This window comes from Strix aluco, chromosome 8 (assembly GCF_031877795.1).
Source record: "Strix aluco isolate bStrAlu1 chromosome 8, bStrAlu1.hap1, whole genome shotgun sequence".
NCBI lineage: Eukaryota > Metazoa > Chordata > Aves > Strigiformes > Strigidae > Strix > Strix aluco.
In genome coordinates this window covers 14,545,761-14,617,849 of record NC_133938.1, presented here as the reverse complement: position 1 = coordinate 14,617,849, position 72,089 = coordinate 14,545,761, and positions in this window count along the sequence as shown.

Below are 72,089 nucleotides of genomic sequence, written 5' to 3'. Positions count from 1 at the left end.
ATGAATTATTCACCCAACTCTATTACTTACCCTCATCAGGCATTAAAGCCATCGAAACTTGAGCTTTATTGTTAACCATTATAATTATGAATTATAATTAATTCTTAACACTGTTGTCAAGAGACTGCGACATGACTGAAAAGTGCGCAACATTCCAAAGGTATCAATGACACAAATAATTCCCTCAATGCAAAACATGGCATTAAAATACGTTGAAAATAAATCACTGTCAATGAGTAAGCAATATAATAATTTGCTACTAAAACAATTAACATTTCAAATGTTAATTCTTCTATTCTCTGCAGCCCAGATAACAATGATTCACTGAACTTGAGAAAGCTGCAAGCAAATCTAGCTGGGCAACACACAGGAAAAAAAAAAGTTCCTTTGGAGAATTTACCTCCTATCTCTTTGTAGCAGTTGTTGGGTAATTTTTAAAGCAGTATTTACCTCGTAGCTTAGTGCTACTCAGAATCACACTAAATATTTCACGGGGGGGTTATATAAAAATAATGCAGAAAATTAAAGAGGTGATAGTCCCTACACCTGTTCACTGTGGTCATCCTACCTGCAAGAAAGGCGTGAACAAAATGTTAATTTGAAATACAACCCACCCTCTAACTCTTCATAAGTAAAACTCAATGTCTGTAGGTGGGGTGTCTTTTCTTCTTCACAATTATTTCCTGCAGTAGTTGTACCCAAATTTTACTTCTTTCAGATTTTTTTTGGTCTTGCTTCTTTTAAATTGTGATATTAACAAATATTGCCATTTCCTTGCTGTAAGAGTGTTTGATCTAGAGTCTGGAGACCGTTGAAATCTTTTCTCTATAATGTGATGCCCTCACTACTGTATTTCCAGAGAGAAATCTTGTCATAGTAATTGCTGCTGTCATCATCAGTATTAAGGTTCATTTTGATTTCTTTTTGAGTCTATATGTTTGCTTAGCTCTTCTAGCAGCATGACTAATCAGGATATTTGAGATCTGAGCTTCGAGATTTCCAGTATATGTGTGGTCATTTGAAATCTGGAGGCCAGCAGATTCGTTGTCTAAAGAATCCTCACAAAACTAATTGTCATTGCAGTTAATGTTACAAGAAAACTTCTGATTATCATTACAGCCATCTAAAATTTGCTGAATGTTACCAGCCATTTTGGTATATGCAAGCACAGAGTGTTTTATTCTGGTTGCTTGAACAGTCATGACACAGAGATTTTTAAACCACACCAGCAACATTACTAAGTATTCTGCAAGATAAAAAAAAAAGATATGAAACATTTAATTTGAGGGGATATTTTTACCCCTTCTTCCTCTTAGTATAGCGAGAAATATCTATGAAGGCAGTACTGTATTTGGAACTGATTATGTTAAAAAAAAACCCCTAGATATCCAACACTAAACAATTCTCAAATAACTGGAATACTAACACTCCTATTTGCCTGTTCATACAGCTAAAACATGAATATCTAAAGATATCAAAGTGGTTTAGAAACTTTCTTATTTTTAATAGACAAGAAGGTATCAAGTATTACAGCTTCCATGAATACATAGCAAAATATTAATAAAATATCAGTCATGAAAATCTGACTTTTTCATAATTAATTAGAGTACATCTGATACTTCTCTTAGCTAAGAACCATATTTAAAATAAATGACCTGTCAAGCAGCATTTTGAATACAAACTGAAGGTTAAAATATTTCTAATATGGGCAAAACTTTTTTATTCTTATAAACTAGCACGACTTTGTATAAATGTGAAAGATATTATCTGCCACTACCATAACATTTGAGGGGGGGGGGAAGGAGGAAGGACTATGTTAAGTAAATAACTGCATCTTAAAAGTTCATGGCTATGCATGTTGCTTGAATGCAGTGGCAAACTAATTTAGTTCCACTTGTGATCTTGCAATAATTTCTGTCAATCAGAATGGCATTAATAAAAAACCTCAATCTAAACAGAAGTGCTGTGCAGCGTGTATAATGTATACACTCATTGAAAGAGGCTGAAAAGATTGCAGTCACACAATTAGGGTAACATTTGACAGCTTTAATCACTTTGAATCTCTTCACATCACTTTTAAATGTCAAAACCACCTCCAGAGATCTCATCAGAACAAAGCATTACTTAAATTGCAAATGAAACTATCCAAATTCAGCACACTATTATTAAAAATATAAAAAATGCCCCACATTATTTTATGAAAAACATTCATAAAACATTCTATGATGCAACATTGAAATAAGCAAAACAGGAAACAACTATGGTTCATTAAAAAAAGGTATTAATGCTAAATTTACTCTCCATTAGCATGTCACAGGATGTTATTTTTCACACTGTGCTGTGCTGTCTTCCCCAAGCAACCAGGATTACTTCTTTCATATAAAAAATTATAAGTATTTAAAGTATGAGATCCTTGTAATTTGGTGAGAAAAGATAGATAGATGTAAATAGGTTTGTGTAACAGTGTCATATATCAAAAGGCTGTTTATCCTTTTCATTTATGCTTTTCTTGGTCCTTTTTCTACAACTGTAGCTGCTACCTCCATAACATGCATTCTGTGTGACTTATTTGTATACAAACAGTAGGCAGTGATATATCCTTATGTTTTAAATGTATCCTTTAATTCATTGTTTTCTCCGTGTTCATCGAACCATACTTTTGAAGAATTTAAAAATGCAGTAATATGAAATCTATTGTTAAAAACATTTATTTTTTTCAGTCTACAATATCCCAGTTATCCAGTTATTTTTATGGTATTACTATTTTAAAATTGTTAGTTTTTTTCCCATCTAAACTGCCATCCAAACTGAAAGAAAAATGACCAGAAGAAATCTCTGTGTCAGAGTAGTATTTTCTCTAGCTACTACTCAGAAGATATTCCTGCAGTGAAGCCAACAGCATTTTACACACATCATTGTACTCTTTGATAGCCTTTCAGACTGGTAAGAAAACCAGCCACTAGAAAGTTGAGGTCCTAATAACAGATCTACAGGTGGATATTTCTTGTGATCTGTTGAAATTCTCTTGGATGATCTGAGGGTGAGTGCACAGTTAAAACACTAGCCTAATTTTTTTTTTTCAGAGGTTCATGATTTCCTAGTTTTTGAAGATGCTGAGAAAACCTAGTCCTACTGTGTCCAACCTGATTTCAGTGAAAATTATATTTTCTCAGCATTATCAAAAATCAAGGCTCCTAAAGAGATACTGAAGTATTGCACAGCTGACAAACATTAGATATCAACAATTTAAAATAGTCTTAAGTATGTGTTTTAGTTTTACTATTTATAGCATTGGAGTTAAAAGACAGTTTTGCTGGAGTGTTGTGTTTGATTTAATTAACTGTTAATCTACGTTCAGTGTAAAGAATTGAAAGAAGGACTAGAAGAGGAAGAAAGTTATTCCTGTTGAGATGTATAGGAGTCACTTGCTGTTGAAAAACTTTTTAAAACTGCTCTTGTCCCAGACTCAAGAAACATTGCACCAATCAGTAAAATTTAAACAGCATCTAGTTTGAAAAGGATACAGCTGATCACTAATATATGGACTTGTAGCCAGGAGAGAACACACACAGCATGCCTATTAACAGGTCACAGAGTTTCTTTCTTTTTTCAATATACCTCAGTGCACGGCAGCTAGTTTTCTTGCTCAGCAAGCAACACACAGCATGTGCAACTTTGAACAATCCTACACTGCAGGGAATATTTTGCAGAAGCTACATGATAAGATTACTAAGTGGCTTACTCCTTGCTCTCTTTGTCCTTGGGTTTACTGCCTCCAATGATGGGGTAAATATGGTGCATGATATAAAGGAAAGGTTACTGGCCTAAGTGTCACATTCTCTATATCATGTTCTGATTTTAGTAACCATGAGCCTTCATATTTCTAGGTTTAAGCACACTTTCCTGCCTTTGTAGATAGTGGGCAATCACATTACTTGATTTTTTGTGACAGGCTTTACACCTTGAGAAAATTGCAAATGTTTTGTGACCTGCCCTGCAACCATGACATTCAGAAAAATCTTGGTGCTGTTGACTTCACTGGAATTTCATCTATTATATATAGAGTTAATTCTAGATAGCAATACAAACCACATTATGTTTCTTATTGTACTACTGTTTTCTTGTGTGACCTTGTATGAGTCATTTTATCTCAAGAGGACCTCACTTACTTCATATGTAAAATGCCCAGAGAACATTAATATTTCTCATTTTATTGTTCTGCAAATTCCTTAAATGAAAAGAGTCAAAGTAAGTGCAAGATACTGCTCCAATTATCAAATATACAGTGCTGATCAGAAAGGATCTTTTATTCTGTTTGGGCATTTGTAGATCTGAGCTGTGGCACCTGTTCAAGCTGCAGTCTGGTTGTTTACTTTCTTTATCTCATAGTGTCACATACAGTAGCATGTTTGAAAAAACAATGAGGTGACTGTAAGGTCCTCCCACAGGGACAAACACTCTAATGTGAACATATATTATTCACTAGGTTATAAGCAAGGGAAGGCAATTACAGCAGAAAGAAAGAAATGCTGCAGCAGTGGCAGCATTCAGTGTGTTGTAGAGCAACAACAGAGGAGTACTGAAAGTCAGGAGTTGGATAAATTTATCATCTGTTACTATCAGAGTATTGACCAAAGGCCAAACAAGTTTCAGGCCTTATTAAAGTTAATCTGTACACACAGTTAGTAGAAAGACAAAACTTGACTTAAAGAGCTTGCAATCTAATCAAAGGCTTATTATGAGAAAGTCTTTCCGCAAGGGGATGAAAAGCCACAAATGGACACATAGGGGCAAATAGAGACAGCTTGTCTGCTCAATTAGATGTTGATTCAACGTTCTCAAATCAGCCCTGAGTGAGACAAACAATGCTGGCATGGGGCCACTCTTGCTTGTGGCCAAGAATCAGACCAGAATGATGAAACACAGTTTCTAAAAATTAGGTCAAAAAGGGAATGGACTTAGCAAATTCGTTGCAAGAGCAAAGCACATGTTAGGTGGTTTTGGCCAAATGTTTTAAACATGATATATCATCAAGGATCCAGTAAGCAGATTGCTTGCTGGTACAGTGATGTTAGAGAGTGTAATTATTTCCTCTGTTGAGGAGTACTGTGCCGTTTGGCTAAATGACAGATTTGGAATTTACTGTAAAAGATACTCTGGCTTTCTTACTTTGGTACCTATGTAGTTTTACAAATGCAACTACACTGGCCTTTAACAACTGCTTGTCAGATTTATTTCATGATAACTACCTATGATCTGCACTGTAGGAACTGATCAGTACCTGAAGGAATGGAAGCAATGTAGTGAAAATAAAAAGATTATAGATTTTTCTATACTGTGATGGAAACCGTGGCTCAATTAGAGGTAACATGTTTTCTCAAAATTCTTGGAAAATATTCATGATAACCATTTATGGACAACACTCCTTTCTTCTCTGGCTTACTTGAAAAACTAATGAAACTGCAATTAAAAAAAACCCTGCTTTAAATGAATTCGTTTTAATGTTAATTGGCAGGAGGCTGATGTGATATGGAAGGAATCCTGAAAATTCAATTGACTGTTTGGTGAAATATTGAGAATTTGTAATTTTGCTATGTAAAATATATATTTTGCAACTCACATTTTTAAAAAAGTAAAGCTTTTTTCAAGCATCTACTTGCCTATTGACACATTTGTCAGTCATTCAAACTGCTCTTTCCTACTCCTTTTTGTATGCTAAATGCCTAATGTGTTATCGTGTAGCAGTGGATGTTTTCTTCCTCTGTTAAGCATTTGTGTGTGTATATACAAAAATTAAGCTTTTTTCTAGTCAATTATAATTCAGAACTCATCTAAGGACAGAAAAAGACAAAATTATTAGCAAAAGAACTGGGCATGCCCAAGGCTGATGTCCTGGTGAGGAGGGAATTATTTTAATAAGTGTGAGAAAGAGGTTTAAGAATCTAGCTTTCCCACTGGGAAAAGAACTGAGCACAGTATGAATCAAAGTTCTAAAGTAAACTAAGCAAGATAGACTGTTACATCATTTAGCAGGCCAGCTCTTTAAGTTAGATTATCCAAGCTTTCAGAATGTAAAGGACCTTTCTTCAGGGATGAATTATGGATATCATGTTAGATTTATAACCCACTTCCATTACAAAGACCTATTTTAGCCTCTTGTCTAATTATGACTTAGAAAATTGGTTTGGCCTGAAAATTGTCTGATTTACTCTACAGGCAAAGGAGAATGTTTCCACAGAGTGCAAAGATAATTTATGGCACAGTTTTTCAGGCAGAGGTCATTCAATTATTTCCCTAATTTAAAATTTTGTCTTTCGTCTAACATTTCTTTGGCTCCACCTAGGTCAAGAATACCTTATTGTTATCTCTTCAATTCTACTCCTTTTTTCTTTCCTTTTTTTTTTTTTTTTTTTTTGTTGTTGTTGCTGTTTTAAAGTAGGAAGCTGTTGAAAACTTGTGAGTTATGGTTCATAAAATGATAATACATATTCAGCATTATTTTTTGCAGCCTGTTGTTTTCTTTCACAATTCCATTGATCAGGGAAAAAACCTCTAATGAGAAAGGTTAGACTGATGTTTTTGCAGAGGAGTGTATATGTGTACATTTTTCTATTATCTTATTGAAAATCAGGGGGACATATGAGCCAAAAATTACTTTAGTGTATATTCATCATGTAATTGCAGACAGTTGCCTATTTATAACTTTAATAAATTTAGTCACATTTTAATGTCGCAGTAGGCATAATTCTTTTGACAAACTTGTGATAAAGCTAGTTATCTAATGCGAGCAAAGAAAGTTCAGTTTGGCCTAAGGGGATCTGAGCTGTGTTCTTGAACCGGCAGAATACATGTGGGAGTGTTTTCAGTGCCTGCTGTTGAATGAGTTCCTCATTTGAGGGACTGATTTGTTTTTCATCCAGTCAGAAAGAAAGATGGCGAGCAGGAGGTTGAGAAAACCATTGGAGGAGGGGGGAACGCTCAGATAGAGAAGCGAGAATATGTTTAAATTCCTACTCTAGTAAGCTGTAAATAAAAAATTAATATGTACCATAAATCTAGAAACAATATGCTTTTCTTTCTAATTCGGTGGCTTAACAAGTTTAAAAACTCATTAATTATTATATATAATTATTAATTATTTTGAGAGATGGAACAACTTCTGCATTTGCAATGGAAAGAAAGATTTCAGCATATCATTAAAGTATGCGATTAAAAAAAGTTTGAGGTTTGTTTTGGGTTTTTTTCCAATCATGTCCAGAACAAGAGAGCAACATCCACTTCGGGAATTCTGTCAGTAGTCAGCTTCTTTCTGACAATTGTAAAGTTACATGGGTAAGATATTCTCAGATGCGTGTACTAGACTTTTATTTTCATTTTTATTTTCTTTTCATAAAATGAAATACTTTTATATAATGGAAGGAGTAGACTAACACTATGCAGTTTATACAAAAATAATTTGGAGCAAAAACTGATCTCCTTTAGGTGCTTCCTATACCAATATTGGTATAGGTCTTGTTCCAAACATCCAGCATCTATTTCCTCCTGATTTCCAATTCCTCCATATTTGGATCCCATCTTAATGATTTCACCAATCATGAGCAAAATCATTCTTTGTCTGGAACCTCAGTACTCCACTGACAATGCTGAGACAAATGTTGCAGGGAGGCTCTCAGAGAGAAATCCAGACTCTCTTAAAAGGTAAATTACAAATTGGAGATAATCACAAACTAATCAAAATGTAATAGGAAAACAATTTCTTTCTGGGCTGTGTTTGGCTATGCAGTTAATCCAAGCTTCATTCAATAATACTACTTTCTGTTCCTTATGGACAGTCCCTGTCAAGCTACACTATTTGAAGTCATTTGTTGGGTGAACTCTGTCACAGTTACCAAAAAAAACCACAAGAAAAAAGGAAAAATATCTCTAAAGCTCTAAAATGTAGTCTGCAGAGCCATACCATTTAATGCTTATGTATACAAAGATGTTCATGATGTCAGGTAGAATGTGAATTTACAGTATAATCTCTTTAAGCTACTCCCATTAAAAATCTCCCATCAAATTTCTACTTACAACTTCTTAGTCTGTTCTACCTTTGAGTGATATATTAGAATATAAAGGCATAAAAAGAACCTTTAGAATTGCTCAGAATATCTGTAATAGGAGATGGTGAAAAGAGTTAGGACCTGCATTTACATCTTTCCCATGTTTTCCCTTAGAAAACTATCCTTTCAACATTCCTCACAAAAGAAATTTCTTTTTCAACAATCATTGTCACTATTCATAGAGCTGCTAACTGGCAAATTGTAAATGTTGGATATGAGTGACTTGATTCAAGATGTAAATGAGGCTGAAATTTGGGAAAGATAGTTCATGGATTAAATTCATACATTATAAGTAATAAAAGAATATTTACAGGAAAAAGTAAATTACCAAAACAGATTAAAATGAAAAACAAACTCAGTCATGTCCTGAGGAACCAACATTTTTAATTATTATTATTATTTTTCCTTTCGTTTCCTTTTCTGTGGTGTCTCTGTGATAGACATGATAAAAGTTTCTTCTAAAACGTGAAGTGTGAATGTTAAACATTTTGTAGCCTAAAAAGGACTGCTATAGTCCCCCTTTTCAGCACAGCTGCCATCCCTTCTCTCTAGTTCTTTCTCCCTTTTCTCTTAACCCTGTGCAGCATTACTTAGTGTAGGGTCTGCCAAACAAGAGGTGAGAGATGATGGACCCCCTGAGGAATGAGAAAATGGAGAGGTTGACTGCACACATTGCACATGAATAGTAGGAGGAGATGCTATTCTATTCTGGTTCCTTTCTGCCATCTAAAGGTATCCTCTAAAGTAACTTAGCATTACATAGTGCTTTGAGCAATGAACTGTGAGTCAGGAAACCTTCGTTCTATCCCTCACTGCATAATTTTGAATAAATCACTTGCCTGGACTCAGTTTCTCAATCTGTAAAGCACTCATTATGACTGTCTTTTGAAAACCACTTTATGATGTGTGGCTGGAAAGCAAACTAGAAGTGCAAATTTCTTTAAATCAGCCCTTCACTAATGTAGCGATGGAGAGCTGAGATAACCGATGTGAAGGAAAAATACAAATATTTCTAGTGCTTAAAGACTAGCACAGCCCCATGTGAGAATGAGCTTGGACATCACTCTATCCATTACACAGTTGTGTATAACCTGTTTGTCTGCTCATAATGGACAGTTGATTATAGGCAACTATGACACTTAGAAAATAAAGAAGGGAGTGGGGAGAGAAGAATAAGGATTCCCTGAATCCCCAAATTTGAGCAGCCTCTATCTACTACTTCTACTAATAGTAAAAGTCTGACACTGTGTGTTCTTCTCCCAGGTTCATACAATTATAGGATAATGTAAGGGAATACAGGTCTCCTTATGACTGAATGCATTAATGAGTAAAGTTAGAACTGTGTACGTAGAGGCTGCACAAAATTTGGGATTTGGAGCAATCACCGCAAAGACAACTTGGCTGTTGAGTCCAATAACACTTTCATCAGGACAGAAAAAAAGAATGTGATTCTGAGTCTGGGGAAGGCATGCTCAGAGGGAAGATGTCTTTAATTTTTGTCTTGAATGTCTAATTTATTGTTATTATTTCAAGTTAAATATAGTACCTAACTCCTTCTTTGGACCTTACTATTAGTCTCTCTGGCTACATCTGTTCCTGGATAAATCCACCCTACTGATCCCTTGGCCATGTGGTGGCCTGGCTCATATCCATGCTACTCAGGTTTTCGTGCCCTATGGAAAGAGTGCTTAAGGTCAACTGTGTCTTTACTGCATATCAGCAGGAATTTGTCATGCTGTTATAACTATCTCATTATCCTTTACTTGGCAATACAGGTCTTTCTCTATACACTCCTCTGTGTACACTCAGCTGGCAAGAGAGCAAAGCCTGTGAAGACATTGCTTAATAATCAAGCTCCCTCAGAGTGCCAAATATGGCACAGCTCATACCTACACTGTATACTGGGTAGACCATCTTGCAGACTGACCTCTGAACCATGCCTGGCAACTATGTTGAATGGACTGCTTGATCCATACTAGACCAAAGCTGTAATGCTAGCATATATGTCAGCAAAGACATATACATTAGAGGATTAGGGTCCTGGTGCAAAATGTACAATGAACAAATTTAACAGCATGCATACATTTGCAGTGACCTACTGCCCCATTTCTGAAGCAATATAATAGTGCCTTCCTTACTCATATGCTTGTTGGGGGATAAAACCTCGAATGGCTGTGAAATGCTCAGAAGTCAATAACTTTGATTAGTAGCTTTCACTGGGCTTTGGCATGCCTGTAGATTAAAGGATCAACGGAAGACAACTAAGAAAGGTCAGCCTATTGTGAATGTCTTCCTAGCTGTTATGAAGGGATCTAGACCAGATCAAGAAGATTCTGTTCAAAAAGACAGAAAACCAGTACATGAGATAGACTGGAGCTGGAAGCAGCACAAACCCACACATAAGAGTCTTAGTTAATTTAAAAATGGGTGGAAATTAATAATAACTCAAAGAGGAAGCAGTAGGGATAGCAGCTGATAAATTATAGCTTATTATTTTAATATATAATACTGATTTTAAAATCAGTAATAATAAGTAAACAATCCCCCAATAGACAACCTAACCATCACTTTTTCATTCATACTTTTAGTAAGAGATACAGCAGAGGTGGTTATTAGACAGTGGTATTTTCTTTTTTGATACATTTAATAAGAATATTCCAAACAGAAACAGGAGGAAATTTAGCCTAACCTATTTTTAAAACAAAGAAATGTCTTGCTTGTTTAACATGCATGCACATACACACACATAAGCTCCACAGTAGACAAGAAAATATAGGAAGAGACAAACAGACATGATAAAACAGGTGAACATCTATGGCCTCACTAATAACAAGAATGTTTAATCCTGGACATTGATAAAAAGGTAGAAAAGGGATTTGGCAGGGAGGTTAAGCTGTCTGGGACAGCCAATGGGAAAGATGCCTTCATCAGATGTATCAGTAGCTATGCATTATATCAAAAAATTGCCACAAATAACAATGAGTGGATTGTTTCTGTGATTTACCCAGATGAGAATAATCATTTGGATCCAAGTTTTACTAGTATGTGAAGGAGGCAGAAAGACAGAACATCTTGTGGGAAGATAAAGGGAGAGAAAAGAGTATCCTAAAGCAGCTTAAATGATCAGGGGAAAGGTCTGAGAGGAAATCCATAGTTCTTGCCTAAACAGAAGGGACAGAAATGGTATCCAGTGTCACACAAAGAAATGGGAAGATTTTAAAGGAAAGCATAGATTATACTAAAATTTTGATTAAATTTAAGCTGAAGGTTGCAAACTGGAGAAAGGCTATTATGGAAGACAGAGTGAAAAGAAACCTATACTGAGTAGATTCTAAGATTTATTTGGACTACCAGTCTGCAAATGTTCTGTAAAGCCAAGAGGTTTTTTGATTGTCTTTTCAGTCTCTTGGGAAAAAGCTGAAACATTTTACTAAAACATATTTTTTTATTCCTCTTTCAAGTCAGGGTGGAAAAATATAATATTTGTAAGCACAGAATTGTTCTAATAACAAGAACTTGAATGATTTCCAGAAAATAAATTGTTAATGATTCCCTTATAATCATATCTGTTCTGGACGTAGTGCTTTTACTTATGACACTTCAGAAAAAAAACAAAATTCTAGCATCATCATTCATATTGTAAGCTTACTAGAATATTATGACAAATATCAGAAAAATCACTTATGTGATACTCCATATGGAGTTATGCTCTGATACTACATGGAACAGGAAAAAGTTGTACAGGTTTGAATTATTACACAAACAGTAAATTCTCAAGCTTTCGACATGGGGTAGGATTTCAATTACAAACTTGTGGCTCAGACCACGTTCATCAAAAGTATTTCAAAGTCTTTAAAGGACCCTGGGAATAGTTTTACACAAACCGGGTTTACAGTGCAGTCAAAAATCTCAAGAAACATGTTTTGATATACAGTCAAATAAAACTTAGCAATTTTAGTTAATTTTTCTTTAAGTAATATAAACCTGAAATTCAAAGAAAAACTCAGGCTGAAAAATGATAAAATGAAATACATACGGACTTGGTTTTTTTCTTTCTATCTCAGATAAACTAAGTAACAGTTTTACTTGTAAAGTATTCTAATACTAAATCTCTAGAGAAGGTAAAGAAAAGAGTTCAGCATGCTAAATTCATTCCTCAAAAACATTTAGGTAAATATAAACTTAACGCTGAGTTTCTTTAAAAATTTTATTTCTTTTTCTGTCTCAGTTCCACAAATATTATGGTAAGCAGGTTCATGCTATTTTGGACTACACTGAAAAATAGTCAATGGTCATTACAGAAAAGGACTGCCAACTGTTGCTTTTTATGTATAATGACCAAAATACACAAGCAAATCAATTAATGTAGTGATGATGACAAAGGGCAGATTAGGGGATCAGGTAAGGCTATCTATAAAGTAGGATAAAGGTTCTTCCTTATTTCTCTGAGGTGTCAGAAGGAAGACTGAAAATCCACCTAATAGGCTAATAGGGGTTAAACAATCACGTAAAAGAAAGTAAATTAATCCTTAATCTCAAAAGTGCTCTGTACAGGTGGCCCCTGTGATCACATTGAGTATCACAGATTTTAATGTTCAATACAGCTCTGCATGATGGTAGGTGCTAACTGCAGATGGAATTCTTTATGATACAGACCAGACTGTAAGGTGATTTATTGAGATCTTGCTTTCATTAAGGAAGTCTCATTGTCATTCATATTATTACTAATTAAACCGAGTAACAACCAGCAACTATGAATAAAGAAAAATTCCTATGTTTGGTTCCTGCTGGACTGCATAACTTTTTACATGGCACTTTTATTGTAATTTAAAAGTTTTATGTGTATTCTTCTTGTGCGTGCCAAAGTGGAACTGACTTTCTCAAAGTTTATCAACGAGAAACAGCTTGTTTAGCAAATGGAGCATCCTCTCCTAGATTATTTTAGTGTTGCACTGTGACTTGTGCTATGACATCCATTAATTCTTATTTCATGCCTAAAATTTAAAATTAGATATGCTCAGGAAGTTGGCAAGAATTTTTCATTTTAAATGTTCTCTGGATTTCCTTCTGATAAGCATAGTAAAGTTGCAGTCGGGACTACATCTTAAATGGTTGGAGGGCACACTTTCAACATTTGACTGAATTTGCAGCTAGGATAAGGAATGGCCCAGCAGCGATGATGAAAGCTACATTTCAGTATTCTGGGGAAAAGGAACATGTTTGGACATCCCCATTTTTGTTGTAAATGGTGAAAGTAGAACTATTTCCATCAGCTGGCATGTACAGAATAGCTTTTATGTTCTGCAATAATAATAAGTAGTGCAGAGAACATATAATAGAAGTTTATATCTTTATTTATCTTAAAATATGGAAAATATTTTATAGTACCATCTTACAAAGTTCATTCTGTGAATTTATTCTCTATAAAGAACTTTCAATTACAGTAGTCAGTAAATGCCACTGAGGTACAGAATGAAGTTTAATTTAGAAATACATTTGTTTCCTTCTCATTGCATAAGTACTTAAGCATTACAATGGGTGGGGAAATATCATAATTAGTTTTGGTCACCATTGCAAAGTATGTCTAAAGAAAGGATTTGTTAGTCATGAATGGAATTGATTGAAATACAAATGAAACATTTTGTTAACTATAACGACTGATTTTTTAGTTTATGGCTACAGGAAAAGAATCTTTTCTCGTAATAAAATTTTGACTCTACAGATTTAAAATCATTACATTTGTCTTGAAAGGAAATTTTTATCTTTGGTGTGCTTTCAAAACTGAAGAAATATTAATACCCAGGGAATTGCATAACCATACTAACATTATTATTAGCCTTATTCATTCATTATCGAAGTTTAATTTTATTAGACTCCTGACACAACATTTGTCCTGGAAATCAAACATCATTGCTGTCTTCATGTGGGAATTGCCTCCAGTGACCACGGCTTTGCCCATATCTTCTTGTATCCATCTATGCAGCCCATACCTCTCTCCACAGAAGTGCTCAATGCCAGTCTGTACTGCACAAGGGGAGTGAGATGCTGGTATTTATAAAGTAACAGAGGCTGCCCTTGTTCTGGAAGCGGGCATTGCAGCAGCACAACACTGCACCAGAGCTAACCAGTCCTTTTAAAAGATGAGTGGCTGTACAGCCTTGAATTCAGTGCCACACTGACATGGGAAAATATTTTTGTGAAATACGGGAGCTGAGTAGCTTTGAGGGCATCAATGCAGAGCTTTCACATGCTAGTACGGTGCCTACAGAGCTATTTGGGAAAAAAAAAGAGAGGCTCCAATCTCACAGTAAACTGCTGGAGAAAATCGAGTCATCTGGACTGGCACAGACTAAGTCAATTCTCTTGGCTCCCATGCCGGAAACATAAGAAAAGATTATTTAGTGCTGTCTGAGTTCAGATATAGTCTTGGCCTTTAGGAATCAAGCCCTATGAAAAGCAGTGAAATTCTGTCTGTTCACAGAGGCAGAACATTGGACTCCATAAGCACGTGATTTCACACTTGGTGGCATAGTCAGTTAATCACCTGCTGCCCACAGCCTTCCTCTCACTCATATGTTGCCTTTTCCACTGTGACAGTGTAGCTGTGCACAAGCCACATGGAAATGCAGAGTGAGGAAATAGCATGGGCAAAAAAATCTTCCCTTATATCCCTCTACTATTTCCTTTTTGTCTTCAGCCCTCACTTGTCTGGTACAGCTCATTGTGCAGCCTCTCACCTATACTCACACAGACACAGAATGGGAACAAGACAGGGGCAGAACTTATCAGGCAGGGCAACAGCTTCCCAGGCTAATACTGCTTCTTGTGTGGGAGCAAAAAAATCATTCCTTTCATCTGGCTAGCAAACAATTTGATAAATATCTTACCAGATGATGAGTTTCTAGAAGTCAGAAATATTTGTCAACTCTTACCTTGTGGAATTAATTCCCACAATGCAGCAGAGAGGGGAAGTGAATAAACTTCTTGTTTTGGAACCTAAACCTCTGTCTGTGCTTCTCAGCTGCTCACAGCAGGGTTTTCTGCTCCTTGAAACTAGTTAGTAATGTCTACTTTTAGAGGCTAGTGAATCAAATCACCTTTTCCTCTCATGGATATGCATGGTTTGTGAGTCAAATGAATTAATTGTCTTTCAAAGCAATTGAAAAGCCTGCAGACCCCTGGTGATCCACAATGCGTGGTACATTTGTCATTGGCTAATCTTGTTTTAATGGAGAGAGGTTCTTGCTCTTTATTTTAGTGAAATCACTCATTTTGTAATTAAAGTGCTTACAAAAATGTTATCCTAATTGTTATGTTTTTTAACAAAATGGAAGTTATCATTTTACCTTGCCCTGGTATTATGTTTAGTTCATCCCATTCTAGTTGAGAACTTATTAATCAAACCTGATGACACAATGATATATGCTTTTTCTACTTACTTTTCTAAATCTGTTTGCACTAGCAGGATTTTTTTTTTCCCAGTTTCTGGAAATATCTCAAAAATAAGCTAAAAACACACAAAACAATAAAAGGAGATATGCAAAGGACTTACGCACAACTTCTTTTAAATACATTCTTCTGATAATATGTAAAGCCTTCCTTTCTCCTTCATTTATGTTGTATGTCACCTCTTGAAACATTCTCTCCAGAGTATTGAATGTTTTTTAATGTTTTCATATGGCAATCAATAATTATCAATTATACACTTAGTCATATAGTGCCAAACCCTTTCATTTAATACTTGGTTCATCAATTGTTCATATATATGTTCTGTCAAGCAGCTTAATGATATGATTGAATTGTGTGCTATTGATTTTCTATCTGTCAAGTTTATGCAGTGATTTGGAAATACTGGGCCTATACACTGATGTAATTTCCTTGACTTCAATAGAGTCATTACTCTGTTGGTGTAAGGGACTTGATAATCAGATTGCCAAACATCTGGAGTGAAAGACCTTTTTGGTGAGGGTATAATACTGCCCTCTACAGTCTCTTTGACTAACAAGGTTAAATTCTAGTTCCTTTTAAAATGTAAGGGATTACTTTGTTTGGGTATACTTGATTACATATACTCTAATTATATGTGTAATCTAATTGTAAACTAATCTATATGAATCTTCATTGTTTAGAAATATATAGGTTAATCATGAGAGAGATGGGTGTGATGGAATTCTGTTACAAAGATGTCATCATCTTTAAAAAATCAAAATAAATCAAAACCTGGACAGGGAATTGAAAATGTGCAGATCACAGTGCTTGCACACGATATTTTCAGTGGAACTGAGATACGTGGAGTAAAACCAGTCAGTTCACTGATTTGATACCTATTACAAAAATATTAGCTAGGTCAGTTAGACATTAGCTAGACAGCAGACATAAGACTAATGAGAATTTGGAACAGTCAACACCTCTTACAGCACTTTATTTCTAGTGCTGTTGAAGTATTTCTTTTCTTGACTGTTCTGATATACTACTTTTCCAAAATAATACAATGTTTCTTTCCCTTCTTCAACTTGAATTTTCTTAAGAAAAGACAGAGATTGGTAAATATAAACTCAAATAACTGGAAAAGTAATATAAATACTAAAAACAACAGAGAAAAAATGTCGAACATCACAGCTACTCAATGGTGTCTTGTACACATATATATTCAAAAAAAACCTAAAAAATAATTTCTCTCTTGGATACTTCTTTATCTCCTGACTTGTTAACCTTCTCCCTTCCTTCTGCCAGGAAGAAAAGCAACCACAACAGGAAAAAAAACCCACAACCAAACAAAAAGAACCCCTCAACCTCTACATAACTGACAGCAACTTTGAATGACAGCGTGTGGAGCAAAGGATATATATTCAATCACCTCAGTCTTATAAGGGGTTGCTTTTCATATTCAAATAAACGCCCACTAATAAATACCAGAATCATAAATGCATCCCACAAGGAAATCTCATTAAAACTTATTCATCCCATCCTTCTATGTCCTCTCCAAATGTCAGAGATAAGATCAGCTTTATAGTACTCCTGGAAGATTAACAAGTATAAATTTTTTGAAGCAGTTGAGCAAGTAAATCTTAGTCAAGAGACTTTTCTGACAAGACCTCCCTCATATTTAAATTATAGAAACTAGAACTTAACTAACAGTTTAAGTATTCCCATCTTCATAGTATGATGCATGTAGAAATGAAATCTTTCAGCCTGATAACAAGCTGTTAAGGGCTTCAAAAATTAGGGCTGCCATATAGTTCTTTTTCAACTGAGTAGATTTTTAAAAGAAAAGGAGGGGTGGGGAGGGGGAAGTTATTCCTGAAACCGACTAAAAGAAGAAACTTCTACAAGAATCTCTATGGATTGTATATACCATGGAGACCAATTTAAGGATTAAGGGAAATATTCTGACCTCATAACCATTTACACAACCGAAGGGGGAGCTTTAGGGAATAGGTACAATTCCATTGACAACAACAAGTATGTATCTGAGGGTGGAATTTCTCTCTGAGACAAAAATACCATAATAATCAACTGTTAAAAACTGTGTGGATTCATACCAAGTACTACTCCAAGCTCCCATTTTTTTTTCTTTTGACAGATTAGAAAGCAGCATCCAAACTGTTTAAAACCAGTATTGCTGCTACTGTCTTTAATTTCTCTTAATTAGGTTATACCACATCTGTGTGAGTTAGGCATATCAAGGGGGATGTGGGATTAGAGGTAGGCTCCCAAACCTTGTGTGATAAATTTTCACTGAGCTATCAGTATACCACATATATTTCTAAAGACACACAGTTTAGCAGGTAGTATAATACGGCAGCACCAACTAGTGTCAGTAAGGATTGAAGGGATTTTGAAAGTGTGGATTTTCACTGACCATTGGAAACATATTAAGGAATTACTGCTTTTCTTTTTTTGTAATCAGCTAATTTATGTCACTGGTATTTTACTAGCCACTGTCAACAGTAAACATGTACACCCAGAAAAAAGGGCATTCCTAAATTGCGGTCAGCATTATAAAGAGAGAAAGTTATATAATTTGCTTTGCAATATAGTGAACATAACTGTCGTACATATCTAGAAATGGGTCTACTTCAAGCTTTCAGATGAGTCTGCAGTTATTAAGGTTATTCCAAACATCTGTATCTCTTTGGGCTTGAAATTAGACTACAAATCTCCTGATAAAGATCTATCCTATTGTTAGGAGTATCTCCTAATTGTAGCTGGATCGAAATAAAAACTTTCCTGCTACTTTTTGCTCCTGTCCATGTCCTAAACCAAGATTTGTAGTCATGGGAAAAAGGGAAAAAATCTGCTCTTCAGAAAAGTGAAATAATGGTTGTGAAAGAACTTGACAGATCTAGAGACTGATATTCCTTATTTTTGTCAAACAGACCATTGTGACTTTTAAGATTCTAAATTCATTGCAAGTAGGTAAGAGATAGCTTTATGAATCCAGGCCCATGTGTATAGGAATTCAAATACATCCATGCAGTTTAGCAGTTTTGCCTTAACTCTGAGTCAGAAGGGGCCACCTCCAGAGCAGCAAGGCAAGTCTGCTTCACTGTGATAGGAATTCTGTAATAGAGACATGTCATACTGTGGAATCTCTGAGTTGAGGCTAGAATAAACAGCAAAATCTTTTGGTCTCAAGCTGTTTGGTAACAATTTAAAATCAAAGATCTTCTAATCTCTTATCTCCATGCTATCACTTGACTCCTTGTTGTATAATGTAGAATAATTTAATTCCATCTAGAAATGGCATATCCTGTGGCGAAAAATACGGAAAACTACACCAATTCCAGTCCTGGTCTTTTACTACACTTTCTGTCACTTTCAAGAAACTTTTGCTTAGTTTCAATCCTTCTGCCCCACCTCTAAAATCTCTTGTTACAGAGTATCATCTAAATTGCAGCTCTTTAAGGTCAATTTAGTTACTCGTTATTCATAATTAGATGCCAACAGAACTTGTATCACGTTAAAATACATGCCACAAACCATGGCAAAGCTATAGAATTCCTAGCAACTTTAATTAAAATGTAATATCATGTCATATTGCTTGAAATATTTACAGCAAACATCTATATATGTCCACTGAAATCCATGTTAACATCTTTCATTGCTTCTAAAGTATTACAAGCATGAAACATGCTTCTAATCATGCTTACAACATGATTATATATAAAACTGTGTTTGTGTTAAGCATCTCAATTTTAAATGTCTCTGAGAATGCAGCAGGGATTTTTTCAGCACCTGAAAAATATGAGTGGAAGTCAGGAAAAATCATCCAGACTTTCCACACTGTCAGTAACTTGAATACATCTCATCATTACTAGATACATGATATATCTCCACTAAAGCTTTCCTTTCATGTGTCTGGAGAACACCTCACACATTATAAACTCAGAAAAAAAGTTGTAATTTTCTAGTGTCATAAAACCAGCTTATCTTTTGCTCAAAATAAAAATGTAGAGTTTAGCCAAATTTTGTGAGAATGATGAAATGCTTTAAAGCTTCAGTCTGTGAAGAACATAACTCTGAGTAAATAAAATCACTAACATTTACTAGTATACTCTCACTTAAAATATTTAAAGGTATCATTAGCAGGAATTTGAATATTAGGGAATGTTTTTGACTGAAAACTCTATTCAGCCACCTTTCAAGGTGACAGATCAACAGGTAAATGCAATATAGATATTTCCGTCAGTTGATTAACTATCCTCTGTAGCTGCAATACAGTATTTGTCTCTGGTACTAATGCACTTAATCGTTCTATCCAGTCTATCTATAGATTTATTTTGTATTCATTCACTACAGATTTTCTAGTAACATAGGCACGAGGTATAAAAGTTCAAGACAGTTTCCTGTAAACCTGTGGTTTGTATAGTGTTCTATACAAATGCAAGTCAAATGCAATGTAAGAGACAGTTGCAAACACTATTGGGAAATTTTATTCACTGGGACCAAAAAAAAAGAAAGTTAAAAATCATGAGCAATATAGACAAAGTAACTCCAAATGGTTTAGGCTTCTTCAGAGCCTTTTTATGTATTCTAATTGTCTTGCTTGTAACTCAATGTGTAGAAAACAATTTGTAGAGTTCTCTTATCTTCAGACTAAGTACTTGGAGTAATGATGATGGTGAGAATTTAAACAAAAAGATGAACTGATCTATTGCATCAGGTTACATAATGGCATTATACCATTCCATCTATTTACTGGAGAGCATCTTATTTGTCATGAAGTGAGCCTGCAGGTCTCTGGGCTTTACCTGGAGCTGTATAAATAAAGATCTAGTCCCGGAGCTTCTTTTTTGATCCTAGCTATTGAAATGTAAATGGCATGGTAAAGGATGTCTCTGGAGTACTCTCATACAGAATAAGTTTTTCTGTATTTTGAAAGAACAGGCAACATTTTCATAGACTGGTGTACTTGAATCAGATTACTGGCAAATCAGACAGTTTGTTGCAATAAGTGAGATAATGAAATAGCTTCTCTCCATTTTGCCTTGGCTTTGCTGCTGCTTATAGAGGATGTGGGAACTGGAGGGTCATCTGTGTCTGGTTTCTTTTTTAGATATTACTCTACACTACTCTTTGTTTTTTTCTTTCTTTTCTTTGTGACTAGGTTATCGGGGTGGTATTAGAACTAGTATTTTATCCCACTCATATTTAATCACCTGATTCTGTGAATACTTGTTCAAGGGTACTCCCAGGACACATACCTGTGCAGGAGATATGGGTTGTTTTATCATGGCCGCTCACATTGCTACTTCTTCCACCCACTACCAAACCACTGTGAAAAGTGGCACACTTCATTTTGCTAGCTACTTGAGTGTATATAATTACTGAACCAGAACAGACAGGCAAACACAAAAACAAGGTGTGTTCTTACTACAGACTGAAGACCTATTGCATCATCTTTCTTCTTTAGCATCTAAATCAGAGGACTTCCTTATATGTATTCATATGATGTCCAGATTTCATGTAGGTCTTCTGTTTCATATCCAGTGATTTTAATGAAATTGTTGATGTTTGGGTTGAAGTCTTTTCTCATAGGGCAAACTTAGTATTAATTTGACTATATGTACTGTGCTTTTTGTCAACGTTAAGTTTAAAAACATCTCTCCTATTTTCTCTGAGGAATGTCTTCTTTTGTAGATGTTACTTCAAAGCAAAGATGTTCTTTTTGTTGTGGTTTTGATTTGCTCATTTCTTTAGTCAATGGCAGAATACACTTACCAGTACTTAGTTACAGTATCAACTACAACTTGATAAATGTTCATATTTTCTTTTTCTAGTACTGGTTCACATCTGTTTGTACTATCTCAACACCTTACAAAGTTATCTAAATTCAGTAGTTAGTCACTAAAATGCACTACTACCCATGAGAGGTTGTTTCCCATAGAAAACAGTTTTCTGGTTGCCATTTTTTTCTTATGAGGCACTCTGAGCTAATTAATACCTTTCAGGATCATTCAAGAAATAAAAGTGTCAGAATGTACACAGAAATTTAAAAAAAAAAAAAAAAAAAAAAAACACCTCTTTAGATTTGAAGCACACTGAAGAGAAAGCTGACAAAATGCCTGTTGCTCATTCTGTACCTGTCTAGTAAATCAGTAGAGGATTTCTGTCTCCAGAACTGTCTGTCAACTTTCACAAACTTCACTTTTAAAAATTGAGCTAGGTATTGCCAAGAGCTTCCTGTACAGGAAAAAAGCCTTGGTTACTAGCACTTCCAAAAATATAAGTGAGAATAGGTCTGATGAGTTGACTAAAAACTCCGATCAAATTTCCTATAAAATTAAAAATTAGGGACATGATAATCCAATGACTAGTTATTATCCCTGTGGTTAGTTTTTATTCAACCAGTTTCCTGGAGAAGCTGGACCTAGTCAGTAGAAGATCATTATTCATATTTTGCACAGAACAACAAAGGAACTAGCCTTCAAGAAATGTCCAAATAGTATAGTGAATTTCCTTTAAAATAATTAAATCATATTAATATAAATAATGTTGGCCATGTTCAAACTCAAACCTCTTGTACCTAGATGAAGATAGTTAGCTAGGTGACATGTTTGTCTTTGTGTAAATGCTATTGTAAATGCGATATATATATTTGGGTTTTTTAGTAATGGATTGGGTTTTGCACTGGTGGTGTTCTAGTGACAAATATTCTAAAGCTACACAAGTCTTTATAGCTTGGTTTGCTTTTATGCTTGGCAGCTGGAGTGCAGTGGTGTAAAAGAATTAGAGTAAGGAAACTGCATGACTTTTTGGCACAGTTCACACCATATAATGCATCAGTGAAAAGAAATGGAAGAAAAAAAGCAAAGAAAATCTTAAATAAAAGATGAAACTTTTATATTGGTCTGTCATACCATAAATCCCAAGATAGCTGAAAATAGTTTCCTTTACGTACTCCAGTATTAATTAAAGCTGAAAACCTGTGAAAAGAGAGTATGTCTCTGTTACAGGATTCTCTGTGACTTCTGCTGCAAATTCAGACTTGACAGAATATTATAATATAACATCATTCATATTCACATAAGAGCTTGAAAGTATCCTATATGTTGGTCTGAATACACATGTATTTCAGTGTGAACCCAGCAAAACAATAAGGAAAATTTAACCATCCTATCTCCACTAGAGTCAGCTGGCACAAAGTGATCTGTATTATGCAATGCAGCCATGTACATGCATGAAAGTTGCCTGGCACTGCAATCTTTCTGTTTTCTCTTGTACTAATTGAAGCCTTTCCTGTTTGGTAATTCTCTTTTTATGTTAATGTAATAAACAATTCTTGTAATTTCTGTCCTATTCTAAAGATATTTCTCCACCTCAAAGGTCTGGCAAATAAGCTCCCACAATGTGAGAAAATAAAAAATTAGTATCTCTATCTCAAAAAAAAAATTAACACACAAAAGCTTTACCCTAAATATATTTTGTCTGTTTATAGCTCCCCTGATTTCCACCCCTTTCAACTTCAGTTCACTTAGTTTCTACTCAGTTATCATGTTTGTCTGATCTATTTGTTTTTATTCCAGAAGACAAGGTATTCTCTGTATTAAGACTTGATGCTGTGATTGGGAAGACTATAGACATAAAGAGTTGATCCTAAAGGAAGCAATCGCAAAAAATTCTGTGGACTTCTGACAAAACTAAAAATTTAGATTATATTTTTAGACCTGGATCTTGTCAATGGAAACTTCGCAGTTGCAGCAAGAGTAGACTTCCATCCTGAGATTGTCCTGCCTCCATTTTAAACTCAGACTTTGCATTCAAATTAACTTGGAATTAATTGAGACTTAGATAATTTTAGATCATTTTAGATCATTTAGTTATAAATGTAATAGCAACTAAAATATATCCAGTTCTGGAAACTTTTTATTCATCAATCAGCTGGCATTCATGCTTACTGAGAAGACTGGTATTACTGAAGATATTATTTTATTTGGACCGCCATAGATAAAACAACTAAAAATGATCAGTTCAATTAATCTGTATAAGATTCATTAGGCAATTACACAGAACAAACAATTGTTCTCATTCCCTTCATCAAAGTAATATTTGGTTGATCAAGGGATTGGCAACGGTTTGTTCAGTTTACTTCCTGGAAATGAGTATGAGAATGGACACACAAACCAAATTACAGAGCAAAATAAGGATGACATTACTAAAAAGGCTTTAATATTCACTTGGTTTCCAGTCCACATATTAAGATCTCTATTTAGCAAGTATACTAATTACCTGAACAATAATATGCCAAAGTATATTAAAAAAAATAATCTTACTGTAATAGGTTTGGGGAAATATGGATGAAAGGCAGATGAAGCAATACCAGTATAAAAGTTTGATGAAAACTTTTGAAAAAAGGTTTTCCAGGAGACTATCAGGGAGGAGGCAATGACAAAAACCTAAAGAACTAACTTGGGGGACTGATCTCAGCTGACTTTTTGTGGAAAGTTATAAGAATGTTTTTAGAAAGGATTTAACCTGAATATCTTGGTCTCTTCACACAATACCCATCAAATCTTTACTTCTTCCTTGGCATCCGCACCTTTTTTCTGTGCAGTATCACTCATTTCAAAGTATCTGACCATTAGAAAGACTATTCTACGATTGATGTGTTAAGTTACAATACTACTTTGCAAAACCTGTTTCAATGTTTACCATATATCTTTGATAATACAAGGATCTTCGTGATATCATTATGGTTATTACTATTGAGATATAAATTACAGAAACATTCTGAAAACTGCTCCCCAGAGATAGACCTTCAAATAGCTTTACTAACGTGAACGTTTTGCACTGAGAGATGTTGAATAAAGGAATATTGTGCAATTCACTATGTTGATTTGCTTTCTTAAGTAGAAATTTGAATGAAGACTCAATGGGCATCAAGCAAAAAGGTTTGGTTAATATTACTGTATTAATTCTGACAGAATGGAATGGCCTCAGTACGAGATTAGTCGTGACAGCCCATTCATTTCATATTTGCTGTCTCAGATAATCCAATAGCTTTATCCGCTTCTATTTTTCCATGATTCAGCGTAGAAACGATAATTCTTTTGTGTCAGAACTCTTTTTCTTTGAATTTCGGGTATTTCGGTGTCACTGAAGTATCATAGTGAAAATAGTTTTTTGTTGCTGTTTTAAGACAGAATGGCCATTTAGTTGAAAGCTCCAAATTATTTTATTTTCTCTCCTTTGAAATAAAGGTTGTCCACATAGCTTTATTTATATAAAAGAACCTTTGGTGATTTTTCTGTCAATTAATATCTACTCAATCTAGAACTGTGAGTTGTAAATTAGGTTTTATACAGGTCTTTCTCTATTACCAGTGAATAAACCACATTTTCTTCAGATTTCTCGTTTAAAATGTAACCCAGAGTACCAGAAAATCTCTAAGCAAAATATAACATAATAATATAATTACAGCCATTTTCAATAAGTCAGCACTTCTTTTAGCTTTTGTTTTCCCTTCTGAACAAAAGCAAGGTAGGCAATTATTTTAAATTAGGTTACATGAGAATATTATTTGTGTAACAGAAATAGGTTTCTTACTGTAATTAAGTTTAATGGATCTTGCTCTGGAGATGAACAGAATCAGTCTTGAAAATACTAGGATCTCCAACTGCAGGTATGTTTGGAGGTTGGATGGCTACATTAATTAAGTCTGTTATTGAAGTGGTAAGAATGATGAGGCAGTAGTCCCTTATAGCTTTTTACCTATATTTGAAATACAGGTAAAAATCTCCACAACCTCCTGTCCTTATCAAAACTGCTTTTGGAAAACCTCTGATTGACTTGAATGGATTGTGTTAAGACTGTGTAACTCTAGTTGATTTGGTTTCTGAAGGGAACAGGTTTATATAGGCTACATACAACTCTACAAAAATGCCTTTCTTCTTTAGATAAAGACATGTCTATAAATGTTTCAGAATTTGTGTTCATTTTTTGAGTTTTCCAACTTCATTCAGTCACTTAGATTTTTTTTTTCTTTGTTGTGGACAAAGTTTCAACATACTAAATGCTGTGGCATCAAAGAAATTTGACTGAAAAATTGCCACACTAGCAAGGAACAATAAGATCTGTGTAAGAATCAGATCATCAATGTATGGTGAGTCAGGGGAGTCTGTAAGAGTATCTATGTAGAAAATCTATGTACGAGGATATAAGCATTTTCTACATAACAGTGATAAACTGTGAAGGTCTCCCACAATCCATAAACTGGACAGAAGAAATGTGATTCCCCTTATAGAAAGTGTCAGTAAAGATAAGGGACCAGGACTAGGACTTAAAGATAAGATACTAGGGACCAGATTTGACAACTTACTATTTTTGCTGCCATACTTCTGATATCTGATGCTCTTCATTAAACTCAGTCTTCTCTTACTGAGCCTTTCACTTTGCACAGTTCTTGACTCAGTAAAAATAAATATGAGTAACTAAACCAGAAAAAAACCTTCTTAACCCAACAAATTAAACAATCCCAGATATATTTGTTTTAAAATTTAATTTATCTTAAAACAATCTTATAATTGGAATGACTCATGGCTCTTTGATGTTTGTATTTGGTAGTGCTAGTGTAAGTAAAATAGAGTAAATGAAGCTCATGGAAAAACAAATGTTAAGACAAGAGGGAAAAAATTGAGAACAAGCAAAAAGAACAGAAATTGAGATGTTTTAGAAGGGGAGGGATCCACTGACCTAAACAGTATGAGTTTTGGTGTGAGACAATAGAAACTGGGCAAGAATGTTTAACAAAAGGAAGAAAAAGGGAGGGAGACTATAAAAAAACATACAGAGATAAAAAATAGATGAGTTTAAGTAGGTATGGGTGTTGGGGCTCCGAAAGAGAGCAAAGCTGCATTTCTGGAAATGTTCTCTTTTCCCTTTGCAAAAGCATGGGGGGTGAAGGTAGAAGACAAACAAACAAAAAATTAACTTAAAATTTCAGCAGACATACAGGAGAAAACCACAAAGTTTCATACCAGATATAACCAATATAACTGATTAATCTAAATAGCATGTAAACCTGCCCCAGTCTGAGCATAGAATGAGGGTAAAAAATATTGACATGAAGGTAACTTTAAAGTCAGGCAGAACTTTAAACAACTGTGTTTAGAAAGTGCCTTTGGGAGGTATAGCTGAAAATTTCTTTCTTATTGCTAAGCATTATTTTGCTTCTGTGCATAGATATACTCAGCTCTTCTTTCACCTGAGAGATTTAGGCTAAATCTTAAAGATGACAATCAGTAGCTGCGCAGAAACAGAGATACTCATTCTAAGTGATCAGGTTCACAAACCAGTATAGTCACATTATCATGGACCATTTAGCCACACTGTATTAATATGGATGGAGCTGTGTTTTATTTCTGATAGTACCTACATTGTGGAGTTAAAGCTAACAAGATGCATGTTTATGTGCACATCTTTACTGGCCATGTATATTTGCCCTTAGAAGGACCCTCACAGGATTTCCATTCAGCATGTTTGCTATTAATCGCAGTTGTCACTAACTGATTTCATGTCAGTGATGAAGCATCTTTCAGAATACTTCAGCAACGTTTGCAAGGGTCATAATTTTTCTTATTCTGATCTAACTTTATTGATCCTCTCCTGAGAGGAATAGCACCCCTCACAGCTTTATGGGACATTCAAACAATCTAAGAATGATTTATATTACCCTTAAGGAAAAAGACATCAAGACTTGTTACTGGCATACTGAGAATTTCTCTGAGATCTCAAGCTGTCAAAATACTAAACACAAGTCAGGATATTCCTGAGTAATGGAAAGCACTGCAAAACTTTATAACATTATTAGGCTTCATGTTATAATTGGGTGATGCTTCCACTTAACATGCAATTTATTTTATTCAATATTGATAAGATTTAATGGATGATGTATTTGATTCAAGGCTTTGATACAAATGTAGAGTCTTAATTAACAAGTGATATATTTGATGCAGTGAATAATGCATCTGATTTAATAGAGGATGCACTGTATCTGCAGCTGAAGGTGACTGGTCTTTTTAGTGAGAGATTAATTCATTTCGGAAGATGATATATCACTTTCAATATGAACTAAATCAAATTTGTAATACATTTTTTTTGCAGTGTGCAAAGTAGCACAAGGAACAAGTTTGCCCTCAAGTGGACTTCAAAGGCAGATCATACCTCCAAGGCACCAGGAAGGTTGAATCAGTGGTTATTTATTCATGCCATGATAAGGGTGGAACCAAGTTCTAATAAGCCACTGCCTTCTCAATCAACCTTCACTTTATTTCTAAGTAAAATTATATTAAAGTTATTTAATTAGAGATCCCCAAAAGTGTAATAATCTTTGTATGAACAGAATTTATGTTAATACTTGAAAGATTCAAGACACAAAAGCTATTTGAATTTGAGACATTGATGAGGTAATAGAAAGAGGAAGGGCATCTTTAAGCATGTATTTTTCTTAGGTCACAAAAAGATTTGGAAAATTTGACAGTATGTGCTTTTATTTTATAAATTCCTCTCATCAATACCACCGCTTTTACATTTGTAAATTTGGGAAACTCTTACTTGTTTGCTAAATCATCAGAAAGAGTCAGTGGGAGAACTTCAGTTTAGATCACTGGAGTTTTCAACTCCTGTATATAGACAACTAGCCAGGTTTATCACATTGAAAACACAGGAAGGCTATGTGGAGTCAATATTCCATTTCCACTTTCTGTAACGTGAAACCTCTGTGTTCACTTATTATTCTATCAAGTCTTTATTTTTCTGTTCACAGCTCCATAAATTCAATACTCTATGCTTTTAATCTAATATGTTGACAAGTGAAAATGACCCAGGTTCAAGACAATGCCAGCTAGCCTTTTAAATTACATGTTTAGAACTAAAAAAGTATTAGGACATGCATATATTACCCAATGAGTATATAATGGCTGTCATACTAGTACATAATATCCCTAGTAATTTAATTATAAACATCTGACTGTTTGGTATTTAAACAGGAAAATGACTGTTTAAGCACTATGCAGTTAAAGAATAATAAACCTTCTGGCATATTCTTCATTCAAAATGTTACATTTAAAAATAAGATCGAGAGATTCACCAGCAAGGAAAAAGTATTCTGAAGTAAACTGGTTTTATATTTCTAAACATATGATGTCTCGTAGATATCATTCAGTATACAGTGTGTATCAGTATCAGTGTGTATCAGTCAGATATACAGTGTGTATCAAAATTATAAGCTAGAAGTAAACCTAGAATTGCTAGAAGAAAGAATATTTTTATTTTTAATCCTTGTTTCAACTTTTCACCCAAAAGTAAAACCTTCCCTTTGATTCACAGCATCAAGAATAGCAGTGATAAAAGTTTATAATTTTAAAAATATAACTTAATTTGAAAACAAAAAGTTGGATCATACTGAATTAGGTTTTCCACAAGATAAAGAAATAAGTACAACTTAATGATGCTTAGAAAACAAAAGATAGTGTATGAAGTAGGAAAAGATTTATGGGCCACAGTTTTTGACAGATCGTGACACCTATTTCTACAACCCAAAGACTAGCTGTGTGAGACAAATCATTGAAAAATTATTATAAAATTGTATCTGTCTGGCCCATATTTACTCTTAACAGATCATAAGAAACTGTGAGTTATCCATAACTTAGCTGCCTGTAACTATAGATTCAAGTTATTATACTCCCCTTTTCAGTGATCAAAAATATTAACAGCAAATTTCTGAAGATAAGAATACTATGCGATGGCAAATATATATTATCTATATCTATTATCTATGGTAAATGATTCAAGGTGTTAAGAAGTTAGAGTTAAGCATGTCTTCTTCCATTTTGCAGCTCATGGTGAGAAAAAAAAAAAGAAAAGTATTTTGAAATCTATATCAAGTCTCTTGTACCTTCTTGTTGCTAGAAGTTGTCCAACTAGTAGGAGCTGCTGGAGTTCATAATTTCAGGCCATTGTTTAAGGTGGTAATCCATTAGAAGTTAAAATGAATACACAATAGTAGTTTTCCAGATACTGGCTATGGACAAAGGATGAGGAAAGATAAGCTTTTAATGGTTACAGAGAAAGCCTACATAACACAGGATGTGTTCAAGGATTCCTGGATATGTGATCCCCTGACTTGGTTCAGGAGTACATTCTTCTCTTATGTAAGACAGTGATTATTTTGGGATCTGAAAGTGATGTCTCCTGAGAACTGTAATATTCCATGATTTTTACTTCTCAATAAACTTGGTGGGATGGCTTATTTTTGAAACAAGAACAGTCATGATAATGGCAGATACTCTCTTCTTTAATTGCCATTGTTTATGATACTGATAGGATTTGAATTTGCCAGAAACTGTATAAACAAATGTAGGTTATAGGCCACAAATCAAAACAAGTAAATTCGAGTCCTCCTTGGTGCTGTTGGGTGATTGAAGACAGGGCTGCATGTCTGAGGCAATGAGAGCAGCAGGCAGATGACCCAGGAAGATAACAAATTAAAAATAGAAAATGCATCTTTGTAACAAAATTTCTGAAGTTACATATAGGTCTAGCATAACAGCGTATGCCCTGAGGTGTTACATTTGAGGATGCTTGGGGGCATCAGACCTGCTGAGATAAAAGACGGAGAATTGCCATGCGTGAAACCCTGGCATATCCTGTATCCACACCGTCTGTTAGGAGCTGATAAAAAAGATTAAAAATCCCTAGGTTTTCTCTCCAAAACTGGCAACTAGTTGACTCACTCCAAAAGGAAACCGAATAATGAATCAATGTACGTGTGATATGGATTATTAGTAGTAGAAGTACTAGTTACATTAACAGTAGTGCACTGGGGCCTAGGTGCAATACAGGGACCAGGCCAAAATGGCAGTACAGAAACACCCATAAAACTGATAGATGCAGCAAAACAGATATGGGATGTAATAATAGATGTGACCAACAAGCAAAATGACCAGTGTGATAGGAACTAATTTTGCCCTTGCTGACTTCTAGCAGAAAGAAAGTTGAAAGACCAATGAGAAGAAAAGTCATCGTGAAGGGAACTGAGGAGAAAGAAGAAAGCCAGTCTGGTAATGCTCTTGATACAGGCATATGAACAGAGTTTACTACTATTTTTTTTCCATATTATTTTACCCTTTTCTCATTTCTCCAGACAGAGGGACCAGAACACTGCACTGTATGATATCCATCAGTATTGCTTCTTTTACCCCTGTTTTCTTGAAGAAGGAAGAGAAGAACATATAAAAACTTTAAAACATAATTAATTTTTTTTTACAATTTTTTTTTTTAGTTAAATGAAACTTTGCTTGAAGAATGTTTTCAAAGTATGAGACTGGTTGATTTGAGAAAAGGAAGGACTAGTTTATCCTTTTAAAAAATATTAATGGAAAATTCAAAAGGAAAGTAACTAACTTTTTAATGATTTATTTTTATAATATAAAATTAAGAAATGTAAACTAACTTTGTGGGTAGTGACCAGAAGAATCATATCCACATTTTTCAGACAATAAAGTGTTTAACAGAATAATTTAACCCAATCTTATAGTGAGCTTCTAGGGAAAAAAAAAAGAAAAAGAAAAAAACCCCATGTAAAACAATAAAAAAAACCCCACACTCAAAAAGCAAACAATAAAAGATGGAGAAAAAATAAAACAAAAAAACCCACAACACTAAAAGTGTATGACATATTTTCTCGGTGAGGATGAAATTTGAAGAGATACGCATATCCATAAAGAATGAAGATGTTGATTTTAACTCCAAAATCATAGGAATGGGAAACAAACAATGCCCTACCACCACCTTGTGTTCCTCTAGATCTCCTTTTATTAAGACTTTTTTCTTCCTCGAAAAATAGTCAAGGTTTCTATTATGTTCATAATTATCAAGCACGTATTTATTTCCAGAATTAATTTTTCATTTAATATATTATTATCTTGTAAATACTATAATTAAAGACATAGGCAAATGGGTTAAAACATACAGATATATAAAAGCATAAAAAGTCACTGCAGAATGAATTAAATAGTTTTTCTGAGTCCCTGTATATGGTCTATCTAGTAGAATTCTACTATTTTGAAATGGCAGATGGACACTTCCCTGAACTTTCCAACAACTGTTTTTCCATTTTTAAAATTCTTTTTGCTGTGAAGGTATATAATGATACTTAACTTATTGAATCTAGTTTGATGAGAAGGAAGTTATTCCTTGAAACCTACAAGTAGGTTGCTTGAGAAAAACCCAAGCTGAAATTTCCAGTCAAGGAAAACACCTAAAGACACATGTGTCTGGCAAAAAAAAATAAAGTCCTTTTATGGAGCTAGTTTCTTTTTGTAATTAATGTGAAAAATTATTCTAAATAAATTCTTTAGGATTGCGTGTAATATTTTAATATGCATTCTAAATTAATTAGATCTTATATAAACACCATCTTAACAGTTTAATAAAAAGTTAACAGTATTTTCTGACTTTTTTTCAGTTAGAGTACAAACAGCAAAAAACACCTCATCATGGGAAAATGCCAAAATAATGTCATGTTCTCCTCACTGAAAATCAGGTAAGAAAATTGTCTATGCCATGAAAACACAGACAATTAGGAAAAGTAGATAAAAAAGAGGTTTGTGGGTAGTGGAACAATCTTTATGACTTTGTGTGTCTTCAAAGGAGTCATCAGCAGAGGCTCTCAGGCATATGGCAATTCTGTTTTATAAAACAGGATTAAAGTAATGTCAGGTGAAGTGTTTTTAGAACAGGGTTACTAAGGGCATAAGAGAGTCTAAGCTACCAGAAAATAGGAAAAATAATTGTTAAACCTATTAAGTAGTAATACTGGTGGAGAATTAGAGTGGAAACGATGGTCAGTATGACCTGATATTAAACAGAAAAGGATAAGGTTTACTTTAATTAATGTCATGCTTTATTTAAGATAAAGGTTATGCAATGTCATTAGGAGCTACTAATCCAAAATTGTTGAATAGAAATGTTAGGGAATGGTTTTGGTATTATTTTTATGGAGTTCGGTTGTTACATTTTGTTCTGACCTCAGGTGTCCCCACCTGCCTCCAAAGTGAAATTGCAAAAGCTGACACATTCCTTTCAACTTAGTCATTCTTCTCAATTTAAAGAGGTAAAATACTGCATCTACTTCTCCAGCAAAATGGAGAAATTCATTGTAATAGTTCATTGTGATTTCTTGGCAATCCACCAAAGCTGAACCCCTCTCTGAAATCTCCATTTGTATTTGTTGAATAAACTCATTATTGCAGCTATTACTGAATATCAGAAATTATAGCAGGGTGGGATAACCTGGTGGTAGCAAACATGTAAATGAAGAGCAGAATGCTGTGTGAAGAGTAAAGGTTCCTGATAGAAATTATTTGCTCTTGAAAGTACTAAGATTATTAAGAACAGCCTGAATCAAATCCTCTTACAGCAGAGCTAAATACTGCAAATCATTAACAATACTAATTATGTAATGAAAAGAAAGAGAATTTTATCTTAAAACAAATAGCCCTCTTCAAAAATGTGTTGTTAATCAATCTCTTCTGTGGATTAGACCATCTGAGATAAAAACAGCCATGAAGACAGCCTTTCTAATTGGAATTAATGACTTCAATAAGCAATGATTCATCAAGTAAACTTGGATGTGCACATCAACATAGGATACCAAAGAATTGGGAGATTTTAAAAAAACCTCATGAGAGGATCGCCATTTCATTTATTTCAGTGAAGAATAAACACAAAGCTTTTCCTTCCAAGAGCCAACTCTTGTTTGCCTCGATTGTGATTCATGCTGCCAGATCTAATCACCATTCCATGCTATATGGATCTGAGATTATTCATCTGGATGCAATTGATCTAAATTGTAGTTCAATTCAGATTATCACTAGTTCACAGATTTCTAGAAAGTCAAGTGTCATGAGACTTTCTCTTTGTTTCTGTGGAAAATTTTGTTTTAACCATCTTGTCCTATTCCTCTATCGCAGAGAATTTGCTAGTTATTTTATTCAAAAAATAACAGTCTACGTGAACTTAAACAAAAGGGCTGTATTAAGAAATACTTATTTAGCTACTTACTCCCTCAAAGACAATCAATTTACTCCACTTAGGTATTTATTTATTCTCATATATGCATATGCTTATTGTATCACAGTGAAGTCTCGACACTAAACTGAGATGAAGAGTCCAGAAAACTGACTATTTACAACCGTCTTAAGGAATCTCAATGTTCCTGCAAAACTCTGCTAAGATTTCTCCTTATAAAAACAGGGGAATAATATTATGTACTACTATGTATGCAGTAATTCACTGTTTGACATTTTCTTATGATGTGAATCAGATTACTTATTACATTGCAGCCCTTATTGGGGGAAAAAAAAAAAAAAAAAAAAAAGGTTGGGGAAGGGGGACAGATAGAGAAAGAATATATTAAATAGAATCAATGACACTGTCTCCAGGGTCTGAAAATATAGAGACAATTTTTTTTTCACTCTGGCAAAATTTGTTAAAATTTTTCTTATGACAAAAACTCTCTCTCTTCAGAAATTCCACTGTTTTCTGTATAACTTATTTCATCTCCCAAGGATTGCAGGTCTGACATATTTGAAATTTTAATCAAAGGTAAAAATGAGGCAATATTTTTTTGTTAGAATTTTTTTTCATAGGAGCCATCTTGGATATTATAGTCTAGTCAGAATAAATCTTAAAGATGTGTCTTTTTTCCATACTTTCTGACAAATTCTAGAGTACTCTATTCTGGATTATTTTTAATATTCTTTAATTTCTTGATGCTAGATAACTGCATGGTGTGAAATACTCAATTCTAAGAAATGCTATTAGGGACAATTAAAATATTGCACTTCAATCTTGAGGAAAAAAGACAAAACTGCCCTCCTTTGACATTGTAAGAATCTTTTCCTCTCTTCTACATATAACTGTAATATTTCATTTGGTTTACAGTTTATGGTGTAAGAAGTGGTAGTATAAGTGAGGTTTTATCACTGTTAAAGTAGCCCAAAGATGCTTCAGTCTCAAGTATTAACATGTGCTCAACATTACAATAAATTTAATCTCACAAGCATTCATTTCATTATAAATTATTAAGAAATCTTAATCTTATTTAAAATTCTAATGTTTATTATCCTGCTACCTACAGTTATTTTTCATAAAAATAGGAAATTAAATTTTAGACTTAAAAATATAACGTTTTTCTTAAGAAAGAAATGAGAGATTTTATGAAGAAGGACATTTCATTGTTAATGATTTCATAGCTAGAAAGGATAAAGCTGTGTTCTTCTCCTATTAGCTTTTCTTATTCAATTTCCCCAAACCTTGTGTCTACACTAGTGACCTGAACTATGAGAGGTTATTTACAATAGAATTATCAATACTCTTGAAATTTAAAAAATTCAGAACTCAGTGAATGGCAAAGTCTTATGATCTCATGATATATTCTATATGGTATTTTTTACTGGATGCTATAGAATTTCCAGACACAAAGCTTTAAACTGAAATTAAGAAACACTTTGATTTATATCAAGTATCAGCAGAAAAATTATAAACACTACAGTTTAAAAACAGAAAAATGGCCTTTCAGTAGGAAGTGGACTAATGAACTTCTATTCCCAGCTGTCTCCCTGATCTCCTGCACATCCTTAAACAAACCAGACTGATCACCACTTTTAAGGAGGATAATCAATATAACTCAATCGAAACGCATCAGCCTAAGATTCTTGCATGACTGTCATGATCTGTAGTCATGGGTATTATAAGAGAAATTTGGGGTCTTCTCATTTTTCCTCCATTATTTTAGGGGAATAATTGTAACAAACAATTTATATGATCAATTTCCATTATAAAGGTAATTTCACAGTTAAAAGATTCAGAGACCTATGCCTTGGGTTTTGATTCTGTTTTCAAAGTGATGGGCATCCACTTCTCATGTGAAATTATTTGTGGATATGTGAAAATCTGCCAGGCCAGGCTCTGATGTCTCCCAGCCTATCCAATATCTTGGTTTTGCATCTCCAAGACAGTAGTTTAACCAGAACTTTGAGTTGCTGGTTAACTGTGGTAGCAGTTATGTAATCCAGTGACTTCCTAACTGTGAGGAATAATCACATAACGACTGACACTGGACAAAGGCAGCAAACCATTAATAATATCAGTGATTACAAATGAAAGATCTGGATAACTACAGAAACAAATAGGCACCTATAAAAAGCCTAAATTTTCTGACCACAGAATTAACAATGATACCTCATCAACTGTAGGTTGCTCTTTACAGTTGAGGATTCTTCTCTAGAGACAAAATGAGTGTCATGTTACAGTAAGATGAGAGACCTTCTCATATTTGCTGTTGTCATGAAAAATTCATATTCGATTCTCTGCTTTGAGAAGATTCAATTGACTGACCAGGCCAGAGGCTAGAAGGTAGACGAGATGCTTCACAATTCAATATATTTTGTTAACACATATAAAAGACTTTATTGCTCAGTTATCCTTAAGTTTCTAAGATGCTTTTCACGTTCCCAGTATGGAGAACAAAAGTCTCTCATTTATTTTAATTAATCTATATTCTACAGAGAAAAAGAAAGAGTTATATCCATTCAAGATCACATCATTTCATGAAGACAGCAGAAGAATGAACATGTTTTATGGCCCAGTTTATCATCTATGACTTTGACTATTACCTTCTTCGAATTTTAGGTTCACAGAGTAAGTCTGTACTATTGTAATAAATTATTCATTTCAGGCATGTGTAGATGAGCATGAAAGCTTCATATCCGTTACTGAAAAACATCCAATGAGAGATGAGCAAAGTATCATTTTGTCAAGTTCCAGAGCTCAGTACTTGTTCCCAGGTAGAATTTCCTGAAATAATCACTTGTTTGAAAATAAATCCTTATTATGCATGATAGCAAGAAATAGCAATTAACAGCAAAGTATAGAGGTCACCACTCTTCCCATATGTTATTACTGTTATTTGGCAGGTATGTACAATTGCTGGACCAGACAACGTTTGGAAAGGGTTTGTAGTTCCTGCGCACTATCATTTCTCAGTATGACAGGTTTGTATCAATTATAAATAAAATGAAATATAATTATCTTTAACTTACCCCAGGTTAAGAGTAGCCTTGATGATTTCAGTGACTCTGGGTAAATCACTGAAAATATTTTCGAGCTATATTCATATTGAAACATTTGAATAATAATGATTTTTCCTCATCATAAGCTCCAATATGTTATATATCCAAATATGCCTTCCAAACAACATCCGTCAGCTATGTTTTGGGCTAAGATTAATATTGTGTCCTCATTGTATTCCAGCAATAGCTCTATCTTGCCTTTATGTTCCTTCATACATAAAAAGATCCCAAAGTATTCCACAGACATCTTATACTTTAAGACCTAGAAACTCCTGCTGAACAGAGGAAAGGATTCCTACTTGACTGGCAGCATTGGGTATTATTTCCCACTCTCTGAATTTTAATGTGACTATGTCCAGGTGGAACGACAAGTTTCAGTGTTATAAAGTCTGATAATTGACAAGTGTAGATAATGTTTGCTTGATCTGATGAATAAAAACGAGAAGGGTTTTATTTTAAAGAAAAAAAGTGATTTTAGCGTAACAGTAATCAAGACTCAATTATATGCTTCCATTGATATTAACCAAGAGAAGTGAGTAACAAAAAAACAGACTGTGCATAAATTTCATCACATCTGGGAAAATGTGTAAATTTTGAATGAAAATAACCACCCTAGATTTAACTTCAGATAATCTCTGGAAATAACACTGACTACAGGATTTATAAGGTTTTAATGTTTACAACATTTATAAAACTTATAAAATAAATAGCTGATAAAATATTAATTGCTGCTATAAAATTTACCTGTCTGCCCTGATGTAAATGTTATTAGCATCTCCAGTTGTTCTTTACTGCTGCTAATGATACTTCAATTTGATACTGAACTGTGTTAGCATTTAAAAGGAAAAAGGCCTGTGGATTCACAAAATACATATATGTATTTAGATGCAACATGTTTAGGACTGTGTTTTTTTTCCCCACTTGAATTTACCCATTTATTAAACTTTACTTCTATGTATCATATGAAAGTATTAAGGTGGATGGGGGTGGGGGGTGAGGGGTGGAGGGGGTGTGCAGTTCAGCAGATATATAGAGTACAAACTCTAAACAAAGTCCTGTGAAATTACAAATTATGCCAGGCAGATAGAAGTCAAGCGTAACCGCAGTTCCTTCACCTGCCAAATTTTCCAAAAACTGTGCTGGAGTCAGAGAGAGTTTGGTTTTCTCTTCCTTTTTGAAAATATAAGCTGTTTAATTACTCCTGTGTGCCACTATTTGCAAGCTAAGACTACATGAAGCAGACTTAAAACATCTGATAGGCTACTTTGGAAAACCAAATCTCCAATGTTCTGGATAAAATTTCCAAAACAAGTATTAAATTCTGTTCAATCTAATAGGACACTAGCATATTATTTGGATAAAAAATTCCCTTCTTAGTCACTGTTACCCTTCAAAATCAGGTACATTTTTTTTCTTAACATGCCCTGAAACACAAAAATTTCATGATTACTTTGTTTTGTTTGACATTTTTTCTTACTAGCAAAGTGAGCGGCTGCAGCCTGGGTCAGCTCCTCACAGGGCCCGCAGCCCTGAGGGCCTGCAGGGAACCTCCCAGACCTACAGCCTCTCCTACCAGAGCAGCAGACACGGCCAATTGCCAGGTGGGAATGGAGCCAATGAATCAGGCATTCTGTGCCCAAGCCTATAAATGGGCTGTGGCGGCTGAGGGGGAGGCCTGGTGACTGCACCAGGAGCGGCTGCAGTAGTGGTGGTGGTTGAGAGCTGATGGCAGGGCCAGCCCTGCCGGGACTGCTGTGCTCACCTCCCTGACTGCCTTGGCCTCCGCCATGTGACAGATGAGTTGTGTGAGGAACTGTCATACCGACTTACCTGGCTTCTCCTGTAGAACAGGGAAGTTGTATCACTCATCAACACTAAATACATCCATGTCTGTAAGTGTTTTGATTTTCTGAGCCCTTTTAGTCCACAGTGTCAATTCCAATCTCAGACTGCAGCAAAGGGGAGAAACATTTACTGTTTTAGAAACACCAGTGTAATTTGCCACACTCTGGGACTCAGAGTAGTTTGAATAATAGAGACAGATAGGCTTGGGGCTTTGCTGCATTTTAGCCTTTAAACTTAATGTATGTGTGAAGACTTAAAAGAGACGGAAATCTTAGAGAAAAAAGATTCTGTTTCCGGAAAGGTTTTTTTGTGTATTTGGTTTTGTCTTTCCCCAGAATGTATTATCTTAGTCATGCTGGAAATGTAGAATAGGCCTCTATGCAGCAATCTTCAGGATGTTAGTGCCTCAAGACATGCAGGTTATTCCTTGGTATAGTGAAGGAAAGAGATTCCTTAGGAAAGTTGTTTCCTTCATCTATGAGTATTTCTAACATCAGTGCTTGAAATCAGAGTACCCCAAAACTACCATGATCCTCAAATCTCATGCAGGTGATGGTGAGGTTTGAGACCCTGGTTTGGGATCCTCCCCCCTCCATTTCCACCCACTGGCTGAGATCATGCTCAACCCTGCTGTATTCAGGCTGAGTTGTCCAGGGATAATTGCCTGAGCTGGGTCTTGCACTCACTCCTATCAAACCCCCTCTGCTCTCAGCAGGATGCCTACAATCCTGGCAATGCAGTTGTTGCAGAGCCCCTGCTGTGCTCAACAGCTTTAACCCAACAGTCCAAGGCAGGCACTTCGGTGGTTGTGACAATGCTTTGAGAGTTCCCTTTGAGTCACTTGTCTCGGAACTCAGGGATTTTGCACAAAGGGTAATTTCCCTTGAATGATTTCAGTGTAGTTCCTGCAAAAAGTGAGAAGTGGGCCTCTCTATCTAAATGAGGGTTTGGACTATCATGAGACAATACTTTAAATAGCTTTACTTTAATATGTCCTTTCTTCTGACTGCATTGTTCTTAAGGAGACTAAATTCTGTATGACTACATGAAAGCACCATTTGTATTTATTTTAAATAGATCAAAGTCTGCAAAAATGCTTTATTTCATTTATTAAGACAGTTGTATTTATTGCTATAAAAATATGTTTTTATGACTACCAGACTGTGACTTCTCATGATCTGTGTTACTGTGTAGTCAGAGGATCAAGTTAATGGTCCTCCAGACATCTTTCATCACTCCAGGAAGCTTAGTTAAAATCCAACACAGTCATAAGATTGTGGTGTTTTTCGTATGCTTTGTGATGCTTGATCTCTTCTGGGAAGAGAATTTTCTGGGACTATCACTATAGTGAATGTTATTTGTGAATACAGAAAACATTGGTTGATTTCTTCAAGTTTCTGTTTTATCTGCATGTTGTAAATTAACGTTGTATGTTCCTGAAAGCACCATCTGAGGAATGAGATCAGTTTTTCTTTGTTTGGCTGCTTATTATTTATATCTTATTTAAATATTAGTCGATTTATTTGCTCTTGATCAGAATGGAGGGATTATATTTCGGGGTTGCATGGCAGCCTGAGAAAAGAGTAAACGTTTGCTGATAATTCTGTTGTAGCTGTGATGCCACAGGTACCAGTTATATTCCCTACACTGTTGCAGTAATGATATTCCCAGTGATGATTTGGGGGGTTTTTGACATTTAATAACAATGTTTAAAGGACATTGTATTATCTAAACTTTATAGGAAGGCAGCAGAATATGGTCTTCTTTCTACCCCTGCTATAGAATTTCAAATTTATAGCAACAGAAGGTGTCAGTGAGTGGCTGACTAGGTCTGGTCCCAAAGAGAAGGCAAACTGGAGCTGAGAGGTGGCACAGCACAGGCAGGACTGTGCCTGCCTGACAGGGCACAGTCCCCAGCTATACAAGCAGGGCAGAGCTGGTGATACTAACAAGTCAGGCAAATGGTGTTCTCAAAGGGCCCTGCCAGAAGGTGTTGGGTAGCAACTAAAGAGATTCTAGGTTATGATTAGTTTTTTCTGACTAGTTTCTGCTGCAAGGAATCAAAGTGCTCACAGACACTTCTTTACTACTGTTTCTTCTCTCTGTGAGAGAATATTTTTTTTTTTTTTTAGGAATATTTCATTTGGAAGGGGCCTACTATGATCAGGTCCAACTGCCTGACCACTTCAGGACTGACCAAAAGTTAGAGCCTATTAAGGTCATGGTCCAAAGGCCTCTAAAACACTGACAGGCTTGGAGCCTTGACCACCTCTCTAGGAAGCTTGTTGCAGTGTTTGACTACTCTCTCCGTAAAGAAATGCTTCCTGATATCAAGTCTGAGCCACCCTGGTGAAGGTTTGAACCATTCCCAAATAATTAATATTAACAAAATTAATATTAATGGTAATTAATATCTCAGCATTTTATTGGTGCAACCTAAGTGGCTGGATGGGAGATTTGTCATATGACTCACTCATGCAGTAAAATCGATAGCTGCAATACTAACTTAATACAATTCTTGTCTTGGACATTTCTCTGAAATCATGAGTTGATGTAATTTTGGTGTTTTCCTGGAGATTTTTTTTGGTTTTGATACACTTGACTTCAACAACATTTACCAGTGAGGTAGAGGTCTCCAAGATATTAAGATCATTTGTCTTCTGAAGGTAAAAGCGATGGCAAAGACAAGTTCTCTAGTACACAAACATTGAGAGAATCCACAGACTGATTAGGAGACTTGTTGTTTTATAATGCCTATACTCTTGCAAGGTCCATCTCACATCCTGAGCCAACACGGTACACAGCAATAATCTAGGTACCCTACACTCCAGACTGTTGTGCTAACCTTAAATTTATTTATTTCATTATAAAGGGAAAGTCAAATTCTCTCCATGCCTTTAGGGATTTTTGGTTTTTTCCTTTTTTTCTTCCATTTCAAAATTTTGTGGCAAACAGGTTCGATCATCTGCTTTTGCTTATTTTAACTAATCAACCGGAAGATGTTGCAGTAGACTCCAACAGATTAATCAATAAAGGAGGTCTAGATGGTCAACCATGGGGCATGCTGGCAAAGAGCCAATTTCTTTCCTTATTAACACACATAGTCTTTGGATTTCATATTAATTCCCCTTGAGAACTAGCTAGATGAACTTGCCTTAGGGAAGAGCTTGTGAGGATACTTAATTTTGCTGAAACTGTTCTCAGAAAAAGAGAACTACTGTGAAAACAGACTCCTGAGTCAGGAACAAGGTGTCCTGTATTGTCATAGAAAGTACATTTTGTATCGCAGTCATGACTTCTAAATTAGACAATGTTGAGACTTGATGTGCACTGAAATTGTAGAAAAACTGAAGTTGATATAAATTACTGTAAACTTTAATGCATCAAAATAATTGCCTAATCAATACTAGTTCCTTTGATATCTTTTAAACAGCATTAATCACCATGAACTCATTTTGTATTAATGCAAATGTCGCAAGTGCTTCAATTGGATTTCTGCTGTAGCTGAAGATTAATTACTTTGACTAGACATTTGTGCTAAAGTCTTACCCAGTATGCATGTGTATAGAAACAATAAAAATAATGAAGAGTGGAAGAATACTTCCATGTAAAATAGTTTTTGCTTTAGGAGTTAGGCATTATGAATAAAGATGTATGGATTTTGCAAATGAACCTGGAAAATTTATCTTCTTGTAAGCATATAGCAAATATCTAACCCCATCTCTTCTTACTATGATGGTATCACTGTTGAGATTTTCTTTATGTTGACAGAATACACTGCCAGAAAAGCTTTGTGTTCATTATATCTTTTCAATTACATTAATGTTAGTAAATATTTTACCTATCCTTCATGTGTCCTAGATGGGTACCTAATAATAACAATTGTATTTAAGATTCCAAAATGCAGGGTACCAAATCCAAAAATATCCTTTCCTGAGTTTTCCTGATCAGAGACATGTCAGCTGAATAGCATTTAACTAGAAGAAGAAAATAACAAGCTTAAAGAACATTACAATATCTGGACATATTAAATAAAATTTTTGAAAATTATCTGAAGACATTTTCAAATTTTAGACACTCAAATGGTAAATACTTTGGCTTTATACATATACAGAAATTTAAATAAAAGTGCTTTGTCAACAGTCATACAATTTCTGTGAATAGGAAATGTTATAGCTTCAAAATATTTAGGGATTGCCTTTGTAAGCAGACTAGTATTTATGGTAATTGCAACATTTTTCCTTAAAAAGATGATACTTCTAGATGCTATTTGTTAACTTCATTGTTAATTTCATTTAAAACTGCTATAAAACTGAAAGTTCTTGTTTAATATTCAGGATAATATGAAAGGTCCAACACAAAAGTCATTCTATGAAAAATGTTAGGTTTTAAATAGCATCATATATCAAAATTTATATTTAATTTTTAAGTTTCCAACATATCTGCTTTGACTAATTCTAGTTTGATATTGCTTTTTGTCTAGCTGGGTCTTTCAGTGACATTTGATGCTATCAATTAAGTGATCCTTCTTGATCAGTCTTTTCTGATCCTCTGTCATGCAGCTTTAAACCCCTCTGTCATGCAGCTTTAAACCTGATTTGATTCCTAGCTATCACTTCTCTCTCAAATGTTGCTGTTTGTTTCTATCTGATCAGGTCTTTGTCTTTCAATATGCCATTCAGTTTACTTTTTTTTTTTTTTCTGAACACATCCTATTCTTTCTCCACATAATACTTCCTAAACTCAAATTCTAAAAATCTTGTTTCCTGGTATTTCTTCCATAATAGTAATTTCAAATATATTTTTAAGAAGGGCAAGCTAATCTTAACTTCCAGTAATTCAACTCTCAACTTTAGAAATGTGGAAATTGAAGTTTGTCTGGAAAACAAAATAGGTATCTATGAGGGATAACACATAAGAAAACAAAATAGTCAGAATTTAAAATGAGGTAGATTTAGAGGGCTTAATTCATTTCAGATCATGTGTTGTGATTGTTTTCTTTTAAGTGCTTTTGCTACTTGAATTGCTTCAATACTTTGGAAAAGCATTTTCCTTATGATGTTAGAATATTGGTATATCAGGCCACTGCAAACACTTTAAAGTTAAATAAATACCTACACTGATTAGGTTTGACAACACTCTTTTCTTTTTTTTTTTTTTTTTCCTTTGTGTTCCCTCCTTATACATACTGAGCAAAGGCATTTTGTGGCAAAATGTTTTAGAAAATTAGCAATTCTCATGGACTGCTAGAAGATACTCATGGTGATCAAATTCTGAGCTTGTAAATGTAAATATTCATCCTGAAAACCTGATTTTTAAGGGCTCCAATCAGAGAACAAACATCCTGTGTAATTCATGTATCTAATCAAAGCTAACCAACACAGTCTGAATTTGAAATGTCAAATGTTTGCAATGGGCAAACAACACACATAATTCTTCATCTGTGCATATTCAAAGAATCTCTGTGTGAATCAAGCACAAGTCACAAAAAGAAGTGATATTCATCACAGTATTTACTCAGCTCTTGTGAGCAACATGGACAGCTGTAATACCAGGTTTCCAGTGTTTTTTCAATTGATCAATATTACATTAACAATTTTTCTTAACACTTTTCTTAATAAGAATTTCTCATAAAGAATATTATCTTGATGGACATAAGTACAAGAAAAAGAAAATCTTTCTCATAAAGTTTTTTGTCAATTCTTCATGATTTGGATACTCACACTTTCCAGTGATCTTTTCAAACATATTTTGTTTTGCATCTGATGAATTGAAATTTTCGGGTACTGGTGTATTTTAGGTGGTTTGTTGTTGGGTTTTTTCCCCCCTAATTTCAGTTTAGCTAGCTTAGTTTATCTGCATTATTCCTACAGTGCTGGGTGTCCATTTACAGTCTAAGTTTGATCTCAGTCTATATCATTATTACACCACCCCTTAAATCTCTCTTTTGGCTCTTGTTAAAACACCCCATTGATTTAAAGATCTCGTTACTTACCAGAGTATGTTCTGATTCTCTGACCTCTTCACACTCCTTGGTGGTGACTTCAGTTAATTGCATGATTATCAGATGATAATGTGGTAGCATTAAAATGAATTAGCATGTAATTACTCTTGTTCTCGGGGGAGATTGGGTACTTAAAATAAAAGAGTGCATGTTTCATGGAAAGCAAGAAGTAGTGTGTTTCCACTGGTGTATTCAGATATCCACAGCTCTTGCTTTCTACAGTGTGTCCATGGTACAAAATCCTAGAGGAGATTTAGAAATAGCTGATCAACATCTGCTTTTACATCTTAGGTTATTCATGTCAATTTGAAAATCTTTGATTTTTACAAGTACATAATAAAGTGATTTCATATGATCTCATTTGGGTTGTCTTATTCCCATTGGCATTTGTTTATAATAATAAATATTAACAAAGTTAAGCATTATAGACCTCAGTAATGAGTTGCCAGAAAATTATTTTAACTAATCAAAATTAATTAATTCAATTTAATTATTAAACAATAGCTAAAAATACTAATGTTTCAGCAATGTTTCAGATCTTGAGCTTACAATGTGAAGCTGTTATGAGCAGAAAAATACTTAACTTGTGGGATATATTAATAATTACATCTCATTTGTTCATCTGAAAAATTTACCTTAAAAGGTAAATTTAAGAATTTACTTTAAAAGGGAGTCCCAGTGTCAAGGTGGTCTTATGCAGGACTAACTGAATGGAATTCCTTCTGTCTCAAAAGATGTGTACTTCCCTCTGTTGCAATGGAGGATCTGCACACCAAAGCAGGAAACTAACTGGAAAAACACTGTGTATTTTAGGATTGATTCATTTTCTAAATATCACATTTCAGTGCTCGGAACTGTTTTCTCAAGACTGTTTTTTTCAGTTGATGACAGCATTTAGGAATTAAAAATGCACATAAATTGGAAAATGACACAATTGATAAGGAATAGTCAAACTCTAACGGCCTTCTTTTTGAGATGAAGTCCATAGAATCACAACAGTAGGTTCTATAACAAGGGACAAAGAATAAAGAATAAGTGAGCAACAAAAAAGAATTTACTTGCATTACCCTGTTGTGCAATGCATAATTGGAAAAGCCCTAAAGATTAAGTTCCTAAATCCCATGGCTTCAGTACTGAGTGTTTACTTGAGTAGGGGATGCTTTTTTCATCATGGGGCCTAATACAGCTATATTTAGGGCACATTTCTGGAAGCATGCGAAGTTAAATGTTTTCAGCGCCTAATTTGAAACAGTTACTATCCAGAAAAACAGAGTCCTTAGTTTGTAAAAGTACTTTGTGCATATTACAGGAAAATATCATAAATTCTAAACTGTAAAGAACATAGTTGTGTGTTATTACAGATAATGTGCATGAAATGCAGAGTGCTAAACTGTTAGTGATAATGGAACAATCCTCTGTCTGACATTCTTTTAGTTACATTACAATCTTTTTGTTATGTCAAAGCATTTTTTAAATCTTTACTAGCATGCCTGAATGGAAGTTTGTTGTGGGGTTTTTTTTTGCTATATGAACTTACACAAACATGGCTGAGAAGAGGGAATAATAAAAATAGTAGAATGCATTCATCCATTTCATAAAACAAAATCCACTGAAGATATTTACATGCTTGAAGGAGAAACTACACTTAACCATAATTTAATTTCTGGCAAAAAACCTCAACTTTTGATGCAGGAGAAAAAAGATGGAACAATTGTTTATTTTCTACATGTATTGCTCAGGTCTTTATCTGAATTACAGATCAGATTGGTTAAAATGTTTTATTCAGTGAATGCAGAAGTAGTTACATGGACATCTTCCTATACCTGACCAGGATCCAATTGTTCAGTATTTATATAAAAAGAACACAAATGTTTTAGGAAGAAGTCAGAAGTATATTCATTTTCTATTCTTTTTATTTTTATCTTTTGATTTAAAAAAATATACAACATGGGTTGATGACTTTCAGAAGCTTGATATTCCCAGATTACAGATTGCTGTTTCTAGGGTGCATGAATTCATCTGATGATGAGTTTAACCATTTAGAATCCATGGTTTTAAAACAAGAGTCTCTACTGAGTTTCTGCTGATGATTTGAGGTTTTTCCCTGTATCTCTTTTCCTGCTCTTTGAAAGAAAATGTTTTTCTGTCTTTTTCTGGTTTTATGGCACTTTTTTGTTTATTTCACAGCCCTTCTCATATTTCTCCTCTTCACTACCTTGCCTATATTTGGGAGGTCTATTCCTTTCTTCTTTCTCTTGCATGTCATTATACACACATGCTTATGAACGTGTTACAGATTTCACTTTTCACTAAGTGTATTATTTATTATTTACAGTCTCCACAGCATAATGGTATATGTTTATCCTCTCACAACAAATGCTGGGCAAGTTACACTGTTCTGCTGCTAAAATTTATAGGAGTTCTGAGAATAATTCCAATCTGTGTTGTGTATCAGAAGCAACAGGAAACAAGCCCATAAAAGCAATTAGTTTTCAGAGATTCCTAACATTGAAAAAGATGAGAAGAAAATGTAAACTATTAAGATTTTTTGGTGTAGATGTGGAGATAAATACAAAGGCACGTAGAGAACTCTGAAGCAATAAATGCTCTACAGAAGGTAAAGTGGGCACTAAGCTGCTATTTTCCCCCTTCTAAAACAAAAGAAGAAAGGGAATTCCAGTAAAACAGCAAAAAAACAATCGAACGAGTTTTAGTCAAACTAAATTATTACTTTGATACAAAATGCTGCAACAGTAAATAAAACTCTGACGTTTAGATAATGAACTCATTGAGAAAATGATTCTGCGTAACTTGTAGAAAGGGTATGAAGTTTATGGAGACTCAGGACTCAAATGCTTCAATGCTCTTCCACTGTAAAATTAAACTTGAAATAGGGACATAAATTTGTATTTTTTCCTTTCTTATTTTATCAAGTCAAAATTAACTTCTCTTTTAGAAAAATTGTAGAGTTTGGAAACCTGACAGGATTTTGCAGTTGTTTTGAAGGACCACTTCTGAGTTAGTTGCTTTTATTTTGATTATTGTCAGAGGTCTTGGGCAGCAGGCTTTTGGTACTTCTAAGAAAACAATTACTGGTAAAGTTGGTAAAGAATTCTGAAAATCAAAAAATGTGGAGTTTTTAAGGAATAAAATGTTTGTATGTTTAAATAGATCCAAACCTGCCCAGTAAGAGGTGAGATCTTAAGTAAAAATTTTAGCACACTGATACAAGTCCTCAAGCTCTATACTTTATCTGGAATTCAGTGGTTTTGTATAAGTCTATAGCCACAATTACTATTACCCAACTGATCCTGTAGTCAGTATTGATAAAATACATACTATGAACTTGGAGTCTCTGCTCAAGTCCAGTGCAGTACAAATCCTTCACAAAAAGGCCATGTCATAATATCTATGAGAAAGCATCTTTTTTTTCACGCTAACTGTGCGACATGGGAAGTAGATAAGTAAAACTTACACTTACCAAGGTCCAACTGAATGGTGTTATTTCACATACCATTGAAGTTCATACTGTGGGTTACACCATAAGAGGAAATATTCTTTGTAGAAAGTTGTGTATCACCTAGCTTGGTCAGTTTCTTAATAAACAAAATCTGCTGTCTTCAAACTTACCAATATTCCTAACTTGGACAAATATGAATACAAATTCTACTAGAACAATGTCAGTCTCACTGATCTAAGAAAAGTTTTTAAACTCCTTTAAATGGAGTAATTATTAGAAAGGTTGTGATACATGTACAAAATACATTTATAATGAAAAGATTAAGTCAGGAAATGTAATTTCTTTCCTTGTGTGTATCCAAGAGTAGACACTAGACAAGTAGAAAAATTATAGCAGACAAGACTCCTTCCACTGTGAAGTGTAGTAGGTCTAGTCACTATAAACAGTCAATTTAGAAAGTTACCACAGAAGCATCTTCCATCTCAGTTTGCTTCACTGAAAACAGACTTACGTAATGTTTCAGTCCTTCATCCTCATTGGGCCTTAAGTCATGACTGTAACCATCACCTCCTGGGCAGGTAATATTATTCACCTGATTTTTTTTGTTACTGTTTGTTACACAGTTACATGGCATTATGTTCTCCTTGATACTGACTGGGATTCTGACATTTTAATTTAAAGCTCTTCAGAATGTTTTCCAGCATTGTAATAACCTATTTATGATACTTTGTAAACTTTACTGACAAGCATCTACTGATTTCTCTTTTGAGTCCTATGTTCTTGAGCTATCCTGCACTGAGAGCAGTAAAGAGTTTACAGAGCTTTGAGATTATCCCTGGAATCTACCTTTTTCAGGATTCTTAAAAAAATGTTTTCACTGTCTCACTACTTTCTTGTCCTCTGTACCTTTTTTTTTTTTTTTTTTGCCTGTGACAGTTCAGAAATGTTTAACAAGACCTCTCTGAAAAGAAACCAAAGTTATAAGAATTTACATTTAATTTAAATATTTAAATTGGTTTGTATCTTCAGATTTAAAGAAACTGTGCCTTGTTTTTGTGTGATGCTCTTGTATGAGTATGTATGTTATATGCATGCATGTTTGTACATCTTAGACCGCTTCATCTGAATTTAAGAAGCCAGGTTTGTAAGAGTGTCATGCAATTTTCATAATTATTAGATCAGTTGCAGCTTGGGAGAGTTTTATGATAAACACAATCTTTCTGGTTCTTATCACAAACGGTACAGCTGATTCTGGAATAGTGTATGTATGCCTGAGTGATTTATCGTTTTTATCAGTCTAAATACATCAAGAGAAGGAATTTGAATGCGTTTATGAGAAGCACAGATAGGAAATATCAAACAAGTGTTTAGAAACATATCATAGTGTTTTCTAGGTATAGTTCTTCTATCGTGTTGGAATCTCCCTGGTCCAGTTTTCTGTCCCCATAGCATAATGATCAGAACAGTCATGCAGACTGAAAGGGCTTTTAAACTAGAAAGGAACAGAGTGGTGTGTTCAGAAGTTGCATCTCTAGCCTCCAGATCTGTCACTGAACTCACCTGGGATGAACTGGATACCAAACAGCGAAAGCTTTGTAACTACACAGAACTCAATAGTTGTGCCCATACCTTAAGGAAGGTAACAATCAGCTATCAAAGGGCTGTCTTGAGAAATGAATCAATGGAAAGCATCCTGCTTGCCAGGTGTTTATGAGCAAACAAGATTGCTTTGACAAGGTTGTTTACATTGCCACTCATTAAATAACTCTATATGTGATTTTGCTTTTATGCCTTTGTTGAACATTTAGATGTGTAAAATTAAACGCAAGCTGAGACTTCACTGCTATTCTGAGACCATTCAGGCCTGGCGATGAGTAAGTTTGCCAGTGAATTCTGAAAGTCTGATAGAGGGAATAAAGGGAGATTTTTGTTAGTTAGCTTAAATTTACATTCATGTTTACCTTTTACAGTGTTCAGCTGCTCATTGTGGTGACAAAGGAGGTCTGGATGGTGTTTTCTTATGTTCATTTTTTTCAGCTACTGCCTTGTCATAGGAAAAGACACCAATCTCAATGTATGGTTCTATTTTTAAAGTTCACAATAAAATAATATTCAAGCATAGGGAAGGTGCATATGCTCTTGACACATTCCATGAGGAACGGAGCTGTCCAGTTTAACAGAACTGATAATGTTCTAAAAATATTTGATACATCTTTCAGAGTTTGCTAGAAAGGTCACAGTTGCTATAAAGTTGTTTTAAATTCATGTACCAAGGACATAATTCATGACTAAACATTTTCGAACAATCTTGAAAACAGCTATCTTATTTCAGGAGTATATAATTATTTTGGGTCAAAACGCTTAAGTGTGTCAGTAAATATTTCATATGCTTAGTATTAGGTGAATGTAACGTTAGGGAACAATACAGAAGTGTTTGACATAGTGTGCCTAGAGACCATCTGCTAAACCCCCAGCTGGATATTTGCATGAGGTCTTACCCAGTTTATACATAGAATGTTCAGTGTCTTTACAGACATAACAGTGAACATTTCCTGCATCAGTTGAGATTTTCTTGCTAAAATCAATCTATTGCTTGTAAATTACAGCTACCTAGCTGGGTTGGGGGGTGAAGAAGAGAATGCTGTTACAGATTCATTATATCTGCACTAAAAGGCATATGAAGGCCATGCAATGCATTCATTCTTCTCTGAGGGAGTATTTCCAGTGCAGTCTATTTTCCCAATGTTGTATTCTGTTAGTTCAAAATGCCACATACAAAGCAGGTTCATGCTACAAAAGGGGAAAAAGGTAACAAACTTAATGACAACAACATTGAGATGAAAATCCATTTTTGATCAAAGATACACAGAAATAAATCAACAAAATACCCAATGGAAGCAAGCAGTAATATGAAGTTCAAAAATGTGAGGTTAATATACCTCCAGGCAGAAGCCCACATACAGATTTTGAAGATTGGCAGGCCCAAATGTTACTGCTCATCATAGTAACTAGCAGAGATAATGTCAGAATTCTGTAACAGGCACTGGAGAGGAAAAAAAAACTAGAGAGCAGATAGAAGAAATAGAAAATTGCTTTGCAATTTCAAAAGCTGCATTCTACACTACAAAAATGAAATAAATTTTCACACAGGTACCAGTAATGCGCTGCTGCAGTATAAATTTCAGAGCTGATAGAATGGTTAAAGGAAGATCGATGTTTAGGATTGAGAGACCAAAAGGATATACTTTTTCCTTCCTTAATTTTAATCTATTAACTGGTTTAATATGCTGCCTAGCACTCATTTTATAATCTGTTTTGTTTAAGGAGAAAGTGGGGAGAAAGAGAGAAATATCAGAAAAGTTCCTTTCAGAGAGGCAGCTCTGAAATGATCTTGTACTCAGCATTAGACAATGGATTCAGCTTTCTGGTTATGGCACCCCTTGGCACCATCTTTTCTTAACAGTCACCTTGCAGAAGTATTTCTCTTTCTCTGTTGAAAACAAGCATAACAGGAATCTTGTTAGATCTTTGGCTTCTTGAGGATGCCCAGGTAACAGGTGAGGCCAAGGTTACCTTTTTCATTTGTGCTTCCTAGAAATTATCACTCTTTTCTCTTTTTTTCTTCCCTAGATATAAGAACAGTAACATCTTTTTCTTGTGTTTTACTTCATGGCATATTACATTAGGGTATTACCATCCCCATCCAATCCTGTACTTTGCATTAGTGGACTATTGATGCAGACTGCCTAGCTCAGAAATCTCTGATTTTTTTTTTTTTTCCTGAAATTTAAGAAGCTGCTTTATCTAGTGTTTTGATTACAAACTGGAAATTATTTGAAAATAGGATATTTTTCATAAGCTTCTGTGATTTTTCAACTGTACTCCATCCTGGCATTTCAAAGCCCAAACTTCTTGAATGTTAATGCTTCTTCCCTCTTTTTTTTTTTTTTCCCTTTGACTAGTTGTTGAGTTATGAAATGGGTATATCAAAATGTTTTCTGTAAAACATATTTCATTCTGAGTTGTTTTTCTATGGGCCATTCACAGGGTTATGAAAGGATTTTTAATGAGATTGTTAATACTTTAAACATTCTGTATATTTTCAGAGTGCCTGGATCTACTTTGAACTTTAAAGAATGACAAAATTTACTTTTTTTTATTTCCTACTTGTTATTCTTTTTTAATCTGATACAAGTATTACATTTTAATCATACATCTGTTATGATACAAAAAGAATGGAAAGAAAATGCAAACTAGTAAAACTTTTTTTAAAAACCTGTATCAAGTTGTTTTCTTTTGGTCTATATCAAATTTTGAACAGTAATTTTTAATTCTCTTAGGCTTGTGTGTGGATAATACTGACACTTTCTTTGTATACCTAGAAAAGACAGGTCTCAGTCCCCTGAGGCAAAGCTGGAATGCAGATGATTGCTTATATTTTAGTGCTCAATTTTTTTAAGCTTGCTTTTCTCATTACAGTCTCCTAGCAGTTTCTTTATTCCCATCAGGAGTCAAGTCTAAATCCATCAGATTCCATGCAGTTGGTGCTGGTTTTAGCATCCATTATCAGGGAAAAGCTGATAATACCTTTACAACAGAACCCACTGCTGTAATGGATGTTTTTCAGCAAATGTTTGATGTTTCCTGGAGTATCTGCTTCATTGTGACTTACTTGCAACTGGTAGGAATATTGCCTTGTCTAGGTAAGCCATGTTCAGTTATTAAAATAAAAATATCCATGAGGAATAATATGCATGTGAGATACTAGAGCACGATGGAAAGGTTTATAACCATAAAAGACCTGATATGTGTGTTGTCCATCAAGGTGAAAGTGGGATGAATTCAGTTCTAGAAGCATTTTTCCTGAGAGTCTGCATTTCTTTCCTGAATAAAGAATTCTGGACTGATGAAGCCCATAGATCTTCTGATCCCCTAAATCTCTCTGCCAAGCATTTGAATATTTGAGAAATTATTTCTCTGTGTCTATTAAATGACCCTCTCAAGCTTCACTGTCACCCTCAGCTATATGAAAATACTATAGACGTCATTTTTGCATACATCATCTGAACTTGGAAAAATGAAAACCACAGCAAAAGGATATTCCTGTCTTTTTAATGATGTTGTTTGCCCTAGTAACACATAAGGCAACTGTAATAGCAAGATACACATTCCTGACTGAAAACTGAACTGGCAAAGGAATTCTTCAGCAAAGTCTTGTGCCATATGTACTTGATTGTCATGAAAGGTTAAACTACAAATTACAATTCCTGTTGAGTGTGAAGCTCTGAGTAGAACAGCCTTGAGCAAAAGCAGTGTCTCATGAGATAGAGACCTAGACTACTTGGGCCACCAATTACTACTAGGAGTGTCAATAGCCAGTCTTCCAGGGAACCATAGCCCTGGCTCATGGTGCCACCAGGAACTGGCCCTGGCAAGGGATGCTTAGAAACATTTGACATCTGCTGAATGAGTCCCAGACCAGCAGAGTAGTGAATATAGGAAAGGAGAAAAATCATCCAGAACCAGGAGTGTCCTGTTCTGAAAGGCTTTTGGTAAAATATTTTACAATGCAATAAATATATTTGTAGGATGTTTCTTTTCAAGCCTGTGGTATAATAAAAAGAAAAAAATTGGTTTCAGGAGTTGTATAAAATAAGATTCAGAAACCTAGGAGACTTTAAATCACTGCCAAAGGTTACTGTTTGAAAAACCCAAGGAAAATCTTCTTTTTGTTGTGTGATGTTGAGAGGTTTGTGTAGGACCAAGCTCCCAGACTTTTACACTAACTCTCACTAAAAACATATAGGCAAACCCCAGCACTCCCAACAGAAAGGCCTTTTATTTTCCTGCTAGGATTCAAATGTCTCACCAACAGATCTAGAAAGAGTTAAATACTGTTACAACCCTATAATCTGCCTCATCTAAAATAATTGTGTTTCTGTAAACATCATCAAAGAGGTTTCTACTTGTTCAACAGCTTGGTTTTTTTCTTCCCCTCTTATCAATGAGTCTTGAGAACTGAAAAACATGGTGCAAGCATGAAATGCATTAAAAGAACTGTAATTTTAGCAGAAAAAGCATTGATGATAAATACAAATAAATTACACAAACCATTCCCTTTAAACATATTTAATCTAATTAATTAAAATACTTGCACATAACATCTGTAGTACCACTGGTGCTCTTTTCTTACTTTTCCATTCTTTCAAAAGAAGAAAAATTGTTCAGTTATTTTGCTTCTGGCGAATTTATTACCACAATCTGTTTTGCCAAAGCATTCTGCCCTTCATTCCGGGTATATATTCCTTAATAGTACACTGCAGTGGAATTTTACAGAAAATACTAATATGGCTGCTTGCATAGCACCTGTCAACTTGGAATTCTATAATAAATTCTATAATATAAACCCTACAGATTCTGATGGAAGCCTAAACAGAATACAGATTTGCCAATGCAGCAGGCATCTTTAATAATCTGTAGAGTTTGTAAGTTTTCAATGTTACCGAAATGCCTTTCAGCCTTTTAACAGAGAAGAGACTTTGCTGTAAGAAATCAGATGCAGGTTGAAATTGAAATATTTTCCTTGAATGTAGCCTTTCATATTAAAATACATTATGCCTTTATTCACCAAATAGCCTTGATTTTTCCCATTCATTCTAATGCTAAAAACCTGTAAAATTCAAGTTTCTTTTCATTTTATCAGTGTGACTCAAATTTAATTCAGTCTTGACCACTGTGGCTCCTAAATCGCAAAGTAATCAATTGTGCCTCCTGTAAAATCAGCTGAGAAAAGTTTGCCATTTTATGAGCTCACTGCCTGTGCAAGACATCTCGTTTAGAACACTTAGTAAACTCCACTCTAATCAAATTTAGCATTTGAAACCTGGACTGGCTGTTAATGGTCCAAAAATAGACCAGTCCCTTCTGGAGTACATTTGCCTACAAAATGCTATTTATTGATGTTTTCTTGAAGCAACTGCTTGTCTTTGTCTATCAGGAATATCAAATGTCAGTTTGGGAGGAATAATTATAAGAAAGCTTGCATTTATACAATTACAGTGTTAACCTTGTAAATTAACTGTCAATGTATACATTCTAAATCCATGCCAAATAAGCTTTAATAGGAAATATGCAAATTCCCAGAATGCAAATCTAAACCTGTCAGATTGCTGATGTTATTTCAAATCTTCTTCCTTTTCTTTTGTAATTTTGAGTCAAGGGGAAACAGCTCTTTGCAAATCGAGACAGCCTCATGGGGCATATGGGGGAGATGGAATACAGCTGGCATTTACATGGCATCACAGTGAAGCATCTTTTTTGTGCCAGTGTGTTATATAAGTGACATCTAAGAAATAATGCAGCAGAGAGAAGGTGACATTAAAGGGGAAAGCATGTGCTGTAGGCTTATGAAGATAGTATCATAGAAAGAGAATAGTGACTAATTATACCTTAATATCGCAAACCAAGTAGGATTCCAATTTTAAAAATGTTGTTTAATATGAAATTCCTAAGGTAAAAAGCATGCATAGCACTGAAGCACCTGTTTATGGTATAGCTATTTAGAATTTTTTTCATTGAATATAAGCACCTTATGATTCAATTCAACCTGAGAAGTATTCATTTTTTTCCTCCATGAACTGCTGAGATTTTACATTTGACACTCTGGAGTTAAAAGGCCAGCTGGTAAACTGTTTTAGGCCACCAGAATTCTGTCAGTTTTCAGAAAGTTGTAGTAGTTGAAGGGTACAGCTCAAAATGTCTTGGCTCAGAAAATGTCTCAGTCTCTCAGCGAGATTGAAATGATGAATGAATCTTCCTTTGTGGTAGTATATTTTCTAGTCTGTTTTTATGGGGAGGTAGGAGCATATCAAACTCTTACTTGTCCTGACTTTGCTCTGACGTACACAATCAAAGTCATACATCTGAGATGGTCTGTGTCCAAACTAATAGGGTGAACCATAAAGTTATTCTCAAAGCAACATGTATTGATTATATCCACTATAAATGCTGCAGTTTAACTTCTAGAAGTCATGCATCTTGACTGTGAAGCTCTGCTGAATGTCTGGCTATGAGCTTGTCCCTGCCACAGCTTACAACCAGTCATAGTCTTTTTAAGGATACCATGCATTTGGACCTTACCTGGACATTCAAGTCTGAAAGAGGTATATCAGGTGGCAGAAATCCCACTGTTCCCTATTCCTGATTTCCCAGTCATTCTGTATCCTGCTTTTCTCTATCATACATAAATGGAAACAAATAACACAAAGGCCACTGTCTTTGCAAGGAATTTTGATCATTCTCAGAAAACTATGGAGAAAACTGAACGGTTTTGGAGTAGGTTTCCAAGTCTAAAACTACAGTGGAAGTACAGATTGTACAGTAATATATAGCCTCAGAGTCAGTCCTAAACAGCATGTGAATTGGAACTGAAATGGTAATTTCATAGCTGAATTCTTCTCAAACATAATATATCCAAAAAATATCCCAGATAATGATCGTCTGGCATAAAACCTCGACCTGCATATCTATAGACTAGTCCTTCATCAATGCAATGTTTTTATGATCAGCCATGTCTGTAAATTCTTGTTCTCAGGGGTCTTTTAAGTTAGTAGAACATACAGGGCTGGAGAATGCCTCTTCTTGGATCATTACTACGTAATATTATTTATCTTTTGGAATCTTATTGACATGGAGAAGAATTCTTATTCTTGTCCTGGTACCCACCTAGCATCTCATCAGCTTTTAAATTGTAATACCAATATATGATTGTGTTAGTGTTGTATGGATGCCAGATTTACCAAAGCTACTTAATAACAGTTGCAAAGAAAAAGACCAGGGAGAACAGACTGCAACTTTCTCTGAAAACCTTGTTAAACTTTCCACTGTTAAACTCTCTCCATTCCTTCGTCTAAGGTCAGGTTTTGAAGCATAAGGAGCTGTTTCATTACTAAAATTTCCAGTAAAAATTTAAGCCTCAGAAAACTGATGGCAGTTGTTCCTGAAAGCTGTAAGGACTTTTCTCATAATGGTACTTAAGTCTATCTTAAAATAATAATAAATTAAAATCTACCCTTTTTGATTCAAACTTGGGTTTCAAGTTTCTTGAACAGCTCAAATCTGTTGCTATATCTCACATGTTCAAGACAACCAGTTTTAATTTGAACTCTTCTAGTTCAGTCTCTGCAGTGGCTATTACTGGAATTCTTATGGGTTATTTGAAAACTTCTATTTTAAATGAACAGAGTTCATACAAATTAAATTATGCAAAGCTCAAGATGCAATTATTTGTGCAGTCAGTTGGTTTGCCAAAACTAAAAATGGGACATGTGAGTGATTCGATTTAATCTACACAATGTAGGCATTCAGTTGTTTTGAATATAAAAAGCAGGACAGTCAGCATCTCATATAAACTGGTATGCAAAGAGAAAAATATGTATGTACATTAAAGGCTTAATTCTCTCTTACTTGAAATACAGGTCAGATTTGAACCTGTACTGTTCCGATGTATGTTTCCTGTTGAGATAAGCCTTTGTCACAGTTCTCTTTAAAAAAGATTTTGGAGAAAAGGTGAGTGATTAATAATACATGCCAATTAACATTTTTGTCTCCATATCAATTAAAAAAACACCTTTGAATGTTGGCAGTTTTCTTTATCTTTTTAGAAGCTATTGTTTGCTTGTAAGAACACACAGCTGAATTCTTTAATAAGCATGTACTTTTATGCATAAATATTTCTAATTTCTGCTTTCAATAAGCACTTAAATTGTTTTTATGTAAATATTGCCGTTTTTTGGCATGCAGTTGCACATGTTTAAGTACTTTCAAAATATAGCCTCCATTTAAAACTGTCCACTGGAGGGCAAATTCCATTTTATACTTCAAAAAGTTGTGTGAGTTAAAATCCTGAAATGTTCTATATTTATAAAAATATAATAATAATTGCTTTTTCTTTTGAAATCTTATGTGTTGAAACATAAAAATACTGTTAATGTATCCTCTTAACATTGCAGTTTCTAATACACTCAAAATCTAGGAGGCTGAACCTCTGACTTTTGCAATAACATAAAGCATCTCTTATGATTCTCTTAAACATATGAAGGCTTTTCAAAATATTAATGCTTCAATGCTGGATTGGAAACATCTGGAGTTTTCACAAAGATTTAAAAATTAGAATGTCCCATCCTATATCCCAGCCCCAGCTGTATGTTTTTACCTCCTCCTTTTTTCTGGTTCTAGCGCTCATCAGACTCTGCTGGAACTGCCTGGTTTCACTGAAGTCTAGAGTTTAAAAAAAGAAGAGTACCAAAATGTGCAACAGAGGGCAAAAGGGATGCAGGACTACAGCAGCAAAGAGTTAGAATTTGAAACAGCCTATGATTTTGGAAAGATTTTCACCTGCACAATCACAGAAGCGTGATTAAGAAAAGAAGTATTCTGTTCTGGGGTAAAACCAATCAAGCCACCCTTGAAGATGCAACTGCCCTTCATACATTTCATGGAACTTGTATATCTTCCTTCATATATCTCTGTATGTCCATATCTCTGTAAGTGTTTTGTGCAAACAAGTTTAGGTGTCTGGTGACATGTGGGGATCCTATGTAGCATCTCAACAGTTACTGTACTTATGGATGTTTGCAGAGTAATTCCACTCTTGATTTTTGCTGTCCATTGGATAAGAAGTAAGTAAAAGCGTAGCCTTTTTCTCTGCTATTTCTGATTAAGCACAGACATACAAGTGGAGTACACGGTTAGGGAAATTCAACTTCTTAACATTGAAGAGTATGGAATGATTTTTTTTTTTCATTTATCCTTACTGAGCCACAGAGATATTTTGTGATGTTCTTAAACTACAATCTAATTTAAGTGCAGTTGCATTTTAAATGCAACTGCATTTTTAACAGCCTCTTAAAAAATCCTAACCAACCCAAAGCCACTAGAGGTGCTGAACTTTTTATATGTGGATTTGTACTTTGCAAGCCCTAAGAAACTTTGCAAGGACTATCTTTCAAGAGTAAATAAACACACCTCACCACCTCTGATTCTCTTCACCATCATGCACAATATTTGCCACATAATAAAACTTCTCTTTCACATCAAACTCAAATTGTGAGTAACTGCTCCTCCTGTCATATATAAGAGGATACAATACCCAGCAGAATACACAGGTTGTTATACATCTCACTGTTCTGCTGTTGTCGCAAACTATTGTGTTCTTGGGACTCCCACTATCAATATGAAACTTCAGTTTTGTTACATTACATTATTGAATTCAAACAGGTACTGTATTTCCATTGTCCAGGAACTGACTCCTGTTGAAAATGTTCCATTTACATGCACAGGTACACCACTTAAGTATATTTTTGCTGTTGCTGACAACCTAAGTTCAGACACCTGAAATAAATGTCTACCAAGAAACAGGTCAAAAAGTTTCTCACAAGATGGTTTGTCTAAATGCATGCTAAAAGATTGCAAGATTTTTTTCAGTCCATTCTTGCATGCTGTGCAATACTTGCATGTGTGTAGCATTAATTCAAAATATTTTTTCTACCTATTGCCTGTAATTGCTCTAGGATACTCGGTTTTGGAAAAGCGACAAATATTGCAGCAGCTTAAGAACATATGAACATAAGTGTATTTCCAGCCTGAAGATATTTCAAGTACTTGATTGCCATCAGATAACTTTTAATTTGTCAAGTAATCAGTAGTGGAGACAAAATGAGGGAATCTGTGATTCTAGCCCTCTACTGCAACTTCTGGACAACATTCTTGAATTTAGTTTGAAATGAAACCTTACTGGAAGAATAAAGTACATGGTTCCACCATCTCTAAAAATACATAGTTTATATATCAGGTGTTTGCTACTCATTTTTCCACAGATCATTAACATGTGGATTGAGAGAAGTCTTCCTTTCCTCATCTTTGTTTTAATTCCTCTTCTCCAACTCCCCTTCTTTGATGTGACCCAGTATCTGATTAACTTTTGAGACTTTCTCTGGAAGGATCATGTGGAATGTTGCTTTTGTAAAGTTCTTGGAAAATTAATGAAAGCGTTCTGCAATCTGCAGAACTCTAGATATACTTTAAAATGTTTTTATATCTTCTTTTTCTTTTGAATAATCATGACTTTGACTTTTGGCACTGACAGGAAAAAATACACTTTAATAGGTCTTTAGATCCCATGTCCCTAAATTGCACTTTCTGAAAAAAATGGCAATTACTGTGCACAACACAGAGATAGAATGCAAGACTATAATTCAGCTTTGGTTTTCTGCTGAGACATAAACCGCAAGAGCTTGTTGGTTTATGAACAGCAGCAACAACAATATACAGACTGAATTACTGCCTGTGTATTCAATTAGAGATAAAGTGGTGTTGCCCACAATACAAAATAATATGTACTTGTACTTTCCAATTTAATTGTAAAAAGGGAAATGAAGACTAATTAAAGTGTAAGAAATGAGCTGCATGCAATCAAAATGCTGACCAGTCTTCATAAGTCTGTGACATACTGACTAAAAGAAATGTGTGGCTATTTTAGACAGAAAAATATTCAAACAGTATTTAGTAAATTGCCACTGCTCTCTTTCTCTCTGCTCTCTCTTCTGCTAGAAGAGATACTTACAAAAAATGAATTCTGTTATAACTGACTGGCACTGTATATAGCTGGTACTGAGCTATCCTTCCTCTAAATGTCTTTGAGACAATTAGTGACATCACAGCAGCACTAGCCAAAATTAGAGCCGTCTTTGTAACTGCATGAAGTGGCATAATATAGCATCTCCTTGGGAATGAATATTCTTTTCCAAGTTCTTCTTGCAACTGTTCTGGGTCTTAGTGTGTCTGCACAGATTTCTGAACAACTAGGTAGGAAATAAGTGATATTTGCTAAATACAACCAAATTCTTAACCCAGTCATCTTTTATACATCCTGGGAGTAGTGAGTGGAAACAAATCTTGTTTGGATTGGATCTTATTATCTTCAATTTAAAGAGGTGACAAATATACAACAGGCTTAGCAGAGTGTTCCTAGCAGAAATTCATCTTGTAGTATAATTCCAGTGGAAAAATGAATGTTATGTGATTAAGGCAGTTTATCCATTAATTTCTCTCAGTATCATGTGACTATTAGTATAGTCCCTATTTGTGCTTGAAAGTGTCTTCTTTCATCATTATTTGCATGGTGACGCTGTAGCAAATCCTTTGAATGTTCCTTCATTATATGCCATATTATATTATATATTTAATACGCTATATGATAGAGTGCTCATTTGCCCCTACTCCCTATGATATTGGCTACCAAACAGGCAATGGATCTTGTATAGGAACATATCCTGTTACCACCTGGTATATGTGTTGAAGGAACTGAGCATCTCAGTCACCAGAATGCAGGTTCACCATGTTTGATTAGTAGTGTCAAGTTATTAGCCAGTTGTTTTGAACCCAGCCTCTAGACAAATTAATAAATTGAATAATGCATTTATTTATAATATGTAAAATAAACCATACGATAAGAAAAATTTATGAGACAATTGAGGAAATAAAAAAACCCCCTACTTTTACCACATATTCACTTAAGTTATATCTGTATCACTCTCTCTGCTCCCTTTGTCAAGCTGACTTCTGCAGAATTCAGATACTTTATCACATATTCTGTCTTTTTGCCCACCTAGGCTGCATTCATTAGAGAAGGGCACCTCCTGGACAAACACTTTGGCTTTTATAGCTAATGATCTTGTGGAACTCCTCCAGGAAGTCTGGATTTAATTTTTTTCCTCCAAAGTTATTAATTTTTTTGTTATTCAGATAATAGTCTGCAAACCTATCTCAACTAAAATAAGCACTCTTTTCACTGCTTGGGTGGTACAAACATCATTTTGCTAGACAAGTTGTCATCTCATGAATCTGACTGATCATTTATCACTTGCCTCAAAGAGCAGCAGTACCCTCCCTGCATCCCCTGATGAGTCATGGTGAAGTGTTTTAGATTAGATTCAGCTTTAGATTTTATATCAACTGTTACATTAATGGACATACCTAAGATGAACATATAAATGGAATAATGCATATAGTTAGCTCTTCACAGAAACTAGACATGATCAACAACTTTCTGAGGCAACAACAAGCTTCAAGTGCTTTACCCTCAGAGACCTTTCTTATAGGCATCGTAACACCTATAAGCCACTGGCATAAGGAAGGTGCTGTGCAAGTCGCTATAAACAATACAAAGGATAACAATCTAAATAGAAATTAATATTTTCTTGGATACAGACAGAAAGACATGCTTAATGAAACAATGTTATAGGTCTTCAGCACTAGGATAGGAAGTATTCTAGATAATCAGAAGCTGCTGACAATGTCTGATGTCTCATAGAAAAGAAGAACTTTAGGGAATACCATGAGGTGGTTTGGTTTTGTAGGATTTTTTAAATACGAAACAAGGGACAGCAAAGTAGAAAGGTAGAAAGCCTGAAAGTGGTCTTTTAAAAACTTAAAAGTGGGGATGGAGGCAAATATATGTTGTGATGAGGGGAGGAAGTCAGTACTTCAATATCAAATGAATGATGACAGACTGCAAGATAAGCAGAGAAAGGGAGTTAGTGGAAGGATGCAAAGAGAACCGAAATGGTCAATGTAGCAAAGCATTAAAATGGCCTTTGTAGTATATGAGTGGGACAAGATTGTATTTTTCAAGAGGCCAGGGAAAAGGATATTGCTGTAATTGAGATGAAAAAATGTTGAACATCTGAATGGGAGTATTGCCTGTTTAAATTGAAAGGAAAGGCCATACTTTAAAAAAGTTATGCAGAAAACACAGCCTAGATGTTCTAGTGACAGACAGCATTGTGTTGTTATAATTGAAAAGGGAGGTAGTGGGGAAAAGAAGTGAGCCTGAGTGGCAGAGAGAAGTATAGATGGATTAAAAGTGTTTGTTTATTTATGCCAGGGCAGATACAGCCCCGTGAATATTGGGAAAAATGTGTATAGTTGCAAGAGCACCACATAACAGGGGAGAGCAGTGTGCTTAAGAAAGCTCTTCAGTTCCAGCCTGTCTCTCCTTCATTAAATCTGCACATGATAACAACAGGCACATTAAAACATGTTTTTAGCATTACATACACTAATGATGTGGGCAGGCTTGTAGGCTAACCAACAATATTACACAAAAAAGATAATACAAAAATATGAATGTGTCTGTGTAGGAGAGAGATGGGTATATGTTCTCTGTCACCTGCAGGTTGTACACTGGCCAATTGTCCCCTGGAGTACAAAAGCTGTTTCATTCTTTCTGAGAATTCAGGTAAGAACACATACGTTCTGCAATGTTAATTTAAGGTCATGTTTACCAAAATAACAAAAATTGCTTAACTGTTGATGGTCTTGTCTTTTCTTTGTCTGTAAAGGTTGTGTTATTTTAATGTATTTGGAGCGCCAGTCTCTACCCAGTAAGTGGTGACAGTTTTCTGCTTGTGTCAATGTCATACTGAAGAAATAAGGACCAGGCTTTATCATAAGAATGCTTGGAAATACTACGATTGTCATTCAGGAATTAAGACAATAAAGTCAGACTTTCCCTGACACCCACACATAAAATGTAACATGCTGGATGTGATTCTTGAATTAAAGTACTCAAAAGAATAATAAAAATTTGAGAAAACTTTATCTGGTTATCAGTGAACTCTGTCATTCTCTTACAAAAGAACACAACAATTCAGGAATATTGCATACATAAGAGACAACTCACAGAGAAGCAAAGGTTTGGGACTGGGTGGCAGAAATCTCAGAGAAACTGCATGCCTCATTTTTATTTAAAAATTTTTGAATAGACTTTTTCATAGCAGTCATGTTAATGCTACTAAATGCAGAGTTTGGTAGCATTATATTGCTGATCTTTGCACAAACAGATGAGTTATTCAACATAATTTTCCCCATATATTTCAAATGAAGCTAGTTATCTCAGAATATTAGTCATACCAGTTCATGGCTAATTATTAATATTTCCACAATCTATATAGAATCCATAAAAAGGTTTCTTTTGTTTTGTTTTGGGTTTGTTTGGTTGATTGTTTTTTTAGTGTGGAACCTTTAGAAAATGCTGGACTCGTGAAAGAGCTTCGATGATTTGTCTTTGAGAAACCTGTGATTTTGGCACTGATCTCTTTAGTGTCTAATAAAGAACGTTTGTTTCATAGGGCCTAACAAGAAGATGTTTTGGAAATGTCACAACACATTTGAAAATGACAACCAGATTGGTTCCTGCTACAAATGGTGCGAATAATCAAGAAACACTCAGATTTAACATTTCCCTAAGAAAACTCTTTGAATTTGTTCTAAGACAAAACTTGTGATTTTCTGGTGCAGCACCCACTTGTAAGGTAAATCCTAGATTTGCAGAGTTTGCAAATGCTTAGCTTACCTTGTCATATAAAGACAGCTTTGTGAACAAGCAGTTTTCCTTGAAATTGCTGTAAGCACTCAAGAGGCAACCGCTCCACCCGCTCTTCCATCAAGTGCTGGTCACAGAACATTATTTTAGACATAAACACAGATAACAGAAAGAATAGTATTAAATCTCAATGAGTATTATATAACTGTAATTCCTTCCAAGGCACATGAAAGTCCTATGTTAAAGGAGCCAATTCAAGCAGTTTAGTCATAGGAATTCTGACTTAAAATGATGAAACGATAGGCTTTATAATCTGAAAGGATTTTTTTTGTATCACAGGGACAACAACATTTTAGCCATTTCCTTCCTTTTGTCCCACATCAGGAAATTTCAGTGCTTGTTAGAAAACTGAAAAACATTATGCAGGTGTTTGGAAAATGAATGAAAGGGAAGGCAGGAAAAAAGCACGATATTATATCAAAGCCATTATAGCATCAGCTAGGCAAGGTACTTTTCATCAAGTCCAGAGTTACAGCAGATGCCTTTATAATCTGAACCATGAGATAGCTTTTTGGAGGTGTGAATAAAAAGCATCTAAAATATAGATTAGCAGAACCTAGTCATCATCCCCTTAAGTATGTGGTAGACCTTTCTAACTAGATGTAAAAGATACATTCCTTGTATTAAATGTCACAGTAGCTAAACAAGATAATGCAACTGAATAACAAAGAATAAAAGTAAATGTCAGGGGATACTGTAAAGCTGTTATTTATTTTTTCCCAGGGCTTGTGTAATGTCATAATTGTAAAAGTAAACTTGAGAAGGTTACTTGATAGAAACCCTAAGGAGAAATAAGAGCTCTTACAATATTCTTTAGTGTGTATGAATCATATAGAACATAATATTGTCCTTTAGCCTAAAATAACCTGAAATAACCTGGTAACCATTAGAATATTGAAAACCACCACAGGATATTGGTTGTGGTTTTCCTCCTTAAAAGTCTTATATTTTATATTAATAACACAGAGTATATTTGGTTAGACAATGGCATTTATGGCAATGTCAGGCGTGACTTTGGCTAGAAAACATCTGTAGTGGAAATTTCCTAAGTCATTTATAAAGGTAATCTTTACAATAGGCTTCTAACTGTTACATTAATGTTTGTAACAAATAGCATTTACAAAAGTGACTTTCATCCTCTGCTCATTCAGTAAACATTAATTAATATTTGACAAGGACATGTATTTATGATGAATGCTGTTGAGGCCGGTTGACTATGAAAAGCACATTTCTTCACTATAGTACCTAGTTTTCTCAATCTTAATGACAGACTGAAGAAGGATATACATGTTGTTTCAGAGTTGCTACTTTTGAGTCTTGAAAAATTTGATAAGAATTTGGGAAAAGCAAGAACTTTAAAAATTCTCTTCAAAAATAACGTAATTTGGCTTAAATCTGTACTTATAAGTATAGTATATACTTATATACTTATATACTAAAAGTTAAAGACTTGAAACTTATTTCACCTTAAATTTTTATTAACTTTTATATCACGTTTTGAGTAGTCTGTAGTTAATTAATGGTTGACTGAATGACCACGAACTTCCACTGGATTGATATTTAAAATCCATCCATTTCAGTGCTAGCAGAGATCATGAGTCTTTGTCTAACACTGAAAAGATTGTGTATATACTGCTTCCTCAAAACACTGAGTGCAACTACATAGCTTTGTAGAACAAAGACATACAATGTCAGATGTATCTGCAAGTTCTCAGCCAGGCTTTTGTGGGTACCTGAAGAACTGAAATGTAGGAGCAGGACAAGGTACAGTATAGCCTGACTTTTGCATTTGGGACTGCCACTTCCTTAAAAGGTTGAAGGGAAGAAAAAGACCAGTCACTCTTGATACTAGTTTTAAGATGTGGTTATTGAGTTTGTGATTACTTTAATTCAAAAGATTCATGAATCCTTTATCACAGCTGTGTTTTATTTCTTTTACGATGCAAAGTATGTGCCTGTATAGCATTTTCATTTTTTTTTCTTGATGAAATGCATTCAGTGGGAAGTCCGGCTACTTTGTCTATGAAGGTAAGAAATTGGACAAAATGCTATTCTGGGTGTTACTACCTCTTTTTCATTTTACAAGACCCAAAGATTTATTTGTGAGAAATAAGAAGGACTGCAAAAAATAACATTCCTCCTAGACTGACATACTATAGTTTTAAATACTTTGTCCTGTGTTGTACTACTATGCAAAATTTCACTGAACAGTTTTCATGACCAATATTGGAAATGTTAGTAATTATGTTTTAATATATCTGCTTTAAATTGTTTATTTAGGGTTTGACATAGTATCATTATATGAATAAAGTTATATGAAATGTTGGAGTTCACTGCAAAAGGATGGAGAGACATGTTAAAGATTTTAAGGTAGTGACACTAGTAATTAGCTGACAACATTATGATAGACTGTAATGGAAACTCATTTTAGTTGCCCTTTCTGAGGCAGATCTATTTTAAAGTTCACACTGAACTGATGTTTCTGTTTGTCTTCATGGACATTACTCTCTGTATTGGCATTAGCAAATACGATGTAGATCTGCCAGTCATTGCTCTAATATGAGAAAAATAAGAAATTACTAATGCTCTGCAGAACACCTACAGGGTAATTATTATTCACAAAATGTCCAGTAGTAAACTTCCTTCTTCTTAAAGAATGACAGATATAATTAAAATAAAGTTAAAAAGATATAATGGCTATAACATGCTGATTTGCCACCATGCCAGAAAAAAATAAAAAAGATGTCTCAGAGCTGCTTGGACAAAGAAATTATTTCATCACTGCTGAAAGACTGTCTGAATTTTCACTGCTACTGTTAACCAGAAATCAGTATTTTAACTGCAGCTTTAAAAGACATTGAGCAAATTTAGCAATTAGATGATTGTTACTTGTCGGTTTGCTGTAAGGACTTCAGCAATACAGATAAAATCAGTTGAGCCAGAAATATAATACATCATAACAGTAGTTCTAAAGTCATTTGAGAGGACTGATCTGGATAATAGAGGGGTAGAATAGGATATTTCTTTTTGTACAAGCTCTATATAAAATATATATGATTTAATATTTTGAATCCAGCAAGTCAATTAGGCACATGAATAACTTCAACTACATCTACAGTTATATTGGTTTCACAAATTAATACGCTTCCTTCAATGGCTTATCTAGTTTACCACCTCATATGGAATAAAAATTTTAAAGGAAGTTGAAATGTCCTGGAAATACATAGTCTCCTCTTATCCTTATGGAAATTCATATTTATTTATTAATAATGTGGCAATAGTAGACCTAATTCATTGTGATTTTTTCCCCATTTTCTATAAATTATGGATTTAATGTAGTAATTCCATTTTCTTTATATTGGAAAATCTGGTTTCCTGTTGGTGTTCACATTCAAACTGTTAATTTTCCTAGATTAGTGAAAAACAAACAATGAATAAGACATGGTAAAATGAAGGTGATGATCACTGGCCTATAGTACAGAATTAAAGATTTCATTTATTTCTAGTTTATAAAGGTTTAGTGTATGATGTATAGAGGTTTAAGTAGTAGACATACAAATAGGGTGAGCTACAAATTGCATAAAAGAATGTGATTAAAAGCCATGACTCATGAGAAGTCCATTTACCACCTGCATTCTATTACACTCTTACCAATCCTTCTTTAACCTTTTATGAATTGTGTGCACCTGAAAAGGTAATATACATGGAATACATAGCCCTGTAAATGATATAAGCTTTTTGCATCATAATTACATCATGTTTAAATTTCTGATTACTTGGTTTGTGAATTTTATGATCATGGCATTTTATACTAATGCTATTCTATCACATATGACTTCAAACCAAGCCATGATAAAAGACAAACTCTGCCTTAGTCAGCCAGAGACAGACATATAAAACTGCAGCATCTCAGCCTGTGTTCAGATGCCTCCACAGAATTATACTGCTATTAAACAGAGTGGAGTTCTGACTTGTGTACACAGGCCAATTTTATTGACCATTAAGTGGAAGCAGACTTCATTACCTTTTAATCTTTTACAAACTGCTACTGGGGTAACTGTAAAATGAGGGCTAAGATATTTTAAAAAGAAATACTTATGTATAGCACTCTGTGAGCTACCTTTTTGTCCTGTACTCAAATTCATGTGCACATTGACACATATGTATGTACTCACACACACAATATGTTTATATAATTTTCTCTTCTGGGAGTTGCCCATTGTTTATGGCATTCATTGAGAATCACCAGAGCAGCTAACCAAAACTGCCACAGTATCTTTGTACCATTCTACAGAATTTATGGAATTTATCTGATTCTGAAGTTGCACAAGCTTTACAGAGCCATAACACTGATTCAGGTATGGTCATACCTAATTAACACTGACACACAATGAAAAAAAAACAAGGACAACATGTCAGGGTATGAATTAAAATTAAGAAAGGTATATTGTACTTAGTAGAGAGTTTTACTATTTCAGATGATCAATTGAAATGATAGAGAATTCTCTAAATTACTATAGCGGTCATGTATAACTAATGTTATCTAGTCCAAAGATAACCTTAATTTATGAATCCTTTTTATTTAAAGACAAAAATATATTCTTTTTTTTTTTTTTTTTTCCCTGAATAAGTCAGTGTTAGATGCTTTCAGACTGGGAATACTATTTTCTTCACTGCATTCACTTTTGTCCTTTTATACTCTTCAGGTTCCAGACAGATAGATTATTGCTTCCATCAGAAAAGGGATTTGATTAATCACCAGATCGTATGTTTTATTCAAAACCGGTGCCCTCCGTACTTCATCCAGAGTAAATTAATGAAAAATTCACATAATTTGTGCAGAATAGTTTATTAACTGCTTTTTTTAGTTTTGTTTGCAGTCTCAGAATAAGAACTGAAAATCAGGGAAGAAGGGAACTACATTTAGGGTCTTGATTTTTGAAGAGTGTGTTGAAAGGAAGTTAAATTTCATCAGATTCTCTTAGAGAATTATCTGACTACATAAATTAGCCTTCACTAACAAAGCACTTGGGGATTTTAAACACCCCTTACTTGATTTTCTCATCCCCCACACAACTGTCATTTACTGAAAAATCTGTCTTTTGGGGTGCAAGGATTACACAGTAACATTCTGTTAAGGTACATGATATTGGCAAAACAAAGCATTGAGATGTCAGGTCTCAGTGTTGTGGATGTTCTTGGCAGTTTTTATGTTGAACATTGGGAGAAATACAGCATAAGGCAAAAAGACTCCTTTGTAGCTATGTGTTAATGCTCAGTTTATGTAATGTGCTCACTTTTTAATATAGCAATGTCAAATGAAGTCACATACCATAGAGAAAAACTAAATATTACTGTGAATATCTAAGACAAAAAAATTACTCTTAAATAGCAGCAATGCTTTTCAGCTTAATTTGTCATATCTTTTCCTTTGGATGAATTATTGAGATTGATATTTAATCTGTCCATGTTCAACTTATCTGTATCCTGAAGTCAAAAAATTCAATTATATTGTGACACCTGAATCAGCCAAAAATCTGTCTAAACAGAGGCAAAAGGAGAATAAGGTTAAAGGTGACCCTACTCTTGATATCCACTTTGAAACTGCACACATCCAACACGGTGAACATAGAACATCTGAGTAGGAGAAACTTGAGGCTATGTCCTATTGAGCCAAATGTATGTGATTTGCTCTGAGGTAGTCAAGCCACAGCTTTTAAGATGTTCATAGCTGAGATCACCTGTAATTTGCTAAGGTGTGTATGTGCTAAGTGATCAGGAGATCAGGCCAGAAAAATAAGTTGAACCACCCAAAACTGCTAGCCTCTTCAAAACTGTATTAATAAAGTAAGTATGTTCTTGAGATAGCCAGCTGCAGTTTACTGGAGACAAAAAAGGGTGACTCTTGAACCATGACTGAGACTGAGTGTTGTTTGAAGAGTAGTAGATTATGTATTGTTCATCACAGATGGATTATTTTGAACAAAAGGACTTCAATGGTCTACATCACAGTTTTGTCTATCTTTTAATTAGAAATTAATTGTCCCTATGTAAAACTGACATTCATGACTTAAAAGCACTTATGTGAAACCTAGGTATTCCTTAGAAATCAATGTTTAGATTTTGTTGACTTTCCAAATACTACCTACTTAACTTGGAGTATATCCATCCTTTTTTTGTCATAACATCCATACCTATTGCAAACACAGAATAATTGCTCTTAGTATTAAGTACTTAACATAGTGAAGGAGACTTATGTCTAATCCACAGAAGAGGAACTATGACCCTGAGAAGTGGCTTGCTCAAATTTGCTTGTAAGTCAGTTACACTGTCACCATTTGTTGCCTTAAAATGAGTATCAGCTTTACCCCTGTGTCTGTTTTTCAAATAATTAGATTTGGAAAGTGGAGGAATATAAGTAAATCTTTTTAAAATGACCAGCTAATAGAGGTCATTAGTGATACTGAATATGTAATAATAATATTTTGTGGATTTTTTATGAAAGTCTGCAAATCATTTTCCTACATCTGTTGGCCTGGAGCTATTTGCTTGATCAAAATATTGAATGATTAATAAGAATTACTAACAATTTTTTTCCTCACATCACACAATTGTCTTGAGACTAAGAAAAAAAATGTCACTGAACCTAGGTATGGGTCTCCCCACCAAGCCCTACGGAATGAAGGAATTGTTTGATAAGCCAGAACAACTGGAAAAACACACCTTGGTGGGGAAGTATGATAAGACAGAAATATCAAAAGAACTGATTTCTGGTTTGGGCTTAAAAAAATAGGGCCTAGGGGAAGGAGAAAGAGACAGAAAAGAGTCAGAAGGGAGAAGCTATCTCTGGGTGTGGTGACAAAAGAGGGTCAGGAAATTGATTGATTTCAGGAGACAGATGTTTTTCTTTACATTTTAATGTAATTAAATATTATTTGTTATTGATTACGTTGTTTGAATTTATAATTGAACCCAAGTGGTTTTCAGTATTTCTGCATTTTCTGTATCATTTTAAAGACTACTTTGATACGTGTATTTTCAGAGTATACACTAAAAGAGAGCAAAACACCTCCCATGTCCTGATAAAAGGTGAAAAATATATATATTTTAATAATACATCACAACTTACCAAGTTGAGGAGAATAAGAAAAGGCTAAAAAGAAGGCTAAATGAGGAAGCTAAAAGGATGATGCTCAAACTGAGAAATATTAGGGTCCATTTCCCACACCATTTGTAGAAGCATACTAGAAAATGAAAACCTATTGAACTAAAATTCAGTTTGGGTGTCTAATATTCGTTGGCTAAGGTATTTTTAAAATATGTTTTAAAAATAACACAATAAGTTATAAACCAATCTGTGATTATCAACATATCTGTGCTTAAAATGAAAGTTTTATTTGCAAAGAATTTAAAAATATGTCTGTGTTCAAATTGAAAGAAAAAATTAAAATTAAGTTTGCTTAAAATTACAGACAAATATTTGAGGTCTATACATTTGGGCATTTACAGTGTCATATATAAACATATGCAGAGTTTTAAAAATCAAATTCAAAGGTCATTTTAAAATTTTTTTAAAAATCAAATATTCTGTTTGGTA